Source organism: Camellia sinensis, chromosome 3 (assembly GCF_055761805.1).
Source record: "Camellia sinensis isolate YWXY chromosome 3, ASM5576180v1, whole genome shotgun sequence".
Lineage (NCBI taxonomy): Eukaryota > Viridiplantae > Streptophyta > Magnoliopsida > Ericales > Theaceae > Camellia > Camellia sinensis.
The window spans coordinates 28,930,462-29,002,550 of record NC_138963.1 but is presented as its reverse complement, the minus strand read 5'-3'; the positions used below and the strand labels follow the sequence as shown (position 1 = coordinate 29,002,550).

At 37.2% G+C, this 72,089-nt stretch overlaps 1 protein-coding gene and 1 non-coding gene across 3 annotated transcripts; both read right to left on the bottom strand.

Annotated features, from left to right (window-relative positions):
- Window positions 1-15,287: 15,287 nt before the first annotated feature.
- On the bottom strand, window positions 15,288-23,986 carry LOC114255809 (uncharacterized). 2 transcript variants are annotated; one of them, XR_014363675.1, is made up of 5 exons: window positions 23,758-23,986; window positions 23,591-23,668; window positions 23,127-23,225; window positions 16,015-16,157; window positions 15,288-15,655 (listed from the first exon to the last, which is right to left on the bottom strand). It is a non-coding gene; the product is annotated as an uncharacterized LOC114255809 (transcript). The 2 variants fall into 2 exon arrangements; XR_014363674.1 differs by lacking the exon at window positions 15,288-15,655 and having other exon boundaries at window positions 15,871-16,157.
- Window positions 23,987-30,524: 6,538 nt separating this feature from the next.
- CDC25 (Rhodanese/Cell cycle control phosphatase superfamily protein) lies at window positions 30,525-68,766 on the bottom strand. Its single transcript, XM_028263176.2, has 3 exons — window positions 67,130-68,766; window positions 66,919-67,057; window positions 30,525-30,936 (listed from the first exon to the last, which is right to left on the bottom strand). Exons 1-3 carry the CDS (start codon window positions 67,210-67,212, stop codon window positions 30,766-30,768), a joined length of 393 nt encoding a protein of 130 aa, XP_028118977.1. The 5' UTR covers window positions 67,213-68,766; the 3' UTR covers window positions 30,525-30,765.
- Window positions 68,767-72,089: the final 3,323 nt, after the last annotated feature.

The window sequence follows — 72,089 nt, the reverse complement described above, 5'->3', positions numbered from 1 at the left end:
ATATGATGTCTGAAGAACTGTCGTTGTCAATGAGAACCCGTCTGACCTTATAGTCGGAGAGGAGGGCAGAAATGACGAGAGGGTCATTATGAGGATAACAGATGCCAGTACAGTCAGCGTCCGTGAAGGTGACGGGCTCTGTCCACTACTTAGGCTGTTTGGAGGGTCGGTTGACCGTGGCCACTGCTCTGTCCGAGCCTTGCCTTATCTTCCTAAGCTCTGCCCTCTGAGCGGAGCGGGATGGTCCGCCACAAGCAAGGCCACATGAAATGACTCGGATTTCACCTTGTGGAGGGCGGTCTTGGCCTTGGTCAAGTTGGGCTGGCTACCGGGGTGGGGTATGCCGACGGTTATTTCTGAGGGGCTCGGTTCTTTGCCTCTGTTGTGAGAGGGTGTCAGTGAACCGGCTGAGACGCCCTTGACGAATGAGGTTCTCGACCTGATCCTTGAGGTTGATGCAGTCATCAGTGTTGTGGCCATGGTCTTGGTGGAAACGACAATATTTGGACTGGTCTTTCAGGTTGGAGGGGGTCCGTGAGGGTAGTGGCCATTTGAGGGGGTAATCCCGTTGGATCTGGTGGAAGACTTGTTCCATGGGAGAGTTAAGGGGCGTGTACCGCTCGAACCGGCCGGGAGGGCGGGCTGCTGACCGGTCAGCGCGAGGAGGTCGGTCGGTATAGTGGGGTGTTTGGCTGTTATACTGGGCGGCTAGTGAATCTTCGGCATTCATGTATTTCTGGGCTTTGGAGAGTAGGGCTGCCATGGAGATCGGGGGGTTTTTGGAGAGGGAGAAGAGGAAATCGGACGACTGTAGCCTGGCCATGAAAGCCGTGAGGATGACCTTGTTGTCATTCTCCGCTACTTGTAGGGCTTCAGTGTTGAAGCGAGTAACGAAGCTGCGCAGCGACTCCCCCTCGGTCTGACGGATGTTGAGGAGTCAGGTTGCAGGGCGGCCTTGGTGCTGGGCTCTAATGAAATGACTGAGGAAGGAGTCGCTGAGATGCTGGAAAGTGGAGACAGAGTCCGCTGGTAACTGGCTGAACCACAGTCGAGTTGACCCCTTCAGTGTCACGGGAAAAGCCCGACATATGATCTCATCGAGGAAGGCATGGAGGATCATGAGGGTACAGTAGGTCTCCAGATGGCCGATGTCGTACCGTCAAAGGAGTCAATGGTGGGCATTTTGAACTTGGCGAGCAAAGGTTTGTCCCGGATGGAGGCAACAAATGGTGAATTTGCCGTGGTAGAGGGTTTATGCTGAATGTTCTGCATGACCCCTTGGAGTTGGAGCTTTATTGCTCGGAGCTCAGCGTCCTAGAGGGGAATGTGGTCACCATGGTTAGTTAATGGAGGCTGGACGTTGCTGGCTTCCCCTTCAGGGGCTGGTGCTACGACCGATGGGTGTAGGGGTGGTGGTGGTGGATTTATATGTGGGTGAGGAGGTTGCAAACCTTTCAAGTTGGGCGGATGGAGTTGCAGAGCAGTATGGCTCAGGGCTCTTTCTTGGTTGAGCGGAATATCTGGGGGTGGTGGAGGAGGCATCGGAAGGTTTCTTTGGAGTAAAGCATTTATCAGGGCTTGATTTTGCTTGGTCATGCGGTTAATACTGTTAGTAAGCTCGATAAAATACTGCGGTGGGTTGTTTGGATTGGGGGGGTTGGCTTGATGGTCGGCAGCATTATTGTGAGAAGCCGTGGATCTAATCGTGACCATACACTTTAACGGGTAGGAGGAAAAGGTTGTTGGAACGGGGTCTCCGACGATAGTGAACACAACTGGTGTGAGAAGCAAAGCGTTCCCACAAACGGCGCCAACTAATGATACAGTTTATCCCAGTGAATGGAGCGAACTGGTCTGAGCTCCTCAAGCCCAAGTCCAAATGATCAAGCCCACCGGATATCCTGCAAACAAGTTCCACGGGGAATGAGGTAGTCCCCCAGTGAACCCTCCAACGAGCAAGTTAGGAAGAGTAGTAGAGTATCGAGGGAGAGATTAGAGATAGAAAACTTAACCTTCTTCTTGTCTTCAACGTTTGCTTATATTCTTTGGTAATCATTTCGCTGTCTCTTCCGACCTGCCCTCCTCGCCGAAAGTCTATGCTGTAGCTTACCTTGTTTAGGGTAAGGGGACCCTGTTCCGACGGGAGGTGTTGTCGTAATAAATGTTGTGACGCGCTGTATTAATGGTGATGTGCAGTGGCAATAACTTTGCAGATCTTTGTCTGCTGATGTGGCTCGTCCTTCACCCGTCACGTGCCTGAATGCCATTGGTTCTTATGCCATATTGGATTCCAGCTGTTCTGGACTTCTTCGGCTGAGTTATGTATTGGGCTCCGATTGATGGGCTTGGGATGTTTATAGTGGTTCATGGCCTTTGTGGGCCTGTCCATGTCACTTTTAATTTTATGTTACTAATTCTTCTTCTAATTTAACTATTTTTTTAAAATCAAAATAAGTATTTATTTTCCTATTTTATAATTTAATATATATCATACAAAATTGTTGTATGATAATTACATTTTTCTAATACGATAGAACTAAAATTATAAAAATACACAAATAATTTAATTAAAATTAATATATATATATATATATATATAAATATTCAAGTAACAATTTTATAGAATGATAGCGCCAATATTATTAGAATAAATAATTAAAATCATACTTTAATTTTGATTTCAAATTAAAATTAAAATTATTCTTTTATAACACACATTATACCATCAAATATTTAAAAAAACAAAATAACATATGTATTGTATGGGTCAACTACTATTACAATAACCCAAGGGTGGATGGCATTGTGGTTAAGACTTGGGGTTTAAGCCCCAAGGTCATGAGTTCAATTCCTTTCTTTTTGGGCCAATCTCCTGGGCGAAGCTTGGTTAGGAGGTTGGATCTCAAGTTGTCTAATCAGCACTTGGTGTGGATTCAATACTCTCCCGCTGTGCGACTCCTGACTTAAGCGGAACTTGTCTTGGGAGGTCGGGACAAGTTCTCAGGTTATACTCTCCTCGCTCAGAACGGCTAGCAGGACACCCTGGTGATCTCTGCAAGGGGTGCTGCCTTGGACCTGCGGGAGGATAGGGAGGATTTTCTTATAAATAAAAAAAAAAAAAAAAAAACTACTATTATAATTAATGGCCATTAAACTTTTAAAATAAAATTACTGAACATAGTAAAAGCTTTTTAGGTTCCAATACTTACTCTATCTTAGGGTAGTAAAAAAAATTTAGTTTCTAATATTATCTTTTTGCTTATGGTCTAATTAACATTGGTGGTGGTATATGTACAAAATGATATACTAATTAGCTTTCGTTTGAGATGTAGATTAATTTTTTGACTTTGCCTCTGTTTGGGAAGTGGGTTGGTTTTTTGGCTTTTTGACTTTTTTGACTATTTTAGCCTGGGTTAAAAAGTTTGGTTTGGGAAGGGTTTTTTGGCTTTTTGGCTTTTTTGGTTTTTTTTGTGAGAGAAGAATGTAATGATTATGGGTTAGATGTGATATTTTGTTTTTTGTGGCTAAAATAGCCTATTTTGTCTTTTGTGACTAAAATAGCCAAAAAAACCCCGTTTAGCTCTTGCCAAACGGAGCCAATTTACTTTTTGGCTATTTTAGCATAGGGTTAAAAAGTCTCGTTTGGGATGATGGACTTTTTGATTTTTTGACTTTTATAAGAAAAAAATGAAATGATTATGATTTAAATGTGACATTTTGTCTTATTGACTTTACCTATTTTGTCTTTTTGTGGCTATTTTAGCCCAAATCACTTATGCCAAACGAAGCCATAGTGTACTAACATATGCTATGACATTACTATTTCACAATTATGACTCCACCTATTATACAAATTACAGACCTAAAATTTTTTAAATTATGTCACATCATCTATTAGTACACTAATTAGTATACCAATTGGTGCACATAGTATTATTTAATTAACATATCATCATAAAAGCGCATCAATTAACATATCATCATCATCTGTTAGAAAATTTGGGATCTATAACATTTTTCAACAAATAATGTAGCATACTTTATTGACTTTGACTCTTCATAATTTACATAATTGGTGGAATCTATAGTTTTAAAATTGCAATGCTATAACATGTATTGATACACAAATTAGTATATCAATTGGTGCATGTAGTACCATTGTAATTTTTTATTACACTTCTTATTATATTTTTAAATTTTTTTAACATGTGCTATCAAGTGGTTAAAAATTTTGTATATAATGACTTATTTAATGATAATAAAAAAAATCAACATATTAATCTAATAACATTTTGATAAAAAATAAATCATTCATTACAACTTTAACAAATGTTTCCTTCTAAAAATAACATTGCTCATTTTAATTAATTTTTTATATATACAAAATTATGTTGGTGTATTTTTTTGAATTTTTAATTTTTCAAACAGGGTTTTGTTAATCAGGTTTGAGTCAAAATTAATTGGAGCGAGACAAAATTATTTGTCGCCTAGATTTGATTGAAAGTGATCATGACCCACCCCTTGATTAACAATCCTTCCACGTACATAATAAACTCTACCCAAGAAATAAGAATTTAAAAATAATATAAAAAAAATCAAAGATTGGGTCTTAATCATATAAGTTTAAATTTAAAATGATTAGTAAATGAATTAAACTAATGAAGTAAGAGTCAAACACGTGTCTCTGTGGCTATGCTAATCTTGTCGTGGTCTATTTACCAACCTCTCTAGGCTAACTGACTAGGACGTCGCTTGGTAAATTTTAGGTTTAGGATAAATTATAAATACGTATTTAAAATTTGCTTAAAATATTAGTCGTCCTTTGTAATTTTAAAAATTATATTTTACAATTAAAATTTTTAATTTCATAACAAATGACATTTTTAATAATAAATCATCAAATTGATTAACAACTTTTAATGATGTTAAAAATATATTTTAATTAATAATTTATATAATTTTATTATTGTATAAGATAATAATAATGAATTTCATTTTTTCAGTTAATTCTGTTAAATAAAAAAAATCTAGCAAGTGAATATTTATAATTTTTTAAATCACAATATGCAATCTGTATTTTAAACAAATCCTAGGGAGTATATTTGTAATTTATCTTTTTTATTTTATAATTTAGGTAAATTACATTGATTTTGCTTGAGGTTTAAAGAAAATATAGTAAATTTTATAATTTTAGTATAATTGCATTAGTTTTCTTTTTAGAAAAGTCAAATTGACCGAAACTTATGCAGATAGTGAGAAAACACACAAATAAATAATGTAATGTATACATTTTCATATAAAAAATATGATAATATCATTTTTTTTAACAAATTATTTATCAAAATGAGACTAAGTGTTATATAAATTATAATATAAAGAGAGTTTAATGCAATTATGTCAAAGTTATAGAACTTATTATATTTTTTTTCTAATTTTAAGAGAGTTTAGTACAATTTACCATTAAAAAATTTAGCTTGAAATTTTTTTTAAAACTTTCTTAGAAATACATCAGTAAGTTAGTAAGTGGGAGCTGGGGATTAAGCCCAAAAGTAATATCAATTAAACCCAATTTCACTATAATCAATAATTCATCTATTAAAAGTAAAAATGCACATAATATACACCAAAAAAAGAAGAAGAAGAAGAAAGAAAGATAACACAACTTTTTTCTCCGGACAATTTAGGCCTCTTTCGAGTAGAGGGTTAAAAGTTACTTTTTGACTTTTAATCTCCTTTTGATTACATTATCTCTTTATTTTTTTATATTTTCTTTTAAAAAAAATTAAAAAATTAACTTTTAATCAATTTTTCAAATAACCCTTAGTTAGGCCCATAAGCCCACGCATGCTCACTCTAATGATTAGATATGTTTATTTTGTAAAAGTCCTTATATGTAAAGACTGTTCATTTCAAAGTGATATTTTTCATCGATGACCTCCACCTAAGGAGTTACAAAATCAACTAATAGGTTTCACAGGTCTAACTGAACTGTTCAGTGTGAATCGAAGACAAACTTTTTCTTTTTCTTTTTCTTTTTTTTTTGGGTTGAGAATTCTCCAAAGGAGAGGGAAACGGAAAAGGGGACCAAGTTAAAAACGCAAGTGTGAGAGTGAAAGTGAGTGGGGGAAGGAATAGAAAAAGGTTGACTTTGGGGGGAGGATTCTAAAAGAGAGAGTGGGTGGACTAGGATTCCACACAAAGATTCATAAGATTTGTTGATGTTGTTGTTTTTCCATTTATTTTTGAGAAAATGAACTCTTTGACACTTGTCTTTTAGGGAGAGAGTAAGAAAGACAGGGAGAAGTGAAGCGTACAAGAAAGAAGAAGAAATAGTAATTATCAACTGATGCGCAAAGCGTATCGAAAAGAAGAGCAAATAATAATATTAAATTACATATAAATCTAAATTAGAGATACTCTCTCTGTGAATAAATAATATTGAGAAAACTCTCTATTTTTATTAAGAATAAAGCTTTGGACCCCCAGTGGGGTACTGGGGTTCCCCTCCCATTGGTCCAAAAAAACAGTTTTTTTTTTTTTTTTTTTTTTTTTTGAGTTTTCAGCCAACCCCAGGCCGACACGTGACACTGGGGGTCACTGGGGGTCACCCCCACTGGGGTCACCCCCACTGGGGGTCTGTAGCATTGCTGTTTTATTAATCAAATATCAATCATGTTGCCTTAAGGCTTATATATTTATTTATACTAAAATAATTTTTGCTAATCAAGAAATCTAAAAAAGAAAAAGATATATTCTTACTAGTCAAGAATATTTAAAAATAAAAATACAATATTAAGAAATAAAAATAATTCTTGTAATCAAATAATCCTGTTCTTGTAAAATAAAAAATAAATAAATAAACGAAGTAAGAAACCTAAATAAATTAGTAAAAATTTAAAAATCCTACTCTTAAATAATAATACTAATCAGATATTAAAATAATAAAATAAAATATATAATTTTTAAATTTCAATCTGCATCACCACACCAAGTGGCCTGGTTGGATTCATGTTCAATTGGTTATGTATTTTACTATGAGAGAATATTTCTATATAAATTAATAATTTTTTTTATTAACTAATGTGGTATAATAAAATTTATAATTTTAAACAAAATTCACTTTAATAATATAATAGATGTCAAATTAATTAATCAAAAAATATATAAGATTTATTATTTTATATAGTATTATTCAAACTTTCAATAATTTAAGATTGTGTTTTTGGATTATGAAGTTGAGCAAAAGTTTATAGAGGGAAAAAAGAGGGGGGGGGGGGGGGGGGCGGCGCGCAAATAAAAACCAATGAATCAGAAGCAAATTTTTTTTTTTTAATTAACCTTTCTCTCCATAATTTCTTTTACAAATCCATATTTTTGGACTGTTTTCGCTTCACTAACCGTGCAAAATTTACTAATGTGAAGAATAGGACAAACATCTTTACGTTAAAAAAGTCAAAAGGCTAATTGTGTATAATTTGAACATTTTTAACCGGTATTTTTCTCTGTACTATTTTATAGGAAATGATTCCGACCCAGCACTAGGGGTGTGCGCGGTGCGGGTCGGTGCGGTTTGAGAGAAAAATAGAAACCGTATGGCGGGTGGCGGATTGATAAAAGTGTCACTAGAATTTGCCATTTTTCTTATCAAAAACCGGCGGTTCGGTTGGCAAATAATGGCGGATTTGCCTTGGCGGTTCGGGCGGATTGGCGGTTTATAAAAAATATAATTCAAATTACAAAACTTAAATCAAAGAGTAAAAAAAAGACGAGAGATATCGTGATGTTAAGCATCTTGCGAAGCTTTCTTCTGATGCAGCAAGTGTAGCAACAACATGATAATATCAACGACTATGCCATCAGTTCATTACAAGCATCTGTGGAAGCTACAATGATCAAATACAACAAATAAAATTCCCCTCGAGCAGTAATGTAATACTATATTCTAAGGTATAGAACAATAAGCAAACTTAAATAAAAAAGAATTTTTAGAATCCTATAAAACATGATTTAATAGCGGTGCGGGTCGGTGCGGTTTGGAAGAAAAATAGAAACCGGCGGATTGATAAAAGTGTCACTAGAATTTGCCATTTTTCTTACCAAAAACCGGCGGTTCGATTGATAAATAATAACGAATTTGCCTTGGCGGTGCGGTTCGGTGCGGTTTTGGCGGTTTCGGCGGTTTCGGCGGTATTATGCACACCCCTACCCAGCACAGCCAAGAGAGGGAGGAGATAGAGAAGAGACGAAAAAAAAATAATAATGTATGGTTGCAAATTAATCGAGAGGTGTGGGGGTCAAAAATAGTAGGGGTCTCAAATATTTTTCTTATTTTATTTAAGAGAAATGTTTGGAACTCTCTTTTTTGGGGGTTTCATGACACTTAATTTGATCTTGGCTCTTGATAGTATGTAGAGTCGACTCATATATGTGTAGGTCTCACATTATGAGTAGTTAGCATGAGAGTGGGGTTATGGGGGTCTCTATCACAATTATTTATTTAATGATCAAAAATCTATTTTTAATTAGTAAAAAATAATCCCATAAAATTATTTATTTATTTATTTTTAATTAATTGTTTCTTCACCTTTTCTTTCTCTCCTACATAAAATTGATAAACTATTTCAAAAATGCATGTCATAGTATAACCTCTCTCCTCATAATTACTCAAATGAAGAAGGGATTTAAATAAATAAACACTTTTTGTTTGCTTATCTCAGCCTTTGATCACTTTCGTTTTCACTCTTGATTTAAAAATTAAACATTATTATATGCAGGATGTTTCATGAAACTCGAGTGAAGCATTTTGGGATCAAATCAATATTAAAAAAAAGAAAAAGAAAAGGAGAGGCACTATGTGGATTGGAAAGTACTGTTGGGTTTGTGAGGTTTATTACGGGTTTCGTTTTGATAATTCAAACCATCAATATGTAGAGCTCGTCGAGTACTTTACGCCTATAAAAAATCAAGTTAATCGGATATCGGTAGTCCCTTAATCAGAACAAATTTTTGTCAATTGTAAATGTGATTTTAAAAATAAATTATTAACAAAAATGGGTTTCAATCAAGGGGCTATCGATATGCGATTAACGTAATTTTTTGTAAGAATAAAATATTCGACGAGCTCTACACATTGAATGGTTTTGATTATCGAGACAAGACCCATGATGAGCCCTACAAACCCAATAGTATGCTCTAACCCATTATGTGAACAGGAGAAGAACCATCTCAAAAAAAAAAAAAACACTTTTGAAAAACATTCAATAAAGAGTATCTCCAATCCTTCATTAAATTTTTCATCAAATTTAAATTTGATGAAAACTTTGGTTAAAATGATGTCCAATATTTTCTTTTCATCAAACTTGTATCAAATCAACGGATAAACAAATTTTTCATCAAATCAATGATGAACCAAATCTTTTACCAAATTTTCAACTAATCTTTTTCCTCTTAAGTTTAATGAAATTGTTAAAAGATGAAGGATTGGACCTGGATTTTTTTTCATCAAAATTGATGAAAAGTGAATTTGGAATGAGAAAGTAAATTTTTAAAGATTTTGATTAAAATTTGATAAAATGATTGGAGTAACTCATATCAAATCAAGTGTTTTACTCTAATTTGAAATTAAATTAGATGAAAATTCTAGTGAATGATTGGAGATGGTCTAATCACCAACCAAACATACTTGTAAATATAAATAATTAAGTACAAAAAATTTACTTGCACATTGCTTGACACCAACTACCTCTTAATTTTCTTTCTGATTAATAGTTATACTAGTACGAACAATGGTTGATTAAGGAAAACATAATATCCTTAATTCAAGGAACTTAGTCATATACTAAGATGCTTTACAATTAAGCAAGATGGATTAATTGACTGTCCGAAAATAAACAGAAAAAGTCTTAGATGAGCTGTTCATTTACAACCATGCACGGGAAAATTAGTTGTTTGAGGAACACAAAATTTTGATCAATAATGATTTAGACCACTAAAAAATACATCACTAATAGCACTAATGCATTGGGAATGATAAAAAAAATAAAAAAAAAATAAAAAAACAAGGCATAGAAAGTGGGCGGGGCCCACTGCCACATCATTAGTGCTTCTTTTAGTGCTCTATTTTTAGTGCTCCCAAACATTTTTCAATTTTGATAGAATCAATTACAAATGTGAGACAAAAGATATGCGCCCAATTCTTTTGTCTCATGTTTGTATTTTTCCCTGTAAAATTTTTCAATATTCTTATAACTTTTGCAAGAAAACTATTCAACAGTTTTAGAATACTTATGTGTATTTTTTTGGTGGGGGTAAATATGTAAGTGTCATTCTCGACTAAAGAAGTGGCACAAAAATAAATAAAAAATATTAGAGACTTTAAAGGATTTATTAAATTTTTTATTAAATAACTTATATGGTAGAAATTTTGATAAATTGTTTGATATTTCTAACATTACTCAAAGCAAATAGACTTATCTCCACTTAACCAAACAATGATGGTTAAATTGACTCGACTCACATTGTGATGGTGTTTGGGAAGAAGGTTTGGTTAAAATAGCTAACTAAAAGGCAAAATAAGTTGAAATAATCAATAAAATAAAATATCACACCCAACTCATAATTTATTTCTATTTCTTTTATAACCATCAAATCAACTAAAAAAAGGTCAATTACTAACTTTTTAAACGCAATTTTTTTAACTAAATTAAAATAACTAAAAAAATTAAATAATTACTTAAAATAACTAACTTTTCAAACAAGGCCAGTGACTATTGCCATTATTAATACTGGAGCATCATTGCTTGGTGCTAAGTTTGTGTTCCGACACTAATAAATAATTACTTCTAGAGGACTTGTATAATAATAGAGCCGTGCTGGGGACCCCCAGTTGGGAGGTGACCCCCAGCACCCCCACTCCACATGGGAGGCTGTAGACCAAGGAAAAATCAAAAAAAAAAAATCAACCAATTGCGTGACGCCACATCAGCTGGGGGTCACTGGGGGTCTTCAAAACTGGGGGTGCAAATCATTTTTCATAATAATAACAACAATGGCCCTTTTGGGAAGTGGGTTATAATCTACTTCTCAGATTATAACTCACTTCATCTCTCACAAAAAAACTGCTTATAAACAACTTATAAGCAGTTTTTAACCAAAAACTAAGGTCTTGTTTGGCATATACTAAAAAAGTCAAAAAATCAAAAAGTCACTATCCTATTTAAGTCACATCATCTTATTTAAGTCAGATCACCTCTCTACTACATCATTTCAAACTCAACCCATATCCAATTTACATTTCATAAAAAGTTAAAAAATGCACTTATTTAGAACATCCTAAACCACCCTTAATTATAACTATCTTTCCAAAATAGTCCAACGGTGTTAGAAACTTTAAAGCAAAAGACATAAATAAATAGGACATGAAATGAAGAAATTTTCACAAAGTGGTCCATTCAAAAATAATAAAAATTGGTACCAAAATGTCACAGTCAATGTCGAGGATGGTCCTAATTAACTTTTCTTGGCTACCTGTGTTGAGCTGCAGGAACAAGCATATGCCAGATATAAGAAGGGGCCTACCAAATCGTTACATTAAGATTTTGCTAGGTCATAGATAGTGAAACAATCTCCAATCAAATGTTCTATTTAACATCTCCCCACAAAAAATAAATAAATAATTTAATTATTGACACTGTATATATATATATATATAGAACAATGCTACAGACCCTAGTGGGGTCCGACCCCCAGTGACGTGGCGCGACCTCATTGGCTGGAAAAAAAAAAAAAAAAAAAAAACAATTTTTTTTTTTCCGCTCAATCAGGGCCCTACACGCACGACCCCCAGCACCTCCACATGGGATCGGAGGCATTTTCCATATATATATATATATGGTTCATTTGAAATGTGGGTTAATTTTTTAACTTTTTAACTATTTTAATTTGAGATAAAAAAAAGTTCATTTAGGATAGATTTTTTTACTTTTATGATTTTTATGAGAGAAAAAAATAAAATGATTATAAGTTAAATGTAATATTTTATCCTACTTAACTAAAACAGATTATTTTGTGTTATATAATTATTTTAACCCAAACTAATATCCCAAAACGGGCAATATATTTTAATGCTATGGAGAACCGTACTTGTCTGGAAATTTTGAAGCTATTGTGGCACTTTCACATGATGCCTAACTTCTAGTCTTGATAAAATTTAAAGTTAATTACACTAGTACCCTCTTAATTATTAATAAATATCATTTTACTCATTTCATTTATAAATTCGTATATTTAAACTTCCTCAATTATGAAAAATATATTACTTTTACTCCCTTTAAATTATCTCCAAAAAAATTGAATTTATATGATTTTCAAAATTGATGAGATCAAAATGTATGAATTTATAGATGAGAGGGTAAAGTGATAATATTTGCTAATACTTAAAAGATGTTCATATAATTAACCCTAAAATTTATTTTTATAGTGGAATGACTATGTTGTAAAATGGATCAGTCTTGATTTGTTTTTAATTAGCTCATTATATAAACAAATCAAATTTAAATGAAATTTGAAGTTTATTAATTTTTTTAGTTCGATTTAAACTCAAATTGATAATCTTATATTATAAAAATTTAATCTACACGAGCTTGATATTCGTTTAAGATTAGTGGAAAAATTATTCCAAAAAAAAATATTAACTGAAAAAAGTAAATAAATCTAACTTAAACGTTAAACAACTTATTAAATGCTTTTTTTTTTTTTTTTTCACATGATAAGAGCAACAAGTGGAAGAGGATGTTTGGGCCCGAACCCGGAGATGCTGAATCGGCCCACAACGCCGCAAGCACTGAGCCGGGCAATCTACTTGTTAATCTATCGAAACTTTTGACTAAAAAAAGGCTCAAAAGATGAAGAAAGTGATATAAGAAAACATAACGGAAAAAGGTTAATGTGATCATTGGAAAAATGAAAATCTAATTAGTCCTCAATAATTTGTGTCTCTCACTTGCACATCTAAATCATCCATAATTTTCTTTTAGTTTTTCAATGGAGCTATTAATAACACTCCAATTTCATACCATTTATTCGAAACAATAATAATAATAATAATATAATTTTACTACATCATAAAATTTTAATTTTGTCTTCATCTGTAATCATAACTTTAGCTCGCACCACCCGCCACCTACCATCATCATCTTCGGTTGTCAAACCCAACTCCAACCACTCTCTCCTTCCCATTCCCAACTCTAGTTGTTGCCCAACAACTCCGTCTTAGCTTCAGCCGCCGCTCCCAACCCTCACTAGTCTTCCCCACAACCGCACTCTATGCCCACGACTTTCTTTCTTCTCCCCTCACCCACTTTTACATGATTCTCTCTCTTAATAGCTATTTCTCTTTATCGCATCACTATTCTCTATCTCACGTGATGACTAGTGGTGATGTAAGAGAGGGTGTATAGCTAGGGAAGGAGGGGTTGGGCTTGGCACCGAAGGGTGAGGAGGGGTTAAGAGTGGTGTCAGAAGGTGCGAAAAGGCTAGGGGTGACACTAAAAAGTAGCAAGGGACTAGCTGAAGTTGTTGGTGGTGGCTAGGGTTAGGGCAGGGTTAAAGTTTGGTTGCGTTTAGTAGAACTTTCTAACTATGATTTGAGAATATAAGTTGTATTTTGAATTTGTGAATTTTAGAATTATGATTTGAGTGTGGAAAATTTGTTTGGTGAAAGAGTTTTGAAAAGAGTTTTGAATTGAGTGGAAAATTTTTGATGTGACATTTGATATTTGATACAAAAACTTACAATTTATAACCAAACATACAACTCAAAATTCTATTAAAGCACGTAAAAAAAAATTAAAATTCAAAAAAAAAAAATCGAATATATATATATAGGGGTGAGCATGGTCCGGATTGGACCGGATTGGGGTAAAACCAAGACCAATCCGTTATTTACGGTTTCTGAAAAATTGGAACCAATCCAATCCATTTAAATCATGGAACCAATCCGAACCAATCCATTTAAATACGGATTGAATCGGTTTAGGACCACGGATTCACGTAATTAAATAACAAATATATATATATATATATAACACTTTAATTTCATAAAAATATAAACATAGCGCTATATCAGTTCCATAATAGCAACATGTTTTTCTATAATAGTGACATACTGTTCTTGAATTTAAACAACCATAAGAAAATACAAACAAAAGTAATAAAATAAGATATTATACGGTTTTAGGTTTGAGTTTAGATTTTATATAGAATAAGAGAAGATACTATGGGGAGGATGTATAATAAAAATATAGACTATTTGTATACGGTCCGGATCGGTTCCAATCCGGAACCGTGGGGTTCAATCCGGAACCAATCCGTGAACTACGGATTTTTAATTCTTCAATCCGGAACCGAACCGCGGATTCAAAAAACCAATCCAAACCTATCGGATTGGACTGGACTGGATCGGATTACGGATTTCACGGATTCCTTGCTCAGCCCTATATATATATAAAAAAAATTGCACTGTTCCGATCAACCGGCTGGATGACCGGTGGGATGTCCGGTAAGACATCCGATGGGACGACCGGTTAGGCTAAATTTCAAAAAAAAAAAAGTTTGAAAATCGCACTTTGCAGAGAGTTTTCTGCAGAATTTTGTGTTTGTTGAGGAAAACTAGTTCCAAAACTCTATCCAAACATGATGTTCCAATGTGGGGGTAGAATCAAGATTTGAAAATCCTTCCAAACAAAGCCTATGATTAAATCTTCATTTGGGAAGAGCTAAAATAGCCTCTGCCTTTTTTATTTTTTGGGTATTTTAACCTAACTTTTTTAGCCTCATTTGATTTTTATTTTTGACTTTTTTAACTTTTACGAGAGAAAATATATAATGATTATTGTTTGAATGTGATATTTTGTCTTATTAGTTTATGTAGTCAATTTTTTCTTTTGTGCTTTTTTAGCCAAAAAAAATCAAAACCAAACATAACTTAATTTTGGTATCAAGTGAGATGTCCATAGAATTTTACAAAATATAAAGAATAATGTTGTACAAACAAAAAATTCATAAATAATTTCCATATATAATGATGTGGTTCAGTGTGAATCTTTTTTAATTAAAAACAAAACACCATTGAAGATGAATTTATTTATAATAATAGCATTACCACATCATTTTTGTCATTTTTTTTTTAAATTTATGTAAGAATAAAAATTTTCAATATAAATTAATTGGTGAGATTCCAAAGTAACAGAGGATCCAAAGAGATCATGCAAGGGCTACTACCAGCACCATTTTGGAGCCATCATTCCCAACTAAGAGTTGAGTGCAAAGTTTTAAGACTTTGTTAAAGGTGTCTTTCAAGTTATGGCATAGAAAGTAGAGAGCATACAGATTTTAAAGACCAGTGAACCTGGATAATTTGCCTGGGTGCCCATGGTTCTTATCTCTGGCCCTAAACACTTGGGATGGATTCGAGTAACTAGGTCCATAAAGCAAAAGATTTGAGTGCCCAAAAACTGGGTGAAAAATTAAGCTACTTGAGCTCAGATCATCCACCTTTCACTCAATGCTCGTCTGAGATAAGCTTGAAAAGTGAACAGCCATGCTTAAACTTGAAACTCGTTCCGTTTTCAATCCAAGTTCGAACTAGGATAATTCCCTGAGACGACAAGAAAAACCAAGGACGATTGAAAACGAAGTTACAATGACGAAAGCGAAGATAAACCTCCATCCAAGTCCTAACAAGTGTTTCAAAAATAAGATCTAGTTCAAATTAGCCTCTCCTTTCTTTTTCTTTTTTTCTTTTTTTTTTTTGAACGGTAGTTCAAATTAGCTTGCCCCAAATCAAATTTTCCCATCAAATTTACATAGAAATAAACAATAAACTAATTTATAGTTTCACATGATTAGAATGCATATAATCCAACATTATCTCTCAACAAGCAGTGATTGCTCAAAAACACAATCTGATAACATCACTTGTCTTTCGGCACAACCAACTAAAGAAACCTCCTTTACCTCACAAGAAAGCTATAAAACATTCAATTTTGATATTTATGCAAGGAGAGTAGTCCACGACTTCAGTCAATCTTGCCGTCATCTACTACCCCCACTGATTTCCGAACAGGCTCCGATGCACCCAGGTCAGGTTCTGCTCCCACCTGTAAAAAAACAAGCCGCTCTCTTTCATTTTACAGTTCATACTTCAAAGGACGTCCAAACAAATAGAAAAAGATTATGGCATGATCAACAAAAAGTATCAGCAAAGCCAACGTGGAGAATCACACCAATTATAAACAAAAGCAACCAGCACAATGGAAATCCAGTGCTGCTTTATGAATTATTTTCCAACTAAAGATAGTTTGCCTAGCAGTTGCTGGTTGCTATATTTTGGTCTAATCGGGGCCAGGAATGGCATTAAAGACAAAAGAGCAAGTACAAGCAATGACTCATTAAAATAACCCACAGTTTCCATTCAGACAACTATGATTAAAAAAAGAAGACAACAGGTACAGGAAGCAAACTAGATATTCAATTGTTGGTTTGAATTATTTTGCAACAAACCACAATAAATTCGACTTGTTATGGGGAAAAAAAACAAGAACTAAAGAGTAAAAGAGCACTAGAGAATTAATGCAAGCAATCATTGGATAAAATAATTCCTTTTCCTATTTCAGTAAAAATTGCAATAATAATGATGATAAAACACTTATCCATCTCAACTTGTACTTGATGGGTTTTCTCTTTCTAGATGAATGATAATTGTCTTCAAACCCATACAAGTGATTCAATTAGCCATCACTAGCCCTTGAATTTCATAAACATACTAAAAAACAAAGATTCTTCACAAAAACTTATAGCCCCGATCAATTCCACAAAGTAATATCATCGTATATGTAGACGTCCCCGAACGCCCCGGGAGGATGGGTCCCATTCGGTTCATTTTGGGCTCACTACAGTTCGGACTCAAATTGTCACGGTTCTTAATTTGAACCAAAGAGTCCAAATCCGGTAAATTGTTTTGAGAAAACAGATTTTTTTTTGAAAGAAGTGCCAAACATGGACTGCTTTGTCAGATACAGAGTCGCCACCTAAATATTTTATTTTGGGGAATTTAGGAAACCCTGACTCGTGCCTAAGGCCACGTGTCCGTCATCACCAAAGTTGTCTCGGCTCGGGAACTTGGGTACGATTGGAGAAGGTCACTTCGTGAGCACCCCCGCTCGCCCGATCAAAGATCGGCCTCTACTAACCATGATATCTAGTTTTGAAAACATTATGTGTTCTTATTCCGGTTATTAGCCTAGATTTACTATGTGATGCGCACAGCATACAAGTATAGACTGGGTCACCTGAATTGGAACAAAACATTTCATGTTTGTTTGTTTGAAAGATGGTTTGATGGTGCTACCCGCAAGTAGGCTAAGACGTGGATTTGCCACCCTCGGATGGGCTTAAGAAAACATGATTTTGCCACTATCTAGTGGGCTTAAAACTCACAGTTGATGAATTGTTCCAATCCATATAACCCAACCTTCACCCACAGGCATTCAGGCAGATATATCACATAAGCATATAGCCTCATGGTAAGCATGCTATCATGGCAGTCACTCACACGCATGCAAGGATGCTAAAGCATAAAAACTTACCGAGTACTCCAAGCCAAAACAGAAGCTATGTTAGAAATCCATGCATGATCCTAAATATACAGAAATGCCTATATGCAATACATGCAAAATGCAACTATAATAGGCTCGGCTATTCTAAACATGGCATATGAAATGCTACAGCTAACATGTATTCAACTTGGAATTGAAATACAAATGTAATTAGTATGATGCGCCGAGCCTGGTGCATGCAAAACAGATGAATGAATGCAAACATACTATCATACTGTATGCTAATTGAAATATGCCCTAATCTAACCATCATAAGCTGGTAAATAAAAGAGAGAAAGACGTGGGGTTGGAAGATATACATCACACGCACGCACACTTATTACAATTGTGCCCTCGCTCGGAGGGTCCGAAAGAATAATACAGTCCGAATAATAACTACAGTCCAAATAAGTACAAAATCCTAATTAATTAACAAATTAAGCTAGGAAAGCAATAAACTGGCACGCAAATCTATGGACCGCCTCGGCTCTGTTCCAAATGATGGATGATGCATGCTCGAGTCGCCGTTGCGCAAAAATCCACTACGATGCCCCAGTTTGCCTCTGTTTACAATTAAGCTCGGAATATTGCGCGAAGCTCCAAAAGACTACCGGTTTCTGATTTGCTACAACAGAGAGCAAGAAAGGGGCATGGCAATGTATTTTCACATATGTGTGCTTGACTACTCTTCAGGGAGTGTAGTCCTCGATCCTCGTGCCACCAATCACGCATCTCGATGCATGATGGCCGAGGAGTCGAGTTGCACGACTTAATATGAAATGAATGCACATAAAAACACAACAAGGCCTAAACTCCATCATGGGTAATCCGGAGTGTCGGCGACTGGAAATTGAGACACGTTCCGTCACTCGGAGTACGAAACGCCCCTCGTTTCCCGTGCTAGGGCTAACTCCTATCCCAAGCACAATGCAATGTGCATGACATGCATGAATGCAATCCTAACATGCAACCTAGCATACGCAATGCTATGAGATGGCATACACAATGCACGATGTAGCGAGACATACACGATACTCTAACATACAACCTAGCATATGCAATGCTATGAATTAGAATGGCATACACAATGCACAATGGACTTACACCAACATGAGTGGACCTCAACCACACTCACATCAGTGGCCATGAGATGAAAATGAGACACTCGAGATGCGTGCACACATGCACGCAAACCGAGGACCGATCCTGAGGCACGAATGCCACTCTAACAAGGCATGGCAAGGCATGAAATATGGCATACAAACATGCAAGTTCCAGCACTGAAATGTGATGCAAAATGATCCCGAAACATGGAAGCATGGCACCCGATGCATGGAATGGTCCCGAAACACGAAACTAGGCACATGCATTGACCTATAGCTATGCAAAGCATGCATTATTTGATCATGAAGCATGAAGACAGAACCAAGGCAGTCCCAAAACATGAACATTTTTAGTTCAAAACATGGCCCAAAGATGCTAGCAAGATGGACTAAAATAGCATGCAATTTTGACTAGCAAACATGGTTTACATGGCATGTATATGAAGCGTGTGAAATCTCACCAAACCAGCCAAAATCAATGAACAAAACATGCCAAAATAATCACTGAAATGCAGCCAATGCATGCAAAAATAAGGGGCTCCTTTAGAAGGGCATACAAGGGGTTATTAAGCACATGCCTCAAGGACACTTAGCAAGACCAAAACAACTCTGGAAATGGGTTATGATAGCCCTAAAACCCACCAAATAGGCCCTGGAATTAGTCTCGGAAACATGCCAAGAAAGGCCTCTTTGAAAGGCCTTGAATGGGATCTCTCTACACATGCAACATAGACATAAAATATGGCCGAAAGGGCCTCGGACAGAGCCGAGACAGACCTCAAAACATTCAGAATGAGGCCCGGAAAGTGACTTCAATGCATGCAAAATAAGGTCCCTTTGAAAGGCCAAACATGCTAGTAAAGAGAATGAGGGGTGAGAGGGTCACCCCTCCATGATTTCAAAGCTCAAAACCTCATCAAAGTCACTGAAAATCCGCTGGATTTCAGTGGCCAAGAGGCCAAAACAAAGCCAATGCAAATGCTCAAATGCATGGCTTAAAGCATGAAGGAATGAAGCATGCATAGGAGAAGATGTCCCCAAACAGAGAATAGACCTTAAGAAAACATGAAGATGATGTCAAAACAAGACCTTTTTTAGTTTAGGTCGAGGTCCAAAAAGGCTCACAAATAAGGCTAAAGTATCATGCAAAAACAGCCCTAAAAAAGAGATTGAACAAACAGGGCAGCAAAAGGCCTCAAACAGCAAAGAGCCCTTCAACAAAGTTGAAGAGGGGCTCAAAACAAGATACTTTACAGTTTATGGCAAGTCTCAAATATGCTCACAAGTAAGGCTAAAATATGATGCAAAAATGGCCCTAAAAGAGAGAGAGAGTGCAAGAGGCAGTAGCTGGCCTCAAACAGTGAAGAGCCCTTCAACAAAGTTGAAGAAGGGCTCAAAATAAAGCACTTTACAGTTCGACTCGAAGCCCAGAAATGCTTAAAAACAAGGCTAACATATCATGCAAGAAATAGCCCTAAAAGAGAAATAAAGGGAAAGGGGTAGCAGGTGGCTTCAAACAGAGAAAAACCCTTGATCAAACATGAAGATGAGCTCAAAATATGACTAATTCTAGTTCGGGTTGGAGCCCAAAAATGTAAGCAAAAGGAGCTAAAATATAGAGCAAAATAGTGCAAAAAAGGGGAACATAGGAGCTTACCCTTGTAGAACAACAACACAGCAGCTTTTGGTCCAAGGAAATGAGCTTCTAGCCTCTGGAAATCAGCCTCAAGGTGTTGGAATGGAGTGTGGAGGTGTGGTGCTATGGGTTGTAGTGCAAATGGTGCAAGACTCTTAGGGTTTTGGAGCTTAGAATAGTGAAAATGGAGGGAGAAGGGGAGGGGGGGAAAGTCTTGGCTGATTTTTTCTAACCCTTAATCATGGAGGAGGGGTGCTGGTTATATAGAGGAGAAGGGGTGGAGAATGGGGGGGAAAAACCAATTCAAATTTCTCTCCAAAAGGGGAGACCCTCGGACAATGGGTCAAGTGCAGAATAGCTAGCACAGCTGGAACACACTTAGGAGGGCAAAAATGGCCGGCCAGGTTCAAAAGGTTCAGGTGGCCGGCCGGCCAGGCAAGGTAGCCGGCCGGCCAGGTCAAAAGGGTCAAAGTGGCCGGCCACCCCCTAGGATGAAGCCCCAGAAGTTAGCTTTCCAATGCCGCAAACCTTGCATCAAAATTCCTCCTGTGCAAAAAGTTATGCCAGTTTTCGTGAAGCCGCGCAGATTCGGTCCAAACGGACTTCAACCAACCATATCTCCCCCACCCGAACTTGTCCTTAGGAGATTCTTGAGTGAAAAATAAAGCCCCGGAAGTAAGCTTTCCAACGGTGATGGCCTCATATCTTAATTCCTCCTGTGCAAAGAGTTATGCCCGTTTCGGTGAAGCCGCGCAGATGTTTTCCTCCTTCCCGGATTCATGCTGAATCACTTTTGACCAAAAAAAGCTGGCTTTTCAGAAAAATTGCTGGCCTCCCACTCTCCTACAACCTTTCTAACAATGAAAATAAGGTCTCCACCAAAAATGAACCAAGACGGATGCAAAACGGAGGTTCGGGGGCCGAACACGCAATTCGGAGCCCCGAAAACAGGCTGTTAGGCACCGGAAGTGGCGTTCAATCACGAAGTTGGTATTTCAGACCACAGTGTCCCTCAAAAGGGAGGAAATAAGGTGTATGCCAAAAACCGGAGCAAACTGAGGTGGTTAAGCGGTCCCGAACTGAGGCACACGGCTGACGGCCTCGAAAAATCAAAAACCGGGCTCCAAACGAAAAAAATGGCCTACGACCACGAAACGTAGCCTACGGCCACTAAGAGATGATCTACGAGACCTCTCCCTCCCTTCGGGAAGAGAAAACAAAGAAAACAGGACCTGGTTCGCAAACCGAGGCAAAGCACAAAAGAGCCCCGAAGTCTGGAGGCAAGACTCGCAGCCGAGACTCCGCAACCTCAGAACGAGCACAATATGTAACATCACCAAGCGCTCAATCGGTGACGTCTGAGTCTTAAGGTCGGTCAAAAATGGGGTGTCTAGAGTATACTTTCCACCACCAGCTAGCTTGAGTGGTAGCTCCTGACACCCCTAAAAGGAGTGGTGCAAATTCAAGTACCCACTAGAACATAAGGGTGGGGGGACGTGAGCGGTGGACAGGTGTGCCTTGTTTATTGGACACACGGAGGGGTAGAATGAGGGTGGAGGATATCATCCAACTTTTCAATCACTTTTTGTCCTTCCAAATTTGCATTGAAAATCATCCCATTCCAATTACCTTGATGATGCCCTCCTCCAGTGCATTCACTTTGTGAAAAGGTTTTTAATCCACATTATTCAAGTACCTTCCCAAAAGATATACAGACAAACATTTTTATCCTCTTCCCAGCAATATACATTTGTTGATCCATTGCATTACATAGATCATCCACTCACCCTCTTTCCGACTTCTTACTACAATACTAAGAAATTTGTTGATACCTTGTGCTTGTGTCGGATCAAGGATTTGGAAAAGAATTTATGAATGAAAAGAAAAAATTATGTGTATGAAATAAAAGCTAAAAAAAAATTCACTTTTTCTTTCCTCCACAAATCCCTACTCAAATCCTTGATCCAAACCCAACATATATACTCCTAGATAGCTTTGGTATCCGAAAAATAATTAATGGTCTATTGTACTGAACAAGCATCACTCCTTTTTAAAACAACTAATATATCATTATCACCTCGTGACCGTAATATGAAATATCAACCCTTGTTTTACACATAGCTCATTACCCTTCAACAAAACAGTTCTTCAATTTGTTCCCCTTGACCCACCCATCCAACAAAGATAGCACCTAAATTAAATATTCTTCAAAATTTAAACAACATGGATTCCCTTAGTATACAATAATACTTGCCAATATGATATTGTTGGTGACCATCAAATATTTACCTATCATGTAAAATGATTCTTCCCAAGAATATTGAGTTAATATCAGGTTCTTCAGCGACAAAGACTTGCCACCTTTTTCACCATTTTCAAATTTCTTGATATTTCTTTTCCCAACAACTTTTTCTTTTTCTTTCCTTATTCCAATTTAACAGCATAAGCATTGAAGACACAAAAAGACATCTTCAAGTACTATAATTATATTTAAAACAATTCCTTAATTGAAAAACCTCTTTTCTCAGTTCTAAGATTTTGTCCACTTGGGTTCGGCTCATCATATATTTACTTCACCGGGAAAATATTATATCAAAGACATACAACAGTTGGGTGCCACCACAAAAACCAACCCCAATCAAACTAAGATTTTCCACATGCTCAATTGATTTCTCAATATATACAGGCATACAATTATATTCAAATAAATATCAAATAAGAATTCACGCTTACTTTACTATTGCTCTTGTTGGCCACAGGCTTGTAGGGACATGCAGGGGGTGCTATCACTGGCTTCCGATACTCCCAACCAAACAGCCCATAAACTTTTCCCTGTAAATTTTACACAGAATTTTCTTTTAAAAAAATTTAAAATTGAAATTTTGCCATTTGTAGCCACCCAAATAAATAAAATTAAATTAAATTAAATTAAATTCAGAATTGAACAATTGAATAGAAAAAAAAAAATTGAAAATTTTCCATTTGTAGCCAATAAACAAGTTCCTGAAGGACAAAAATCCAAAATTGAACGATTGAAGAATAGAAAATTGGGGAAAAATTAAAAATTCCACTTGTAGCCAATAAACAAGTTCGTGAAGGAAAAAAAATTCCAAAATTGAACAATTGAAGAAGATCTAACCATTGGGTCATTATGATTTTGAATTAAAAAACAATTAAAAAGGATAAATAAATCTTACCATGATGAAATAAAACAGTATTGGCAAGTAGTTCACAATCGGGACGAGGAAAAGAGGCACCAAACAAGCCAAGCAAACCTACACAGATACGCACACACACATATATGTTATAGAAATCAAATATGAGAAAGAAACAACGTAATTCAATAGAAAAATATAGGAATTACCATCCTCAAGTCGTTGAATTGAACACGATCGATCTGAAATCGTTTGTAATTGTTCTTGCTAAAAAGATGCTATTGTGCGCCGTATGGTAGAAGAGGCTTTGCCTGCGCTCCCTCTGTATATATAAATTTTGACGCTAGAATTGGATGGGAACCGAATCGCTGACCAAATTGAGGATGGGCACCAAGTGGGTGGGGCCGAATTTGAATGGGTCGGACTGAATTCGGGTTTGTATATTTTTTTTGGATTAATTATATTAATAGTTCGTCTAGGATTTGTGTCACTTTGGTCCCTAAATTTTCAATTGTGATGATCTTAAATTTTGAATCTTGTTCCAAATAAGGACAATTGAAAAAATCATTAGATTTTTTAAGAGTAAAATCGTTAATTTTATAAAATATAAACTAATTTGACAAAAATAAATGTCAAAAAAATATTTTTAATTTTTTAAAAATTATTTTTATCCACCAATGATAAAATTATGTAAAATTAATAAAAATTACATGATTAATTTTTTTAAATTAATTTTACATGATCATCATCCAAACACATAATAAAAATTAATTTGGTAAAAACAATAAATAAATGTCTAAAAGATTTATCAATTTTACATAATTTTATTTTTAGTGGATAGAAATAATTTTTAAAAATTTACAAATATTTGTTTGACATTTATTTTTGTCAAATTAATTTATATTTTATCAAATTGACAATTTTACCCTTAAAAAATCTAATGATATCTTCAATTGTCCTTATTTGGAACAAGATTCAAAATTCATGGTCAAATGTGTCATAGTTGAAAAGTTAGGGACCAAAGTGACACAAGTCCCAAACTATAGGGACTATTTGTGTAATTTGCCCCTTTTTTTTTTTAATCAGCGGGTTTGTGATTTGTGTTTTTTTAGGTTTTTTTTCCCCGTACAATCCTTATAAATGCACCCTTAAAGTTTGTTTAAAATATAAATTATCTCTTATAATTTGAAAAATTACAAATATCTCTCTGTCATAATTTTTTATTTAACAGAATTAATTAAAAAAGTAAAATTTCTAACTGTTTACCTATACAATAATAAAATTATCTGAATTATTAATTGAAATAAAATTTTAATATTATTAAAAATTGTTAATTAATTTGATGATTTATTAATAAAAGAACCTATTTATTATAAAATTAGAAATCTTAAAGGGTATAATGTAATTTCTAAAATTATAAAAAATAATTTATAATTTAAATAAATCTTAAAAAGTGTGTTTGTAATTTAGCCAATATGTTAGCAAAAAAATGGATAACAATAAAGCAGATTGTCACTAGGAATGGCAACGGGGCGGGGCGGGGCCGGGGATCACCCTCCCCGTCCCCGATCCTCGAAACTACAAAAATTCCCGTCCCCGGCCCCGATCCCCGACGGGGAACTCATCACTCCCCCCAACCCCGCCCCCAACGGGGATCGGATTTTCCCGACCCCAGAAAATCCCCGTACTTATCATCAACAACATCATTCAGCAACATCATCCCCAAAAAAAAAAAAAAAAATCATGAACAAAAACATCAACAGCAACATCTTAAAAAAAAAAAAAAAAAAAAAAAACCATCAACAACTTCATCAAGGGATTCAAGAAAGCAACATCATCAAAAAAAAAAAAAATAGAGTCAGATCTGGTAGAGGGACGAAATCGACGGTGGCAGAGGAGGATCTTCTCAGATCTACCATGGCAGAGAGAAGGGGAAGCGAGAGCCGACGGAGGAGGCCGCAAGAGGCGACGGAGGAGGAGATCGCCGAATCGGATGGTGTCACTGCAACTGCGGTGATTCGGAGGAGGAGGTCGCGATGATAGGAGGAGGGAGAGGAGGGAGATTGCGGTGATAGGAGAGGGAGATCGGTGGAGGGTTTTAGAGAGAGAGAGAGAGAGACATGAGGGGCGGTGATGGATGATAAAATCAATTGTAAAATCAATACAGAGGTGTTGGTTTTATGTATTGATGAGAGGTGGTGATGGATGGATTATTTTATGTATTGATAAAGGAAGATAAAGAAAAATAATTATTTTATGTATTGATAAAGGAAAATCAATACAGTGTGTAAAATAGAGGGGTTCAATACAGTGTGTAAATAAGTGACGGACAAGGGTTGGTTTATAATATATATATATATATATATATATGTATATAGGGGTAAAATAGTAATTTTATTTTGGGGAAATTCGGGGCCGGGGTCGGGGACGGGCCGGGGCTTGAACACTGATCCCCGTCCCCGGCCCGAAACTGATCGGGGATTTAATTTTGAATACCATCCCCGTCTCCACGGGGATATTTTTCGGGAAAAAACCATTATAATTCGGGACGGGGGATCGGATCCCCATCGGGCCGGATTTAAATTGTTATCCCTAATTGTCACTTGCAACACTATTATTATTCACCAATTGTCAATTTATAACTTATTATTATGAAAAATAACATAAATGAGTTATTCTCATCATATAAATTAATTATATTGAAAATAAGGTATCACTGTGACAAATATTCAATTGAATAATCAATAATTGATCGTATGTGTGTCAACCCAAACTTAGGAAATAAATTATCCCAAATTAATTAGGGTAAATTACACTTTGTCCTCCTAAAATTTTATCCATTTCTCACTTTGGCTCTTTAAGTTTGATTTTTCTCACTTTGGCCATTTATGTTTACAATCCTTTCCACTTTAGTCTTTCATATTTGCAATCATTCTCAGTTTGGCCCTTTAAATTTGATTTTTCCTACTTTGACCATTCATATTTGTAATTCTTCCCACTTTGGCTCTTCATGTTTGCAATCATTCTCACTTTACTCCTAGACTAACTTTCATCTAAAAAAGTAATAGAATTTATCACATTACTAATACATCAGCTCTATATGTGTTGTAAAAAATTCACAAAAGATACAAAAAATAATAAATAAATAGCAAAAAAAAAAATTTAGTCCTTAGTGAACTTTTTTTTCAAATTTATTCATAAACATTATTACATTATAGATGCATCTAGATGCAGCTAAAAGAATAAAAACAAATTTAACTAAAAAAAATTTTTACTAAAGACGAAAAAAATGATAGTAAATTTTTCATTTCATGATTGACAATATAGGTATTTGAGTCAGTATATTTTTATTTTTTTGTCTTTAGTAAACTTTTTTTCTTTTTTTAGTTAAATTTGTTATTTTTTTTTTAGCTGCATCTAATCTAGATGCATCTATAATGTAATAATGTTTATGAATAAATTTGAAAAAAAAAAAGTTCACTAAAGACTAAATAAAAATTAAATTTTTTTTTTTTTATTTTTTGCATCTTTAATGAATTTTTTACATCACACATGGAACTGATGTGTTAGTGATGTGACAGGTTTTGTTAATTTTTTAGATTGAAGTTAGTTTAGGAATAAAGTGGGAAGGATTGCAAATATGAAGAACTAAAGTGGAATGGATTGCAAACATAAAGAGCCAAAGTGAGAAAAATTAAACTTAAAGACCAAAGTGGAAAAGATTACAAACATAAATGGCCAAAGTGAGAAATAAGTGAAACTTTAGGAGGACAAAGTATAATTTACCCAATTAATTATATATGCATTTCTATAATTTAAATTCGCCCACTTATTTTAATATATATATATATATATATATATTGAATGACTATTAAATGAGTTTAGCCCTTTTAACAATTATTCAAATTTAGACCACTAACAAAATCTAATATTAAAATGAATTTGAGAGTTCCTCTCAAAAAAAAAAAAAAAAAAAATTTGAATTTGAGACTTTTAACCATTGTTTAAATTTAAGTTCTAGAGAAAAAAAAAACATATATTTTTATTTTTCTTATTTTTTTTAAATTATTATTCTAGTTAATTGTACAAACTAATAATAAAAAAATAAAAATAATACTATATTATAAAGGAAAATTTGGTCTAAAATCCTTACCCAACTTTTAGAAGGAGGAGAGGTCCATAATAATATTTTTTGATGCCTAAGTCCCTCAATGTTATTTTAGTTTGTAATGGAGATTTTCATAAAACATCATGATATACAGATCAATCGTGCCTTTTACACTTCTCTCTCTCTCTATATATATATATATATATTTTTTTTGTGTCACTACTGAGCTTCAACAATAGCGGATGAAGAAGAAGAAGAATAGCAAACTCTGATCTACGAATCCCCCCTCCCAACATCATCTCCTGGACTGCCCACCCTCATCTATGCCCTCTCTAACTCCTTCACCTCTCTCTGCTACTTCGTCGCCATGCTCCAACATCCCACCCTCTCTAACCACCGCACTCTCGCCACCCTCTTCAAGTCCTGCTCTTCCCTCTCTTCTCTCTTCTTTCGGCCTCTAACTCGATACACTCTCTCTCAAGCTCTCTCTATTTCTCAACCTTTCACCGCCTCTTTGCTTATCAATTTCTATTCAAAAACCTGACTTCCAGATAATACTAGTAAAGTGTTCGACGAAATTCCTCACAGAGACCAAGTTTGTTACAGGTCTATAATTGTTGAATTGAATTTTCTCTAGTTGAATTTTCTCTATGGGGCAATGCTATGGTAAGACCATTCCTACTATTTTTTTTATCCGTTGAACATTCAACATTTGTTACGTTACTGTTTTTTGTTCAATTTTCTCTGGTTTAATCAAAAATATAAATTTTCTCTACTCAATTTTCTATGAATAGAGCCACACAAAGTCACATAATTTTTCTCTGGATAGAACACACAAAGTTACACAAATTGTCTCTAACATAATTTTCTTTGGATAGAGCCACACAAAATCACACAAATTGTCTCTAACACAATTTTCTCTGGATAGAGCCATACAAAGCCATACAATTTTTTTCTGGATAGAGCCACACAAAGCCACATAAATTTTCTCTAGATTTCTTTGGTACTTAGAAAAAATTGGTCAAAATGGTGGTTATTCAATTTTCTCTAGTTTGTTGTTGTTTAAATGGCTTACAGTCTAGTTTGATAAAAAACATAGAGATAATTATGAGCAAACCAGAGAAAATTAGTCAAAAACACAGAGAAATTCTCTGGGAAGTCTAGAGAAATTTCCAGAATTTCTTTGGAGAGAAAATCTATGGGAGGTCCAGAGAAATTTTCTGGGTCGAATCTTCTCCGGATAGATGTTGAGGGACCTTAGACATTATGAAAATATTGAGTGTCCTTTATGCTATAAAATCTTAATAGCAGGGATCTTAAAAAAAAATCCCCTAGTATAAATAAGCAAATCGAATTAGCATTTCTCATCACAAATCCAATTAAAAAAAATGAACTCAAAATCTTAAGGCTCTGTTTGGTTTAGTTAAGAATTATGATTTGAATGTAGAGTTGTGATTTAAGGGTAGAATTGTGAATTAAATTTTGAAAAGAGAATTTGTTTGGTTATGAGTTTTGAAAAAAGTTTTTGAATTTTGAAAAGAGTTTTTAGTTGTATTTTGAATTTTGAGTTGTATTTTAAAATTTTTTGGATTTATTTTTTTAAAATATTTAAAAATGTTTAAGAAATATATAATTTTTATTTAAATTTTTTATTTTTATTTTAAATTTTTTATTTTATTTTTTTAATATTGTAATTTTTTTTTTTTAATATTTTAAACTCAAAACACAACTTCACACTCAAATCATAACTAAACACATAACCAAAAACTCAATTCAAAAATTATTTTCAAAACTCAAAATCAAACACATAATTCAAAACTCCATATTACTTTCAAAACTCCACACTCAAATCGTAACCAAATACGTAACTAAAAAAATTAAAACATTTAAAATAAAAAAATAAAAAATATTTAAAATAAAAATTATATATTTAAAATAAAAATAATAATTTTTTAAAATTTTTTAATATTTAAAATATTTTAAAAATACAACATACAAATGTATGAAATATAGTGCACATTAAAATAAATAAATAAATATTTAAAATATAAAATATTTACCCTAAAAAAATAAAATTAAGAAAATTTTTAAATATTTAAAAAAAAAATCGAAAAAAATTTAAAATACAACTCAAAACTCGAAATACAAATAAAAAACTCTTTTTAAAACTCATAACTAAGCAAATTTTCTCTTTTCAAAACTTAACTCAAAACTCATAACTTAAAAAATTCGCACTCAAATCATGATTTTAAAAAACAAAATACAAAAATGTTTTTTTTTATTTTTTTTTAAATAGAGTTTTGAAAAGAATTTGATTTTGAGTTTTGAAAAAAAAAATTTAAATTGAGTTTTGAGTCATATGTTTAGTTATTAGTTTTAAAAATAATTTTTGAATTGAATTTGATATATTTTTAAATTATGATTGAAATTTTTTTATTAGAATCACAATTCTAAAACAAAAACAAACGCAATCTTAATTTAGTCTATCCATGTGGATCAAATATTTATTTAAAACTATAAAAATATTAGGTAAAATTCGACAGAGGCGATCACTCCCCTAATGACCATGGATTAATTTATCCTCTCAACCCCTCAACTTCATTAATTATTTCCCAAAACACCACATTACAAATAAGTACATCCAATAGCAATTGGCTATGTACTCGAGTTTCAATAACATGATATTCTAGAAAGAATATAATTTATTCGCATCAAATGTTTCACCACACCGACATCTGTCACATGCATGCTCTCACATGAGTAGATGTTGTGATGAATCTTTTGAGTTCAAATAGAAAACCCACAAAAACTCCAGGGCTTCTAAATACACACCTCCAATTAGGGAATAATATAAGAACCCAGCAAGCCTTGTCCATTAATCTCTTATTTGATTCAAAAAAATTACAATTAGAAGAGGTAGAACAATCCCACTTGGAAATTCCCAAAAATAGATAAAGGTAACTTCAAGTAATCAACATATGCTGACCAACAACGGATCACATATTCTGTGATATGAAGTAATTGTCATTGTTTAGACATGTATTCTGCATACAATGCAATAAATGTCCCCAACATGGGTTAATAATAATAATAATAATAATAATATGTTCTACGCGCTGTCACCCTGGCAAGGGATGTTGGTGCATCGACAAACAGGTCTACCAGAGGCTTCCCAACCATTATAACCACGTTCCAAAACCATAATGTTCTTTATTCCCATGTCTTCTTTCAGTTCTCCAAGGTAATCTGCCAACCTACGTGCGCACTTTGGACCACGAACCTACAACAGAATTATCCACAATTCAATTATTCTGTCAACTTCACAACATTTCATAAATCCTTTCCCATTGAAACTTTCAGAATCTAAACTACCGGGATTTTGAGATTAAAAAATCAAAATTTGGGAAAATATAGCACACAAACTCTGAAAATGCAAGAAGTCAAATCAACGCAGAATCATAAAATGTAATGAATGCCTGCCTTCAAGATATATGTAATGCATTAATTAACAAGCAACTTCAAGAAATAATAAAGCTCACACTAAAGAAGCTTCAATAATAGCTAGAAGTCTCTTATTCATCAATAGAGCGTATGGAATGCCGGTCCATCAATAGAGCTTTTATATTTGATTTTCCAACACTTATGCAAAGAGAAGGCATTTAAGGTGAAATGGTGTGTGTAGAGTAAATGAGGAGAGGAAAGCCAGAGGAGATCTACGAATCTGGTAACCAGAGTAGGTGATCTCTTTTCTACTCAGGTCAGGAATCAGAGACCCAATATGAGTGGAAAAAGACCACTAAAGAACAGTATAAAGTTGCATAGAACGAAATAAGAGCATAGCATAACTTTCTTATCTAGGTATTGGTGGCAAGTTATATAAACATAATATGCAAAATTCACTTAACAATCAAATCGTAAATTGATTGAATGGATAGTGGTAAGTGAAACCAAGATAAGCCAAAAATTATCTTTTTTGTTTTCCTAAATCAATCATCAACAAGGAGAGGCAGCTGATACAAGGTAGACAAAGCAAAGAAGTATATCCGGAACCTGATAAAATTTATAAGACAGCTTAATTATGTCTGTGTTGCATGGGTCAACATTGTGTGAAAAAGCACAATCGCAATTTAAAAAAAAAGATACAACTGGAAATATAACAAAATGAGAGTAAGGTTTGCTACCTGTTTCCTCAAAGAAAACACATGACAGTGAGAGGTGCGTGGTATGTGCAGGCATGCTAGGACTAGCTTGGCCCAAAACAAGAAAGTGTATGTGTGACCTTAACTTCTAAAGGAAAAAAGAAAGGACAAAAAAAAAAGTGTGCGGTTGAAGGGAGCTGTGAGCATATTATGGAAATATATCAATTAGATTGCTTGTATATTTTAGATTGATTGATTGTATAGGGTTATTCTTATTTCCTATTTTAGATTAGGTTTAGGTTTGCTATATATATCGGTTGTAATTTTTGTATTACACACAATTGAAGATACAGAAAACAATTCAGAAATCTTACATGGTATCAGAGCCTATCATCATTGTCTAAACCCTAGCATTGAAATCTGCCTCTCGTCACTGCTCCCTCTCTGATTCTGGTCCGTAATCACAAGGTCCTGCTCACAATCAATTCGCAAGGCCCCTTCTCCATCTGTCTCTAGTCACGACAACTCACCATCGACCACGCTTCTGGTTCGCAACTCACTATTGACCATCGACAACCTTCATTTGGTCTATTCTCAGTCAAAACCCTAGTTTCATGCGTCACCAAGCCCTTTGTTCGAATTTCTGAAGCTCAATACATCGCGACTTGTTTGACCCATATTGCGACCTCTGCTTCTTGCCTCTATCGCATCTTGTTTGCATCAACTTCGGCTTCTGTCTCTCTCGCAAGTGGTTTCTCTCTCACCTCGCGAAGGTCGGCTCTCTCTCTGATCGACTGATGTGTGGGTCATGAATCTCTGATTTAATTATTTTGGGTTTATTACTCTTTAACCCCTCAGTTGGTTTTTGGTTATTACCCTTGACCCTAGTTTGACTCATTTGTTCTGTTTTGGATTTATTACACCTGAACCCCTCATCTCTTTAGTTATTATGATGTCGCTGGCTTTTGATGAGTGTGCCTTTTGCCATCAGAGCGGTCATTGAAAGTATCATTGTCCCAAGAAGGAACATCTGCCTATCTCGTCTTCTCAACAATTTCAGATCTAGGTCTGCACCCCTCCTCCAAGTACTTTTCAACCTCACGCTGATTCTACTGCATCTATTCTGGCTCCTGATCCTGATTTGGCTTCATTGAGTGCTCAAATTAGTCAGCTTTTGCATACACTGTCTACCTCTCAACCATCCTCATCTGCCTCCATTGTTTCCTCTCTTCATTCAGGTTTTCTTGAGTCTTCTTCAGATATCTCTTTATCTGTCTGGATTTTTGACTCTGGTGTCTCTCATCATATGACTCCCCATGTCTTCTTATTTCAAAATTGTACTCTCACTCCCCTTCCTATTACTGTTAATGCTACTAATGGGTCTGGTATGTTTGTTATATCTGTTAGGTCTATTTTACCGTCTGATATGTCTGCTGTCTCTCTTCTATCTGTTCTTTATGTTCCTCAGTTATCTGTCAGTTTATTATCTATCAGTCAGCTTGATGCCTCCGATTTTGATATTATCTTTTCTTCTTCTATCTGTTTTGTGCAGGATCGGATGTCCAAACAGCAAATTGAGACTGGCTGTAGAGTTGGAGACCTCTATATGGTAGAAAGCTTGTATCTGCCTATGACAACCTCTCCGACTGCCTTTTCCTCTTTTCAATTAGATTCTTTGTCCAGTCCTTTCTACTTGTGGCATTCTCAATTAGGGCATATGTCTGCTGACCGCTTACGGTCTTTAGCTCAATCAGGTATATTGGGTAACGTTTCTCCTAGTGAACTCATTGAATGTCTATATCTGATATACCGTTTTCTTTAGTTCACACTGATGTTTGGGGTCCTTCTCTTGTTTTCACCAAAGGGGATTCTGCATACTATGTGTCATTTGTTGACGACTGCACCCATTATACTTGGGTTTATCTTATGACTCGTAAGTCCAATTTCTATCAGGTATATCATACCTTTCAGTCTATGATTACTACTCAATTTGGGTCTACCATTAAAGTGTTACGGTCCGACTTGAGTGGAGAATATTTTAAAAATGAGTTTTGTGAGTATTTGGCCACTTTGGGTACCATTTACCAAACTTCCTGTACAGATACACCTGCCCAAAATGGTCGAGCCAAGTGTAAACATCGTTATCTCCTTGAGACAGCTAGGTCTTTTCTTCTCTCTGCCTCAGTTTTGGCTCCGTTTTAGGGGGAAGCAGTTCTTACTGTTGCTTTTCTTCTCAACCGCATGCCTACTCCCCTTCTTTCTAATCGGTCTCCTTATGAGGCTTTGTTCTCCCAAATTCCTAATTACTCCATCCTTCGTGTGTTTGGGTCTGCCTGTTTTGTCCTTCCTTGCAAAGATCGAACCAAACTTAGTGTCCGGTCAATCCTCTGTGTCTTTTTGGGTTATAATCCTACTTAGAAAGGCTATCGGTGTTACGACGCTGTTTCCCGTCGTCTTTATGTCTCCTGTCATGCTTCTTTTCTCGAATGTCTGCCTTATTTTCAGCTTCCTCCTATCCTACCACTACTCCAGTTTTCAAAGAGGCTTTGGTTCATATTGATCCATTTCCTTCTAAGGTCCCTCCTGATGAGTACATCTCTACCGTTTCCCCTGACCTTGTTCCCTCTTTTTCCACTAAACCCCATGAATCTGCTCCTTCTCCTTCACCTCCTCCGTTGTCAGTTTATTCTCGTCGCCAGGCTGTCCCTCCACCAGTTATCTCTACTCCTATTGCTAATCCTCCTACTTCTGCAAACTCTGATCCTGTTCCGCACCGTATCCTACTGAAGAACGTCATCCTCCAAACAGATTGGGTTGATCTAATACATGTTTTTCTGCTTCATATCGTACTTTTTTGTTTGTTATTCACTCTTTTTTAGAACCTTAATCTTATAAGGAGGCCTGTCAGGATCCCAATTGAATTCACGCTATAGAAGATGAGTTGTCTGCTTTATAGAAAACTAGTACTTGGGATTTGGTTCCTTTGCCTGCTGGTAAGAATTTGGTTGGTTACAAATGGGTCTACAAAGTCAACTCATTTTGATGGTTCTTTTAAGCGCTATAAAGCTCGTCCAGTTGCCAAAGGTTTCTCACAGGAGTATAGTATTGATTATGAGGATACATTTGCTCTTGTTGCCAATATGACTACTATCCGTACTTTGATCTCTATCGCTATTGTTCGTTCTTGACCTTTTTATCAGATGGATGTTAAGAATGTTTTTCTTAATGGCCATTTCACAGAGGAGGTTTACATGCGTCCTCCCCTTGGCCTTCACCATTCCTTTGGACAAGTTTGTCGCCATTGGCGTGCTCTGTATGGTCTGAAGCAATCTCCTCGTGCTTGGTATGATCACTTTCAGACTATTGTTACTGCACTTGGGTTTCATCCTTGTGTTCAGGACTCTACTTTATTTCTTCTCCACACCTCTACTGGATTTGTTGCCTTGTTACTGTATGTGGATGATATAATCATCATTGGCTCTAACTCTTCTACTATCTCTGAGGTCAAGCAGCATCTTTTCCGCACCTTTGAAATGAAGGATCTAGGCCCTTTGTGGTATTTTCTTGGTATTGAGGTAGTTTCTTCTCCTGAGGACTACTTTCTATCTCAGGCCAAGTATGCCAATGAAGTTATTCATCGTGCCGATCTTACTAACGCTAAGATTTTTGATACCCCCATTGAGCTTGATGTGAAGCTCACCACTATTGATGGTGTTCTTCTAGATGATCCTACTTTATATCGAGAGCTCGTGGGTTACTTAGTTTATCTGACGGTTACTCGCCCTGATCTTACCTATGCTATTCACGTGGTTAGTCAGTTCGTTTCTGCTCCTCATTCTACACATTGGGCTACTTTGGTTCGGATTATTCGTTATCTCCGGGGTATAATATTTCAGAATTTATTGTTATCTTTTACTTCCTCTTTGGACTTGGTGGCTTATGCTGATTTCGATTGAGCTAGTGATGTCACTGATCGCAAGTCCACTTCTGACTTCTACATGTTTCTTGGCAATTCATTGATTTCTTGGAAAAGCAAGAAACAGACTTTTGTTGCGCGTTCCACTGCCGAGGCTGAGTACCATGCTATGGCTCATGCCACTACTGAGATTGTTTGGCTTCGTTGTCTCTTGACTGATTTGGGTGTCCCTCAGTCTTCTCCGACCTCCCTTTACTGTGACAATCGTAGTGCTATTCAGATTGCACATAACACTGTCTTTCATGAGTGGACGAAGCACATTGAGATTGATTGTCATTTTGTACGTCAGCATTTGTAGTCTGGCACCATCTCGCTTCCTTTCGTTTCTTCGGCCTTGCAACTTGCTAAATTCTTTACGAAGACTCACACCACTGCCCGCTTTTAGTTTATTCTTGACAAATTCTCAGTGTTTTCTGCTAAAATACCTTAAGTTTGAGCGAGGGTGTGAGCATATTATGGAAATATATCAATTAGATTGCTTGTATATTTTAGATTGATTGATTGATTGATTGTTTAGGGAACCACAGGCATAGAATAAACTGAACATTATATAGTGTAACCAAATTGAATTCATTACCATTACTGCACTTTCTGAGAATATTAGCACGGTGCTTTACACCAAATAAAAACCAAGGAACTAACCAACCAAGCATAAATGTTGAATGATATGAAAAGTAAATATAAACATACAAAAAATAAGTTTTATGGTTGTGCTCTGAGTTTGTCTGTATATCCCTTCTTTCTCTTCTACTCCTTTTATCGTGCCCGACTGTTGCAGCAATCACTCCCATTACATCACTTCCCCAATTATTTCTCTCACATTTCTTTAGGGTGTCATGCAAACTCCTCCATCTCAGACGCCCACACGTCCCTCAATTCTATAAGTCCTACTGGGTCAGCCTTCCCCTCTGGTGTCCTCCTCATTATACATCACTATCTTCATCATCCATTAGCTCCCCTTTTTTTAACCTTTCAATAAAGCTCCTGAGCGATGCTTGTACAGCCACGTGACCCAATCAGGACTCGGCACTTTTGGTACAAACATGGGCCCCTTTTAACACTTCCTCTTAGCTGTCTAGCAGGTAAGTATGCATTGATTTGATAGACAATCATTAGCTAAATTCTAGATGTTTAAAGCCATGAAGGCCTCAACTGTGGAAGGCCTACTTGGCAAAAGGCTGAGAAGACCCTTCATGGCAAAGGACTGAGACACCCTTCTACATTTGTGTTTGCAGATACACTCAAGAAAGAGGGCACATATTTGGAGGTCGAATGGAATGTCCCAGACTGGGAGTTGAGATATATATATAAAGCACAAGGCAGTTTGGATTGCCACTCGGCCTAAAACAAGTGAGTGATTTATGCTCCAGCCTTTAACAATGTATCATTATTTAACTATTATCTCCTTTTCATGTTGCAGTTGCAATCCAAATGTACTCCATTGGTGGTCATTGGTGATGTGGACAGACCATGGGTCCTCTAGGAATCATGGCAGGCATTGAGGCCAGACCACTGAAAATGGAAATGAAGAAAGCTGAGGCAACCTTAAAGTAGAGAGGGAAAGGGAAAGAGAGTGGTAACAGAGGAACCTCTAATGTCTGTAGCTATTGTGTATGGAGGTGCAAATCTCCCTTTATAAGAAATTGGTCCGTAAGGATGGGTAGCTGTCATACATCTTATGACGTATCATAGTGGATAGGTGTTAGCACCTTCTACTTGAAGGCTGCATGGTTGGCATTGGCAGCACCTTGTGCCCATGACCAACCAAGACCAAGGTATGATGGAGGCATGCCAAGACAGCAAGGTAAAATGTTGTCCAAGTGCTGAGGCAGCAGCACAACCCTTGGCCAAAGTATGTGCAGCCGTTGCACAGATGCAAGGCATTAACATGACCCGAATGTGGGCTGCAGCATGCTTGGGGGTTAAATGCAATCAGTAGGCAAAACTTGGTCTGGAGGCTAAGACAACTGTTAAAATCCACCTACTCTCCACCTACTTCACCCACTTAAACCTACTCCACTAAACCTAACCCACTACACCACTACCACCTCACCTACTCCACTAAACCTAACCCACTACACCACTACCACCTCCACTTCACCTACTCCTTACCTACTACACACTCACCCTCTTCTATATATAGGAATCATGAATCATTGTATCAAAATCAACATACATAAATCAATAATACAATTCTCTATTTTTCTTTATACATTAAATTTCTACATGGTATCAGAGCCATAAGATTTAGGCCCGTATTTTGTTTTCTCACCGGCGGGCAGCCGGCCGGCAACCTTGCCTTCGCTGCCCGCTGGAATTTTGTACACATACCTTCACTTTCCTGCATCTTCCAACTTTCTTACAACTGTTGTCCCATAGATTGGCTTCATATCTACCAGTCCATCTATGCCTTGTGACATCTCTATACTGTGAAGTCCTCTGTCCAAATGTATCAATGGACTTCCTATGGCCAACTTGCTTCTGATCAAGCTTCTCAGCCCTCTCTTCTTCCCCTCCTTGAATGGTGTTTGGTACACCTCATGGCCTCTAAATGCATAGTAATTTGACTGTCATGGGTGTTGTTAGGGCACCTACCAAGTGTGCCTCTGTGGGTATTCAAGGGATTGCTTGGGTTTTTGGTGGTATGATCTTTGCCCTTGTCTACTGCACTGCTGGTATCTCAGGAGGACATATTAACCCAGCAGTGACCTTTGGATTGTTTCTGGCAAGGAAGCTGTCCCTAACAAGGGCTGTTTTCTACATAGTGATGCAGTGCCTTGGTGCCATATGTGGTGCTGGTGTTGTCAAGGGCTTCCAGCCATCTATCTATCAGGCAAATAATGGTGGGGCCAATTTTGTGGCACATGGTTAGAACCTTTTCAGAGGACTACAATGATTTGAATGTTGAGCCTTCGTTTGGAGAGACCAATCTCGACTTTGAAGGCAGAGAGAGGAGCACTAAGGAAAGCACACCCATTCTTCTTTTATTTATTTAATCACACTCACCAAGTTTGTTTCACTCTCATTATCACATTCATACACACCGGTATCATGTTGTCTTCAACTTTCTTTTGTTTATCATTTTAAAATACACCCTTATCATGTTGTTCCCCACCTTCTTTATTTTATATATATATATATATATATATATATATCTTTTTATTATATTCTATTACTCAAACTCTCCTCCATTTGATTTTAAAATCACTTATTTTTTATTTATTTTTTCCAAATCACTTTTCCTCCTTTTTAAATACCCCACTTTATTTTGAAACAATCACACTGATATTTTTCATATAATTCATCTATAAATATTTTTTTTTATCTATTTTCTTTCTCCTTTGTTTTCTTTCATTTTATTTTTATTTTTCCAACACATAATTTTTCCATTCAAAAAAAAAAAAAAAAAAAAAAAAAAAAAACAATTTACAAATTTGCAAAACAAACCATATTTTATTCATATCAGGGCTCAACCCCGATCACAATTTTACAAAAACAAAACAAAAAAAAAAAAAAAAAAAAAAAAACAAACAACAAAAACAAACAACACATCCACAGGCGGGATTTTTTCTTATCTACTCTGCCGCCGGTCTCTTCTTCTTGCCTCCGTCCTGTGCGGCCCTTGACGGTGTTGCCTCCGTGCTTCCTAGACCACCAAGCAAGTTGCCTCCTCCCTGCTCCTCCACTACAGCATACGGTGGACCTCCAAATCGGAACATCACGGTGGCCTTCCGCTTCAGCTCCTTGTTTTCTGTCTTTAGCACACTTATCTCTGCTCGCGCATCCTTATACATGCGTTGGAGCAGAGCCAGCTGGGAGTTTAACTGTTGCACCTCATTTGTCCTGCTCTGCAGCCGGTGCGACAAGTTTGTGACCGCAGTCATGGTTTCCACACATGACTTCAGAGTATACTGATTGGCCTCAATATCAGTTTGCACCGCCATTTTTTGCTCCACCGACCGCATCGGAAAGTTCAACGGAGCAAAACCAGAGGTGTTTGGTTGAGGTTCACTGGCCCCCACACCAGTTATTTCTCTTGTGGACTCGTTCAGTTCTGGAAAGAGCGTGAGCAGCCCACGGGAAGAGGAGGCCATGTTCTGGGTAGCTGGACGGGAAGAAGAGGCCATGTTGCTGAGTGTTTCAGAGACGGGTTGGTTACAGAGTATTACAGAGTTTCTCTCTCAGCAAAGGAAGAGTTTTTTCAGAGGATTTTCAGAAGTTTTTTGTCTGCCTCAGCCTCTGCCTCAACCTTGGTTTAAATAGCCAGGGCCGATCCGCGCATCGCGCGCCACTTGCCGACAGCCGACCAACGGGCGCGCAAGCCAAGGCGCCCACGTGCCTCGCCATCATGTCAGGCACACCTTTTTATGACTTGGGCACGCCTTTTGATGGCACGCCTTTTTATGGATTGGGCACGCCTTTTGATGGCACGCCTTTTGAAAAATTGGGCACACCTTTTGAGGGTGCGACTTTTTAAGGGTCCGACAAGACTCTGTAAACTGTCCCGACATAGATTCCGGTTAGTTTCTACAAGGGTCCGACAAGACTCTGTAAACTGTCCCGACATTGATTCCGGTTAGTTTCTACAAGGGTCCGACAAGACTCTGTAAACTGTCCCGACATAGATTCCGGTTAGTTTCTACAATGGGTCCGACAAGACTCTGTAAACTGTCCCGACATTGATTCCGGTTAGCTCCTTCAAGGGTCCGACAAGACTCTGTAAACTGTCCCGACATTGATTCCGGTTAGCTCCTTTATGAGTCCGACAAGACTCTGTAAACTGTCCCGACATTGATTCCGGTTAGTTTCTACAAGGGTCCAGCAAGACTCCGTAAACTGTCACAACATTGTCTGCTACAACGGTCCGACATGACCCCATAAACTGTCTTCTACATCGGTCTGACACCGCCATCCAGTGTCCTCTACACCGTTATGACACCACCATACAGTGTCCTCTACATGGTTATGACACCCCCATACAGTGTCCTCTACAACGTTATGACACCACCATCCAGTGTCTTCACCAATGGTCTGACACGACCATACAGTGTCTCTTATCCTCTTTTATTTTTCTGTATTTTCTTGTTTCTCCAAACTCAAGTTGGTTAGTTCCTATCCCCCTTGAGTTTGCGGGGGGCTGTTAAAATCCACCTACTCTCCACCTACTTCACCCACTTAAACCTACTCCACTAAACCTAACCCACTACACCACTACCACCTCACCTACTCCACTAAACCTAACCCACTACACCACTACCACCTCCACTTCACCTACTCCTTACCTACTACACACTCACCCTCTTCTATATATAGGAATCATGAATCATTGTATCAAAATCAACATACATAAATCAATAATACAATTCTCTATACAAATTCGTGGCTGACTTGATGAGGCAAACAAACATGGCAGTTACTAGCAGTTATGCATGTCAGTTGGCAGCAGTTATCCATGATGGGCAAAGACAAGGCAAGTCTGGACACCTGGAACCAAGCCTGAAACATAGCAGCAGTTAAGAGCAGTTATGCTCCAGAAATGTTCCTAAGTCCCTAGGCAGTTGGGGGTGTCAACTGCCATGCCACTTGGCATGCTTTCCTTGTAATGCTGGTTGTAAGTTGAAACTGATTGTAAGCCTATTTAGGCATCAGCCATGGAACTCGAAAATTAACTAAGTGTTTTGTAAGAGTTCCATAGGCATCCTTTGTATTGTTGGTGCAATTAATAAAGGTTGGGATTTTTCCTGTAATTACTTGCTGCCTATTCTTACTTGTTATAACACTGTGTGTGTGTGTATTCATACTTGGCTGAGACTAAGTGTCCAACTTAGTGCCATTACAGGCTGGAATTTTGAAACGAAAATTGACCCTGTAACAATAGGCATCATACACCTTACCTGGTGGCACATGCCTTGGTCAAAGTCTTGGTTTCTTGTAGAAATCTTTTTCTCTTGTCTGAAACTGGTCAAAGTAGAGCCACCCAAGGGGGAAGAGGTTGAAGCTTGGGTAACCAGCTTAGGGTATGATGAGATATCACCCCTTATTTATAAATGAAGATTTAGGGTTTACAAAGAAGACAATTACAAGATGATCCCTGAGTGCGTAATAATGATTACAGATCCTAGAGACTTTCGGCTAATATAATATGCTAAGTGCCTTTCGGTGATTATAATATGTCAACACTCCCCCTCAAGCTGGTGCGAAGATATCTTTCATGCCCAGCTTGCCTAATATGTCATGAAACGGTTTATTCCCAATTCCCTTGGTGAGAATGTCAGCAAGTTGTTCACCAGACTGAACAAAAGGAGTACAAATGGTACCACTAGTGAGTTTCTCCTTAATGAAGTGGCGATCAATCTCAACATGTTTTGTCCTGTCATGTTGAACGGGATTGTGAGCAATGTTGATGGCGGCCTTATTATCACAGTATAACCGCATGGAGTCCGTCTGAGCAATACCTAGATCACTCAACAATAATTTGATCCATAAAAGTTCACACACACCTTGTGCCATAGCTCTAAACTCAGCTTCTGCACTTGACCTGGCAACCACATTCTGTTTCTTACTCCTCCAAGTAACTAGGTTGCCGCCGACAAATGTGCAATACCCTGAAGTTGATCTCCTATCAGTTACTGACCCAGCCCAGTCAGCATCTGTATAGGCTTCTACACGAAGATGATCATACTTTGAAAAATACAGACCCTTACCAGGAGCAGACTTCAAATACCTCAAGATTCTCATGACAGCCTCAAAGTGAATCTGATGAGGAGCATGCATAAACTGACTAACTACACTGACAGCAACAGCAATATCAGGACGTGAGTGAGATAGGTAAATGAGCTTACCCACTAATCGTTGATAGCTCCCCCTATCCACAATTTCTCCTCCTTCATCATCCCCCAATTTCTGATTGGGTTCCAGTGGGGTGGCACATGCCTTGCAGCCAAGCATCCCAGTTTCCTTCAACAGGTCAAGCACATATTTTCTCTGTGAGATAAATATCCCATCCTTAGAGCGAGCAACTTCAATTCCCAGAAAATACTTCAAGCTTCCCAAGTCTTTGATTTCAAACTCTTTGGCTAAATATTTCTTCAACAGAGGTATTTCCCCACTATCATTGCCTGTAAGAACTATGTCATCTACATAAACAATAAGTGCTGTAGTCTTACCGCATGAGGAATGTTTCACAAATAATGTGTGATCTGCCTGACTTTGTTTGAAGCCATATTTAATCATAGCCTGAGTGAATCTCTCAAACCAAGCCCTTGGAGACTGTTTGAGACCATATAACGACTTCCGAAGTTTGCATACTTTCCCTTCTGTTTGATGATTCTCAAAACCCGGAGGAATGTCCATATATACTTCTTCTTCGAGGTCACCATGGAGAAAAGCATTCTTGACATCAAACTGATAAAGCGGCCAATCTAGATTAGCTGCTAGAGAAAGAAGTACTCTGACTGAATTCATTTTAGCCACGGGTGCGAAGGTCTCCTGATAATCAATGCCATATGTCTGAGTGAACCCTTTTGCCACAAGTCTTGCCTTGTAACGCTCAATAGACCCATCTGCTTTGTGTTTCACAGTATATACCCATTTACAGCCCACAGGTCGTTTGCCCGTAGGTAACTCGGTCAATTCCCAAGTGCCATTCTTCCTAAGTGCTTTCATTTCCTCAATCATGGCTAGTTTCCACTCAGAGATAGCAAGAGCATCCTGAAAATGGTTAGGAATGCTAACAGAGGAAATATTGGACACAAATGCTCTATATGAGGATGACAAATGAGAGTATGATACAAACTGTGAGATAGGATGTTGAGTACAAGATCTCACACCCTTTCTTTTGGCAATAGGAACATCAAGATCAATGGACTCACGAGATTCAAAATTACCTAGACTCTCATCAGAAGCAGGAGATGACAGTGGAGTAGCAGAAACGGTCCCGTGTATCCAGTTAACTTGTTTTCTGTCGATGTCCCGGATATAAACATGTCCATCCTTATTCTTGGTGACAATGGGTTCTATAGTTCCAGGTGGTGCAAGAACAACTGGTTCTATCATAGGAGGCACAGGACTCACTTCTACCATAGGAGGCATAGGACTCACTTCTACCATAGGAGGCACAGGACTCACTTCATACCAAGGCTCCCCCGGAAGTGAGGTCGGGGACACCGGAGAGGACAAAAAATAGGACTGGGACTCAAAGAAAGTGACATCCATGGACACAAACCACTTACGAGAAGAAGGGTGGTAACATTTATACCCCTTTTGAGTAGGAGAATAACCAAGGAAAACACACTTGAGGGAGCGAGGGTCCAACTTACCACGAGAGGGAGAGTGATTATGGACAAAACAGACACAACCAAATATTTTGGGAGGAATAGAAAACAAGGACTGAGAACCGAGGAGGACGTGAAGCGGAGCCTGTTTGTCCAAAACCTGGGTAGGGAGACGATTAATAAGATAGGCAGCGGTGAGAACGGCGTCGCCCCAATAGGGTCGAGGCACGTTCATAAAAAAACACATGCACCGAGCCATGTCAAGAAGATGCCGATTCTTGCGTTCGGCCACCCCATTTTGTTGAGGGGTATTGGTACAAGAGGTCTGATGGATAATGCCATGAGTAGAGAAATATTGTCCTAACCCAGAATCTATGTATTCCCCGCCATTATCAGAACGAAATATTTTGATAGTGGCCCCAAACTGAGTACAAATCATCTTATGAAAAGTGCGAAACACAGAGAAAACTTCACTCTTATCTTTCATGAGATACACCCAAGTAGTACGAGAAAAATCATCAATAAATGTAACAAACCAGCGATGACCTTTCACAGACAGAACACGAGAGGGACCCCAAACATCAGAGTGTATTAATGAAAAAGGAACTAAGCTTTTATTCAAACTGGGAGCAAAAGAAGCTCGATGTTGTTTTCCAAGTTGACAAGACTCACAAAGAAAGTCAGACACATGATGATTTGCGAAACTAGAAGGAAATAAATGCTTAAGTAAATGAAATGAGGGATGCCCAAGACGTCGATGCCACAGCCATACATCAGCGGGGGTAGGAGAAGACGGGGTGGAAGAATAAGCAAGTTTGTCCGGTTGATCTAGGAAGTAGAGACCATTTTCTGCACTACCACTGCCAATCGTCCTCCCCGTGACAAGGTCCTGAAAAAGACAATGATCAGGAAAAAACGTCACACAACAATTCAAATCCTGGGTAAGACGACTTAAGGATAACAGATTAACAGAAAACTTGGGAACATGGAGAACAGAAGATAGATGCATGGTAGGAGTGACTTGGACTAAACCTTTTCCAGAAATAGAAGAAACAGTTCCATCGGCAATCCTAACTTTGTCCTGACTTGAAGAGGGCTTATAGGCAGAGAAAAGATCAGAGGAGCCAGACATATGATCTGAGGCACCAGAATCAATAATCCAAGGCAAAGATGTATGACACAGGAAAGCACAAGGAGAAGGTACTAAGTTACCTGAGCGGGCAAAGGACGAGGAAGCGGTACTGAGAGCAGTAGAAGATCGGCGGTCCAACAATTGGCGCAAAGCATCCTCCAGCTCAGTATCAGAAGCTTGAGTAGCAGAAGTGGAATTAGAATCAAGGGTATCAACGGCACTCGACTGATGAGCCCGGGAATAAGAACCACGTCCTCGAGAGTGGCCTGACCGACCTCCTCGAGAACCCGACCGATCACTTCGACCCCCAGATGGAGTCCCATGAAGCTTCCAACATGTCTCACGAGTATGCCGCGGCTTTTTGCAATAATCACAGAATACAGACTCCTTAGCAGCAGACGGAGGAGGCAGGCTGAGGCTATCTCGAGGAGTAGACAGTAATGCGGAACGGTCAGTAGCGACAGGGGACATCATAGCAGACCGACGACTCTCCTCATTTTGGACATAGGCAAATGCCTCTTGCAGTGAAGGAAGAGTGTCCATACTCAGAACTCGACCCCTAACTGGATCATACTCCATATTTAGGCCAGCCAAAAATTTAAAGACCCGTTCCCGTGCGATGAACTTCTTGTACCCGATAGAATCAGTAGGGCAAACGGGCTTATAGTCTTCCAGGTGGTCAAGGCGTTTCCAGCCGTTGGTGAGGAAAGTGAAGTACTGAAGAACAGTCTGCTCCCCCTGAAGTGTGCTCTCAATAGAGCGACGCAACTCAAATGCCTGTGAAAAATTTCCTTTGCGGGAATAGGTAACAGCCACAGCCTCCCAAATGTCCTGGGCAGTCTCCATAGACAAGTAGCCCTCACCAAGTTCTGGAACCATCGAATGGATAAGCCAACTCATAATCAAAGAGTTGTTAATCTCCCATTGGTCATAACCTGAGTCAGTGGTACTAGGTGCCTGTATCCTGCCATCAACATACCCCATCTTCCCTCTGCTCTTTAAAAACAAAGTCAAACTTTGAGACCATGCTAGGTAGTTCTGACCATTAAATAGAGAGGTGGTGATTTTCAGACTAGGGTTGGGGTTCTCAATCATGGTAGTAGGTAGAATGAGACTCTCACTTTTTGGTGTTTGAGACGAAGAGGACACACTAGTGGAATCTGTCATGGATACAATACTACCAAACCCGCAACAAATTAGTGGAAATCACAAACCCGGAAGGTGGTAGTGAGATAACAGGCACAATGATCACTATAAAGACATACAAAATACAAAATTAAGAAACCATTTTTTTTTTTTTTTTTTCTTTTTGTTTTTTTTTTTTTTTTTTTTTGTTTTTTTTTTTTTTTTGTTTTTTTTGTTTTTATTTTTATTTTATTTTATTTTATTTTATTTTATTTTATTTTTTTATTTATTTTTTATTTTTATTTTTATTTTTGTTTATTTTTTATTTTTTTATTTTTTATATATGTTGAGTTATTTATATATACATGTATTTATATATAAATATATATATCAGACTATAGTTATATATATATATCAGGATATATATATATATATATATATTATATGTACCTAGATCAGAGGACGACGAGGACGAGGGCGAGGACGACAGGGACGAGGGCTGAGACGAGCGACGAACTGCGGGAGAAGATCGACGAGCGACGAGCTCCGATGAAGATCGACGAACTGCGATTGATGAAGACGAGCGACGAACTGCGGGATGAACTGCGATTGATGAAGACGAGCGACGAACTGCGGGATGAACTGCGATTGATGAAGACGAGCGACGAACTGCGGGATGATGATGATGGCAGAGACGAAGACGAAGCGGAATGATGATGATGGCAGAAGATCGATTCAGCAGATGATCCAACTAGGTATGCTTTGAATCCTAGCCCTGGAGGTGATGCTCTGATACCATGAAGCTTGGGTAACCAGCTTAGGGTATGATGAGATATCACCCCTTATTTATAAATGAAGATTTAGGGTTTACAAAGAAGACAATTACAAGATGATCCCTGAGTGCGTAATAATGATTACAGATCCTAGAGACTTTCGGCTAATATAATATGCTAAGTGCCTTTCGGTGATTATAATATGTCAACAGAGGTAAGAGACTTAAACAATCCTTCAACTCTAGCCATCAATCCACTAGTCCCTTATGAGTTGTGTAGGGGTAATTATTCAGTAATGCCGGAGTATAGATACGTGGTATTTCATAATATTGTGATTGGTGGAAAAGATAGGTAGGTGGAATATTGTATTGGGTGATTGAGGAACATGAGGGGGCAAAATAAATTATGATTGGTTAGGAGTATGGACACGTGATACTCTAGGAATAATCTATAGTTTCCCCTTGCATAGGGTATTGTGTTCTCGGGTGTCCTATGATGTTGGCACATAAATTTCAACTAAATTTATGACACGTATAGAGCCTATGATAGGAAGGTTGTAGGTAATCACTTCCTAAAAAAAAGATCAATATGATCCGTTGAAGTACATAAATAAAACGACGTTGTATCTCAACGACGTTATTCAAGATGCTCAAGTGACACGTGGAGCCTACGAAAGATGACACCTGTAGAACCTACAGCAAGGACACCACACAGGATGAAACCCCAAAGATCAATCCGGTTAATCAAATATACGATTAATCAGATAGCGCTATTATTCAAAATTCAAATGGCGCTATCACTCAATTTGAAATTCAAATTGAAGATGAGGCCTTCCTATCACCTGATGGCCCTCTATAAATATGAGGATCATCACACAAGACGAGGATCAAAAAATCAAAAGTAAAAAGATCAGAGAGAGAGAGAAAGAAAGAAAGAAATTGAGAGCCAAAGAAGTCGTTACAAGAAAGAAGAAGAAAAGCCCAAAGAACTCAAGAGCCTACGCTAATGGCGATGAATAGGTAAAGGGTTCCAAACCCATGATTTGTATTTTGTATTCGAGGGTTCAAAACCCATAACAATTTCAATAAAATATTTATTTTTCTTTTATTGTCTTTTGTTGTTATTTTGTTCTTCATTAATCGGAGGTTTCATTTGACTAAAATGTGTAATTAACGATCTAAAATACAGATTGGAAATAAGAACCTGCTATTTAAATAATTAACACTGTTTAGTCCAAAAACTAAACAGTAGACATTTGTAACATAAAATTTTGAAATGTGTTGATATACTTCATGTTTTAAAATTTGTGTCTACACATTCCTATGATCAAGGCACCAACTTTGGGGCATCCCTAGGCATTGCTCCTGGCCTAGGATGGCAATAGTGATTAAGGCCAAATTGTGCAACATTGAGGCCGTTAATTAGGATCTCTTAACTTTACTTGCTTGTCAAACTGTATATTTTATGTATGTTTATGTCAATCAGGTTGTATATAGTCGGAGCATAAAATGGGCAAAAAGACAAAATTCGGAGAGAAAACAGATTCCTGCACGTGCGTTGACTTTTCTGGGAAAACGGGCCCGATGTTTTAAACTTGTTTGCAAGACATCAGAAGTATAAATAGGCAAGAAAAGGGCTGGATTAGAGTTCTGAAATTGTTTTGGCAAGGAAAGAGAGGCTAGAGTTCCAAGAGATGATTTTCTCCAAAAAGCTTGAAGGACACTTCTATGGGGTCTTTCCTCATCTTCTTCCTCCTCCCACTACTCCATGAGTGGCTAGTCTTCTTTTCTAGAGTTTTGATGAAACCCTAGCTATGTAATTAGGTTTTTCTTTTTGATTTTCAATTATGTAAAGGTTTGAACAATTGTATGGTATTTTAGAAGTTTTATATATATATTTTCCATTATTTCTTCAAACATTCAGCTTTTTGTGATTGTTGAATGTTTTCCATACAAGAGTTTTCTATTCTTTCACATTCAAGGTATGAGACGGACCATACTATGAGGGACGAGTCGTGTCACTACCCTAGTTTACAGTGAACGATTCGTACTACTTGAGATGGTTCGTGCTCGTACAATGAACGTGATGATTTTCTTGTTAAATGCTTTGAACTTGTAGTTGCAAAGCATTATCCCATTCGAACTATAACGTAATTGATTTCAATTGGAAACCCTATTAACGTGACTAGCGGTGGACTCTTTGCCCTAGGTTTTTTTTCCCAAATCAGTAAATCTAATTTTATTTATAATTGATAATTTAATTACTTAGTTTAATTTATTTGTTATTAAATTAGGTTATGAACAATCAATCTTTTCATCAAAATTAATTTAGAAATTTAACAATTAAATTAGTTTAATTTCACAATTGTCCCTGTGGATCGATACCTGGACTTGCCATTATTCTAAAAGAATTTGGTGTAGTTTTGTGTTTAATTTTGGTGTGTATAACGACCCATCAAATTTTGGCACCGTTGCTGGGGACTTCTGGCGAAATTAATTAATTTAAAGTTGCATTCTTATTTTAATTTTTAGTTTAGGATTTTATGCTTTCGTGTTATTTAGTGTGCAGAGCGTTTGAAAGTGAAAACTATCACGAAAGTGCAAGCGGAGCGCAACCGAGCGCTAAAAAAAAAAAATCGCAGCACTAAAGTGCTTAAACAGAAACAAACACTCACAAGCAAAGCACCAAAGTGCTAAAAAGAAAGACAAAGCTCAATTAGAGGTTGGAGACAAAGTCTACACGTCAAGCACCCGCAAGACGAGTAAAGCGTTTTCGTTAAACCGCTGTGAGTATTTCTCCCTTTGTTATTTTGCTTTTGTAACTTAGTGCACAGAGTCGGAACTTTTTGTGTGTGTGTGAGTAGTGTATGCACGGGCACCGTTCTAGTCGCTCTGAATTGTGGAGTTTGGACCTTGAACTAGAAAGGACTCTTAGGAGACTTAGAGCCTCTGCCCGTGTTCCTAGGCTTGAATATTCATATTCATACATTGAGCCACTAGAGATGGAAAATCCAAATGTCCCGAATGTGCCCAACCGGACCCTTACGGATTATTTCACGCCCACTACATATACATCACCATCATGCATCCAATTACCCAACACCACTGCTGCTCATTATGAGATTAAGTCCAGCACCATACAAATGCTCCAATCATTCCATGGACTAGCTCATGATGATCCTTATAAACATTTGAATGAATTTCTGGAAATTTGCTCGACAGTGAGGATCCAGAATTTCACAAATGAGGCCTTAATGTTGCGATTGTTTCCATTCTCATTAAAGGATAAAGCCAAACATTGGCTGAATTCCTTACCTGCTAATTCAATCACAACTTGGGACCAATTACAGCAGCGGTTCTTGGAGAAGTACTTTCCCATAGGTAAAACCAACCAACTTAGGCGAGCCATCACCAATTTTGCTCAAATTGATGGTGAGCAATTTCACGAGACGTGGGAAAGACTTCGTGACCTTCTCCAACAGTGTCCCCACCACCAAGTGCCTGATTAGCAACTTGTTCAAACATTTTATTATGGCTTGATTGAGCCGCACCACCAAATGGTGAATTCATCCTGTGGCAGGACATTCATGTCCAAAATGATGCCGAGGCATGGCAATTGTTTGAGAACCTAAGTGATAATTCCCTTCACCATGCCTCCGCAGCCTAGCAAGTCCGGCAACCAGTAGTTGAAGCCCCGAAGAGAGGGGGCATTTATGAGGTCGGGCAAAACCTAAAGTTAGCCCAACAAGTAGAGGCATTGTCCCGCAAAATGGACCAATTATTAGCTACGGGACATGCCCCTACACAGCAAGATCAGCCTCAATTTCACGAGGCAAGTGCTATATGTGCGAGCCCTGCTCATGACTTGAGTGAGTGCCCTTCGGCATCACAATTTCCGGAGTTAGTCCAAGAGCATGTGAATGCGGCTCAAGGATTCTCCAACCCGGGTAATGACCCATATTCCAATACCTATAACCCCAGATGGAGAAATCACCCCAATTTTTCATGGAGACTTCCTTCACAAGGCACTTCTTACAATCCTCCACCACCAAGGCAGAATTTTAATAATTTTGCCAACCAATCATCCTACCGACCACCGCAACCTTATCGACCCCCACAACCGTACTAGCAACCACAACACCCGCCTGTACCTCAAGGCAACTCGGCCTTTGAGACTCAGGTATTAGAAGTTCTCTCAGAACTTAAGGGGTTACTGTTCACTCCCATACTCACTCCATTGCCAAGCTAGAGAACCAATTGGGTCAAATGGCTAACAACATGAATAGAAGAGAGGAGGGAAAATCACCGAATCAAACTGTGGCCAACCCTAAGGGGCAATACGGGGCAGAGAGTTCAGGTGGGAATGGAAAGCACCATGAGCAGATGCAAGCGGTGATTACTTTGAGAAGTGGAAAGGAGTTAGACCCTCAGTCAGTTGCGTCTGATGCAACTAGAGCTAAGAAGGGTGACCACGGTGGTACACCCAAAGAGAGGAAGGGTAAGGGGGAAACACTTAAGAGGGATGACTTAGTCCCTAGCACTTCACATGAGCCCAATGCACCATATGTACCTAAGGCAACCTTTCCCCAATGCTTTGATATACCGTCCCCTTTTAATAAGAAAGCGGCATCCATGGAAGCAATGATGGAGGTTTTTAAACAAGTAAAAATCAACCTCCCCCTGTTGGAGGCGATTAAGCAAGTACCCTCCTATGCGAAATTTCTGAAGGACCTTTGTACGCAAAAGCGTAAATCTAGGACAAGTAAGCTCCATCTTGTTGAATGACACACCCCCTAAGCTTAAAGACCCAGGTGTCCCAACCATTGCATGCATTATAGGGGACCATTTCATTTTTAGGGCCTTATTAGATTTAGGGACTAGTGTCAATTTGTTGTCGTACTCTGTGTACGAAGAATTTGGGCTTGGCGAGTTGAAACCCACTACTGTTACTCTCCAGTTGGCTGACCGGTCCCTCAAAGTGTCACGTGGCATGATCGAGGATGTGCTAGTAAGGGTTGATAGGTTTTACTTTCCTGTTGATTTTTTGGTGTTAGATACGGAACCGGTAGCCAGTTCTAGGAAACAAATCTCGGTGCTTTTAGGTCAACCTTTCTTGGCTACAGCCGATGCATGCATTAATTGTTGTACTTGGGTTATGGAAGTTTCATTTGGTAACATGCAAGTGAAACCTAATGCTTTCCAAGCAGCCCGACAACCCCATGAGAGAGAGGAGTGCTTATTTGTGGATGTTGTGGATAGGATTATGGAGGAGGCTTTGCCCTCCATTCTTGTAAAGGACTCTCTAGAGGCTTGTCTAGCTCATTTTGGGTTCGAAAATTCTGATATTGACGGGTCGATTGAGGAGGTGAATGCCTTGCTTAATGCTTCTTCTACACCGGATTTTCCTCCATGGAAAGCCCGGTTTGAGTCATTTCCTCCTTTGTCGAGAGAGCCCGCCATACCATCTTTGGTTACACCACCTACACTTGAGTTGAAGCCACTCCCGGCCACACTCAAGTATGCATTTTTAGGGCCCCAGGATACTTTACCAGTCATCATTGCATCTGACTTGACTACAGAGCAGGAGAGTCAGTTAACGAATGTTCTCGTGGCACATCAGAGCACTATAGGGTGGTCGGTGGCTGATTTGAAAGAGATAGATCCCTCCGTGTGCATGTATTATATACACCTAGAGGACACCAAACCTTCTCGTGAAATGCAACAGAGACTTAATCCTAATATGAAAGAGGTGGTGAAAAATGAGGTATTGAAACTGTTAGATGCGGGTATTATATACCCCATCTTGGATAGCAAGTGGGTGAGTCCCACACAAGTGGTGCCCAAGAAATCGGGCATCACTGTTGTTGAGAATGAGAGAGGAGTTAGTCCCCACACGAACTACTACTAGGTGGCGAGTGTGCATTTGATTATAGGAGACTGAATTCCTCGACTAGGAATGATCATTTTCCCTTACCTTTCATTGACCAGATCCTAGAGCGGTTAGCCGGACAGGGTTTCTACTGTTTTCTGAATGGCTATTCGGGGTATAATCAAGTCCCGGTGTACCCCGCTGACCAGGAAAAGACCACATTCACATGCCCTTTTGGCACTTTTGCTTACAGGCGCATGCCCTTTGGGCTATGTAATGCACCTGCGACTTTTCAGCGGTGTATGATAGCCATTTTCTCTGATATGGTGGAGAAATTCTTAGAGGTTTTCATGGATGATTTTTTGGTGTTTGGATCGTCTTTTGAGGAATGCCTTAGGAACTTGACTAGAGTGTTAGAACGATGTAATGAGGCAAACCTAATCTTGAGTTGGGAAAAGAGCCATTTTATGGTTCGTGAGGGTATAGTGTTGGGACACATTGTGTCCCCTCGAGGTATAGAAGTAGACAAGGCTAAGGTTGACCTCATTGCAGGCCTTCCTCCACCCAATTCCGTGCGTCAAATTAGGTCTTTTCTAGGGCATGCAGGTTTTTACCGTAGGTTCATCAAAGACTTTAGTAAAATATCACGTCCTTTGTGTAGTTTACTTGTTAAGGACGCGCCTTTTATCTTTGATGAGGCATGCTTGAAGGCGTTTGAAACACTGAGAATGGCCCTAACCACCGCCCCAATCATGAAATCACAAGATTGGTCGCTTCCCTTTGAAATTATGTGTGATGCCTCCGATTATGCTGTCGGGGCTATGTTAGGCCAAAAGGTCAACAAAGCACCATTTGCTATATACTATGCTAGTCGCACTCTCTCAGATGCACAATTGAATTACACTACCACCGAGAAAGAGTTGCTAGCTGTGGTCTTTGCCTTAGATAAATTCCGGTCCTATCTCTTAGGTTCCAAGGTCATAGTCTTCATTGATCATGCCGCTTTGCGGTATTTACATCAAAGAAAGAGACCAAACTTAGGTTAATTAGATGGATTTTGTTACTTCATGAATTTGACCTAGAGATCCGAGATAAGGGTCTGAGAATGTGGTGGCAGATCACCTCTCCTGAATCCTCGTTGAGTATACTAGTGACCCTCTTATTTTGCATGATTCGTTTCCAGACGAACAACTCCTTGAGCGAGCAAGCCTCCCGTGGTTTGCACATATTGTGAATTACTTGGCTATTGGGCAAATTCCGCAAAATTGGTCTAAGCAAGACAAAGACCAATTCTTTTCGCAGGTCAAGTATTATTTTTGGGAGGATCCGGAGCTGTTTAAATATTGTTCCGACCAAGTGATCCGACAGTTTGTGCCGGAGAGTGAGGTGCATAGCATTCTTACATTTTGTCATTCTTCTACATGTGGCGGTCATTTTAGTGGGCATAAAACGGCCGCCAAGATTTTACAGAGCGGGTTTTATTGGCCCACAATTTTTAAAGATGCCCATCAATTTTGTAAAACTTGTTTGTGCTGTCAACAAATGAGTTCGATATCTCGACGTGACATGATGCCAATGTCCCTTATTCTTGTGGTAGAGATATTTGATATTTGGGGGATTGATTTTATGGGACCTTTCCATCGTCATTTGGGTTTGAATATATTCTCTTAGATGTAGATTATGTGTCTAAATGGGTGGAGGCGATAGCTACCTGAACAAACGATCATAGAGTTGTAATCAAATTTTTGCATGAAAACATCTTTAGTCGTTTTGGGTTTCCTAGAGCCATAATAAGTGATCAGGGTACGCATTTTTGTAACCGGTTCTTTGAGTCAGTAGTTAAGAAATATTCTATCACTCATAAAGTTGGCACTCCAGACCACCCTCAAACTAGTGGCCAAGTGGAAGTCTCAAATAGGGAGGTAAAGCACATAATAGAGAAAACGGTGAGGCCAAATAGGAAAGATTGGTCATAACGGTTGATTGATGTATTATGGGCCTACCGCACTGCTTATAAGACACCCATTGGGATGTCACCATATAGGGTGGTGTTTGGCAAAGCTTGCCATCTCCCGGTTGAACTTGAGCACCGAGCATTGTGGGCCATAAAGAAGTTTAACTTCGATATGGCCACGGCTGGGCTCAACCGAAAATTGCAACTCAATGAGTTGGAGAAAAACCGAAATGATGCATATGAAAGTTCGAGAATTTTTAAAGCTCGAACTAAAGAATTCCATGACAAGCATATTAAGAGAAAATTCTTTGAACCCGGCCAAAAAGTGTGGCTTTTTAACTCAAAATTGAGACTCTTTCCGGGTAAGCTTAGATCAAAATGGGATGGTCCCTTTGTAGTTGTTGAGGCATTCATTCATGGCGCCGTTGAAGTGCAAAATCCAAAGACTGGCCACACTTTCAAAGTGAATGGCCAAAGACTGAAGCCATATATAGAGGGGATTGGGAATGGGAAAATGATTGAGTCCATTACTTTGATGGACCCTTTTTACTATGATTGATAGATTGCTTTCTTTTTTTTTTCTTTCCCTTCTATTCTATTCTGTTTTTCTTTGTTCTTGTTGTGCTTTATTTGTCGACCCCATTTGATGGGACTTAAGGCTTGGTTTGGTTTGTTGTGCTTTATTTGCGTCTAGAAGGCTTTAAATCCTCTAAGGGTGTAATTCCTTTGGTGTTAGCCGTGCCCGAACGGCATCTGACCGTCTAATATAGCCACCTAACCGTGTTTGTAGTGAGTTCCTAGGAGACCAACTAAGACGGTGGAAACTAGAGTTCGAATGGCAAAGCCTAGAACACAAAGGTTTGGAATTTCCAAGACTAGAGTCAAGTTTAAATACCCAGGAGTGTAGAGATTGCTTCAAAATCACACCGACTTGAACTCTGTATGGCAGCCTCATAGGTCGAGTTAGCTTTATGCTCCTTGATTCTGGATACCGAATCAACCTAGTCTGTCACCCTGTTAGAGAATAGGGAAAGTTACACACTGTTAGGGAGAAAAGTAGTACCCGTGTTTTTCGCGTGAAGATTATATCCTTGTTAGGCATTCCGATATTTTCTAAAGTGCTATATTTATTTCGAATGTCAAATGAAGGTAGAAATGGTTTAGCATGCTTTCGGTTGTATTCGGTTTTTAATTTCTTATATTTAATCTTTCAAAAATATATATATACATATAGTTATACTAAAAATAAAGACAAAAAATGTTGTTTTTGGTAAGTGTTGATTTTGGTCTCTGAAAATAAATAAATAAATAAATAACATAAAATCCCGCACGTGCAGGAAAACCCACCGCACGTGCGGCAAAATCTCATCCTCCCAACTGGTGCACACTGCTTTAAATGCAGGTGCGGGGAAGAGTGTGGTTTGCACACCGCACGTGCGGCCTGGGCCCCGCACGTGCGGAACGTCGTTCTTTTTAAAAAAAAAAAGAGCAAGAGAGGAAATCGCCACATGTGCGGCCTGTTCCCCGCACATGTGAGAAATTTTGTGAATCTCCATTCCGCACACTGCTTTATATGCAGGTGCGTGGTCTTGGTGCGGGGCACGTCCGCACGTGCGTGGAGAAATCTCGCACGTGCGTGACGACGATCAATTAAAAAAAAAAAAAAAAAACCCTTGCTGATTTTGTTTTGTTCACTTATTAGTATAATTTTTTTTTAATTTATTTACTTATGCCAAAAAAATAATTAAATCAAATTAAAAAAATAAATAATATATATAATTGTACAAATTTTATTTCTTTATTTACTTTTTTTTTTCCTTATTTTATTTACATATAAAAATAATAATAAATAAAAAAATAAAAATCTGTTTTCTTTGTTCAACTTATTTTATTGATTTTATTCTATTTATTTTATTTTATATTCATTTTTTTTTTTTTTTAAATTATTATCAAAACCAAACCCACTTCTCTCACAATCACTCACAGATTCTCTCTCTCTCTCTCTCAACCCCACAACCCACAAACTTATCCACCCCCACCATTACCATCTTCTTCTTCCTTCTCAACCCTCCTTCCTTCTTCCTCACCACCATCTCACAGCAGGCATCACTATTTCCTCTTCGTCCGTCGAATCTCTGGCGACCATCATTTTTTCCGACGAATCATCCTTTTTTCTCCCTCTTTTTCCACTCCTTTAAGGCAACTTCTTTTTTTTTAGATTTGTGGGTGTAGGAGTAAATTTGTAGGTTTTTTGTTTTTGTTTGTTGTTGATCTATGGTTTTTATTTTCCATTAAAAAAAAAAAAAAAAGAAGAGAAATTCTAGGTAACAAGAAGATGACAGCCGCACGTGCGGAACCTTTGCATTTTAAAAAAAAAAAAAAGGTTTAGTTTAGTTTAGTTTGTTTTATTCTATAGTTTAGTTTATTTTATAGTTTAGTTTAGTTTATTTTATTTTATTTTATAGTTTAGTTTATTCTAATTTATAGTTTAGTTTATATTATTTTTCTGTTATTTTATTTTCTTCATTTTTTTCACTTGATAGTTTAGGTTATTTAAATAGTTTAGTTCTGTTAGTTTAATTATTTAGTCATTAGTTACTTCAAAATAAAAAATAAAAAATTGTACTGTTGTTCAGTAGTTAATTTCATTTAATATCATTTTTATTCATTTGTTTATTTCTTTTCTAAAGAAATTTTTAAAAAATCTAATACCTAGTTTTTTCTAATTCGTTGTATTTTCCATCTATTTAATTGTTTAGATATATTCTATTATTTTAGGTTAATTTTAAAAAAAATAAAATAAAAAAAAATTGAGAATTGCATGTGGTATATTGGTGGGCAGACTTGTTCTTTTATATTTTGCTTTATTCTCATGATTGGTTCCACGAGTCAATGTCTATTTGCTATTGGTGTCTGTAGGATATGAGTAGACGGCTATCCACTCGGGCCTCCAAAAAGGCCAGAGGTTCCACCTCCTTGGCGCCACCGCCGCCACCGTCACCACCGCCCTCACCACCACCATCGAGTGACTTGCCATGACCGGAGTGGGCTTCACGCCCGCTTCACAAGCTCACGCAATTCAACATTTCATATTTTCAACGTGAACCGGCCACTTCTTGGGCTGTTGAACAGCTCGAACTCTGACAACAGTTGGGCCTTTGCACTGTGACAGCGCCAATTTATCCTCGTCTGGTACGGCTTTTCTACCAGAACCTATATGAGTCACTCACCGAGCCCGGGCTGCTGTCCATCATTGATGGCCATCTCGTTAGCATCACCGAATCCATAATTGCCGACACGATAGGATTCTTCTCCAAGCCGGAATACTAGCCCTTCCCGAAAGTTGAGGATCAAGAACCCATACATAGCCTCATCAAGCAGTACTTCCCGGGGGCCCACGGTGATACCAATTTCACATGCTTGCAGCGGAGCAAGCTGCCTGGCCGCTTGCTACTCATTGATTCCATGGTCCATAAGAATGCCCTTCCACTTGGGCATAAAGCTGAGCGCCGCTTGGAGTTTGTTCGGGTCTTACACAGTTATCAGCATGGCTATCAGGTTTCACTTGCGCACATCATCTTGAACCATTTGCGGAAATTTCTACAAGAGGCAGTTCGGCCTCAACCTATGCAAAACCTGACTTGGCCACTACCATTTGCCAATTTGCTGACACTTGTCTTCAAGCTGAACGGCCTCACCATTGATTCGAATGAGAAGATTGATAGAGCTTATCCAACTTTTGGCCAACGGGAATGGCAGCATAGCATATCTCGCATCCCGCAGCAAGTTGGTGTCCCGGTTGATGAGGCCCAAGACCCTGCTTACGACCAACCACCTCATCCTGCCCCCCCTGTGCCTCCCCAAGGGGACCCATTCTACATGACTCACGAGGAGTACTTACAGCTTTAGCACTCTGTGGATCAGGTCCACAGTACTCTTCGTGATCACCACCAGAGTCTCATGGGGTTGCGCACGGATTTTCAGGCACATTGAGACTATTCTCAGGCGGCCTTTGACTAGCTACACGCCCGCCAACTCGACATTCAGCAGTCAGTTACATCACTGCAAACTAACTTTTATACATATCGAGAGTCGAGCCAGCAGCGTTTTGATCAGCTCGGCTAACGAGTTTAGGATGAAGCCTTTGAGACGCGATCTTTGATGCACGCCTTGTTTGCCCAGCATTTCCCACCACCACCGCCACCGGATTCTCTCTAGTACCAGCCTATATTCTACTGTCTCTTTTCTTTTTATTTTTATTTTTAGTTATTTCTTTTCAAAAAAAAAAATGTGAAGCGTGTGTGTGTGTTACTATATGCCTACCTGGATGTGCACCTACAATCTTTGGTAATCTTCTCTCATTTCTCTTTACTTTTCCATTGAGGACAATGTCATATTCAAGTTGGGGAATGAGGGCTATATTTTCTTTTGTGCATTTTTATTTGGCTCATAATTCATGCTTATACCTGTTTCACTTGATTGCATTACTTCACTTGATGTGACTTGTTGCTAGTAGGGTAATGATATTTGCATCTGTTAATTGAAGAGCATAGTAGACTTGTATGAAAAGGATTTATTGGGTAAATACTTGCATGCAATGTTTGCACGAGGAGAGTTGTTTGTGTTTGTGGTATTAGTACACTTGTCATGAGTATGCCTTAATTCACATGAACACACTATCATAGCGGTGATCTTTTTATTATAATCCTTGGTGTACAGTATTGATAATAGCTAGAGTTGCAGAAAAGAACAAATGAGGAGCCAAGATTCTTTAAAAAAAAAAAAAAAAAAAAAAAAAAACTTGACTTGTTTAGGTTCGTAGCCTTTTTAACTCGAGTTATTAAGCCCGTAGGGGTGTCTCTACACCTACTGCCCTAAAATCATCTGGTTTGGGAGTCATTAGCCCAATACTTGTTACATGGGTTAATTAGAAAACTTAAGGGACTTAGACATTGCACAGTTAAGGAAAAATAAGAAAAATGACTTGTTCTTATTCGTAGCCTTTTCAACTCGAGTAATTAAGCCCGTAGGATTGTCTTCACATCTGGTGCCCTAAAACCGTCTGGTTTGAGAGTCATTGGCTCAATGCTTGTTACATGGGTTGATTAGAAAGCTTAATGGATCAAGACATTGCACGGTCATTAAAAAAAAAATTTAAAAAAAAAAAAAAAAAAAAAAAAACTTTTGAGAATCTTAGCTGTAACAGTTTAGTTTTTCTGTATATGTTGGGTGTTATTGTGAGTTATACTGGGCTATTATAGTGGACAGTTAACTAATATGGAGATTGCACTTTACACCAAGGGTACTGATGATTTGTCTACTAGCATGCACAAGTACAGGGGACTTTACTTTTGTATTAACTGAATTGTGGTTTTTACTCAATAGGTTCCTTCATGCTTGTCCATTGTGCCTTTAATGACTCATTATATCTCAATATCACACTGTAGTGGCACATAAGTTGATTGTTAGGTGGAGTAGTGTGGTCAATTATTGTTGAGTATATATGAATATGTTAATGTTTGTGGGTATCATTTCTGGAAACCCTCACGAGACTTTACTCGTCCACTTGGGGTAACTTTGTAGTTTAAAGGCTTATTGCATATGCTAAATGCAACCGTTTTTCCACGAAAGAGGAAATTGCTAGATTTTGTTTAATTTTATTTTATTTTTATTACTTGCTTGAGGATTAGCAAGTTGTAAGTTGGGGAATGTGATTACGGCCGACTTGTGCAGCATTGAGGCCGTTAATTAGGATCCCTTAACTTTACTTGCTTGTCAAACTGTATATTTTATGTGTGTTTAATGTCAATCAGGTTGTATATAGTCAGAGCATAAAATGGGTAAAAAGACAGAATTCGGAGAGAAAACAGATTCCCGCACGTGCGTTGACTTTTTTGAGAAAACGGGCCCGATGTTTTACACCTGTTTGCAAGACATCAGAAGTATAAATAGGCAAGAAAAGAGCTGGATTAGGGTTTTGAAATTGTTTTTGCAAAGAAAGAGAGGCTAGGGTTCCAAGAGATGATTTTCTCCAAAAAGCTTGAAGGACACTTCCATGGGGTCTTTTTCCTCATCTTCTTCCTCTTCCCACTCCTCTATGAGTGGCTAGTTTTCTTTTCTAGGGTTTTGATAAAATCCTAGCCATGTAATTAGGTTTTTCTTTTTGATTTTCAATTATGTAAAGGTTTGAACAATTGTATGGTGTTTTAGAAGTTTTATATATATATTTTCCATTATTTTTTCAAATATTCGGCTTTTTGTGATTGTTGAATGTCTTCCATACAAGAGTTTTCTATTCTTTTACATTCAAGGTATGAGACGGACCATACTACGAGGGACGAGTCATGTCACTACCCTAATTTATAGTGAATGATTCGTACTACTTGAGATGATCCGTGCTCGTACATTGAACGTGATGATTTTCTTGTTAAATACTTTGAACTTGTAATTGCAAAGCATTATTCCGTTCGAACCATAACATAATTGATTTCAATTGAAAACCCTATTTACGTGACTAGCGGTGGACTCTTTGCCCTAGGTTTTTTTTCCCAAATCAATAAATCCAATTTTATTTATAATTGATAATTTAATTACTTAGTTTAATTTATTTGTTATTAAATTAGGTTATGAACAATCAATCTTTTCATCAAAATTAATTTAGGAATTTAACAATTAAATTAGTTTAATTTCACAATTGTCCCTGTGGATCGATATCTGGACTTGCCATTATTCTAAAAGAATTTGGTGTAGTTTTGTGTTTAATTTTGGTGTGTGTAACGATTCATCAAATAGCGAGCGATAAGGTGCTAGTCCAATCATAAATTGCAATAATAACAAGGCGAGGAGCCTAGGTAGATTAGGCAGTACATGAAGCATAAAATTGGGCGAGGTGTCTAGGCACCCAAGCATGGTATCAAGCGAGGCCATGAGGCAAGGTTCATGCGTTGTTATGTGAAAAACCAACCCCCTCGGTGTCCCACACATGATGTGGCAAGTCATGTGGGGCACCATTACCTACATCCTCAAAGCCAACCTCCATGCTAAGGCCTAGTTTGGGAAGATTGAAAAAAGATAAAAAGTCAAAAAGTCACTATCCTATTTAAGTCACATCATCTTATTTAAGTCACATCACCTCTCTAACACATCACTTTAAACCCAACCCAAACCCAACCCATATTTCATAAAAAGTCAAAAAGTACACTTATTTAGTCTTCCCAAACTAGGCCTAAGTAATAGCAACGAGGATGAAGTCCTTGTTCTTGCAAGAAAAAAGACCAAAGACCTCCCTCCAAAGGCTCAATGTTAAAATATCTCTTTTATATTAGCTCATTCTCTTATGTTTGTTTGTTGTACTCATTCATTCCTACTTACAAGAAGAAACACCTCCACCTCCCATAAGCGTACCCAAAGATCAAATCATCAAGACCTTAGTTGCACGAAGCGGGAGCAGGAGCGGGAGCGGGAGCGGGGGAACGTAACCACTTAGAGAAGTCGTAGATTAGGAGCGCTTATATATTATTTTTATGAATTATATTTTATTTATTATAAAAAATAAGGAATAATAAATTATGTTAAAATAAATAACAAATAAAAATTAGATGTTTTATTTTATAAATTCTTTAAGATTTTTTTTATTACATATGATTTAAATAAATTTCTTTTAAACAATTAGATGATTTATTTTATTTATTATATGTTAAAAAATTAAGAAATAATAAATAATAAATTTTGTTAATAAAAAAAATAAAATAAAATTATATTATATATGATAAAATAAATAATTTTTTATTTTAAACATAAAAATTATATTGTTTATGAAAAATTATATTATATATGTGATAAGTTATATTATATAAAACAATCAAATATGAAAATGGAGAGGGAGAGGGAGAGAGAGAGAGAGAACAGAATAGATTGAGAGAGAGAAGCGATAGAAGCAACCAGAGACAAAGGAGAGAAGCAAATAGAGACGAAGAGGAGATCGAGAGTGAGAGAAGAGAGAGAGACGAAGACCTAGGGCTTCGAAGAGAGGGACAAAGACTAGGGCTTCAAAGGGGAAGTCGAACAGCGCGAGATCGAAGTCGTCGAACAAAGGATCGAAGCCAGCTACCAGGTTCTCCCCTTGCCCTCTCAAAAGTGCTTCCTTCTCGCATCAGATTCACGATTCTGCTGTGATTCTTCCTCAGAAGCGCAAAATCGCGCTTCTTCCTCAGAGTCGTCACCATCTGAGACGATTCCTGCTACTAAGATCAAGACACTGATCAAACTCCATGGAAACCCACCGACCAAGGTATCATCTAAACCTACCTCCATTTGTATTTATTTATTTATTTTGTCTTTGGCAACCATCCTTCAAGTTTGTCCTTCTAAGGCCCCGTTTGGGAATTGGCCATTGGCCATTTTAGTTGACTTTTTGACTTTTTACAAAAGAAGTACAAAAAGTAGACAGAATGATATAACAACTTATAGTAGTTTTTTGGCTTTTTGGCTAAAAACCACTCTTGCCAAAAGAAATCTTTTAAATGCACAAGAAATCTTTTGCTAGCCCGATCACTAGGCCCAACCCTTTAAGTCCAAGTGTTACCAGATGGTAGCCCAAAAGGGCACCAACCCTATCTCAACTAAGGTTTGGGTTTGGGCATAAGGCATCATGCATTGCATTCCCAAACTCGTGTTGCCCCTTGGTTTAAGGAAAGGTTAAGTAAAGATAGGGTTGGGCCCCTCTATCCTCCTTGATTCTCACATGTGGGCATTGTTTTACATAGCCATCTCCATTATTCATTATTCATTATCTCCATAATACTCCTCAGCTATATTTATACCTGCCATGTGGCTCAATTTGGACCAGCCACTTTCACTACAAATAGCACCTTACCTATAAAGCGCGGATACTTCAAAAAGGGAGACGTATCCGTATCAGATACCGATACTCATTAGATACTTATGGACACATATTAGATACTCCAAGTCATGAATTACTTCTTTACAAAATTAGAATTGTAGCATTTCTTGCATAGCATTAGAATATAATATAATTACAAGGATAAATACAATAATATTTTTTTAATACTTAGTTTAGTTCTTTGATAAGAACAGAATGAGTAAAAGTAATCGAATTTGTCAAATTGATGTATTCTTATTGTTTGATGCATGTCCCCTATAAGTACATAGAAAGTAAGGATTAGCAAAAAAATATGAAAATAGTAAAATTAAATATCAATAAATAAATAAGGAAACTTGAATACAAAATTTTTACTAGTGCCAAGGGAAAAGCACAGTGACAAGTTGTCAATTGTTCTATTATTGAAATATAAACATATTGGACTTGATATTGAAATGAAATATTTGAAAGACTTGTCAAATAACTTAAATTAATACTACTTAATTTTTCAAGGTTAGTATTTTACATCATAAAATTATAACATGATTTTTCAAATTCTTGACCTTATATGTAACTCACTATTAACCTAACCAAACCAAACCAAACCAAACCAAGCCTTTAAGTCCCATCAAATGGGGTCAGCTACATGAATCCTCCTTCTCCACACCGCTCTATCAAATGGGGTCGGCTATATGTAACTGGCTATTAATATATATATATATATATTTTTATAAACGTATCCTAGCCGTACCCATATCCTAGTTTTTAGAGTTTGTCGTATTGCCGTATCCGTATCGTATTGTACCCGTATCTCGTATCTGTATCCATGCTTCCTAGCACCTTAATCAATTCAAGCAACACTACTACATGAGGTGATACCTAGATGAAGGGGTCATCTTAGTCTTTCTTATGGAAGCATGAAAGTGAATTAATTGATGGTTTAGTGATGTAGCAGTATAAGAAGAAGAAAAAATAAGTAAAAGAAGAAAAAGAGAAGAGGAAGAAGATAAGAAGAATGGCTAAGAGCAGAAATCTGCTGAGAAGATAAATAGAAAGGGGGAAAAAAGGATATACCAAAATTTTCAAATATAATAATATGCCAATTTAAAATACGTAATCGTTCTATTCACATCCATCTATAAATACTCCCATAAGCATTGTCCAATCAGGAAATAAAAAAATAAAAAAAAGGAAACAAAAATAGAACTAAAATCCTAATGAAATTAATATTTTCTAAATAAACTAAAATTGTAATTCAATCTTCTTGATCATTTTTTTTTTGTTCCCTATCATTTCTCCCAAGTTGAAAAAAACTCCCTCTGTAGAGCTATTAGTAGCACAAATCAATCATAACACAAACAAGACAATGAGTTTCATCCACTCAAGGTTGATTGGGCCTTCCTATTCCATTGGCCTTTAGTCATTTACTAAAATAGGTATGGCTCCAGCAATAATGTCATCTAAGATTTTGCAAAATAAATGCATGCATCTTTGAGGATTGATGTTTTCAATTTGCTACAGAAATAATGATGAACTCATAAAAGCCATACTGCAACTTAACTGAGCTAATCCTGAGATCAGCAATTTGGTAAGAAATTTTAGAAATCACTTGCTGTTATTCAACACTGCTCATATTCCATACAGTTACAGTCCTTCATGGACCAATTATTTATGGAAGTTTCCAAGTGCAGATCAAAAACCAGATAATAAACGAACAAAACAAAACTCACTGTATTTACTCCACACTTTTTTTGTTTAAGTATTTACTACACACATATTTCCAAAACAGGTAACTTAAAATCCTTAAACACACCATTACCTCTCCATAGCTATACAAGAAGATCATATAATCATGTTGTAATTAACTTAGACAATGTTTAGAAACCCAGACCGTCGAGCAAACCAGAAAAAAAGACTTGGTCAATGGTCACCGGTTCACTGATGTCAGGGTGAACCGGAATTGAACCATAACATCATAATTACGTCATAAATATATGTATACTTACATAAAATAAAGAATTATATGTATTAAAATTACAAAAATTACCAAACTAATATTTTCTTAAATAATTCTTGTAGTTTTTTCTTAAAATATTTAATATTTTTGTCAACCAGGCCATTTCATCATCCCCACTCATCAGGCACATAAAATCAGTATGAGTATGCCTATAATTATTTCCTTTCTCTGTGCATAATGATGCAAATGTGTAGAGCACATTGAATAATTCATGCTACAAATATGAGAACAATTTGATTTTGACTAACTTTGTTTGCGGATTTTGGAAAGTTAGTAGTGTGGTGTATACATACTATTTTTGTAAATTTGTAAATTCAAAAAAGTAACGAAGGTTGGTTTCAATCATTTGTAATGATGTTGCTAAAAACCAATAACAAGTGACCGCATTAACAGGTTCTCTATGAATCTCACATCGGAGCAACACATTGTGTGCGGCATCCAATCACTTTTAAAAGACTCATGCCAGGTTCCAAATTCCCACGCTTTGTGCTTATCTAAAGGTGTAACAGCTCAACACAAACGTTGCATTTGCCAAGCGATTCTAATAAATCAGAACCGGGTCTCACAGTTCACTTGTTTAACAGCGGGTTTTGCCAGTTTTTACATTGTACACAAGTTTTCTATCCCAATCAGTATTGATGCTTTGTCCGGACTGGACCTAAGACCGGTTGACAGGTTAACTGACAGTTTTCTGGATATACACAAGTCAATTACTAACGAGTGCCTTAGGGCATTGTTTAATATTGAAATTTAAAAAAAAAAAAATTGTTTTCAAACTGGTGACAACATTAAAAAAAAAAGTACTTTGAAATTAGTGAAAAGTATATTATGTTCTTTAACTTGTTTTGTGTTTTTTTATTGTACCTATGGGCACTTGTTATCAAGACCCTATACCTAAATCTAACAATTAACTATTCTATTATATTAAAAATACAACTTTGTCACATCCTTTTTTATTCTCAAAGTGGCCTACAATTGGCACACATTTTCATTTCAAATTCCAATTTCCAAATTCCAAATTACTAAATAAAAACCCAAATCAGGAGATGAACCAAAATTGAAAACAAAAACGAGAGTAGATCATGAAAACCAAAGAGAAATTCATAAAGGAAGTGGAAAGAGACCTGGCTTAGGGCGCAATGAAAGACAAGGGTGTCTTTGCCTCTAACAGCTTGAATTAAATTGGGCATTTTGTCAGAGAAAGTATCGCTCGCATAGTGGAGTGAACCAGTTATATGCCCATCGTAACTCCTCTCATCGTCCCTGTAACCCAATCGATCATGTCAATGGAGAGAGAGAGAGAGGGAGACAGAGAGAGGAGATGATTGTTTGTACCTGACATCTACAACAGCGATATTGGGGCGGCGTTTTAGAGAGAGAAGCTGAGAACCTGTGACGTACGATATGCTCTTAGCCATCTCTTCTCTTCTTCTTCTTCTTCTCCTTGTCTGCACCACAGAGGATGATGAAGACGATTTCGTTTTCTCAGATTTTAATAGTGGGTATGGGGCAGTGATCACGTGGTACTCGCGTCATGTGGTTTTCTCTTACTACCAATGATCTTAGCCGTTTGATTTGGCAACTAACATCTTGTGAAAAATAATGGTATATGTACTAATTAATGTACACACTAGTATATTAACAGATAATGTGATATCTTTTATATAATTTTGAATATTTGTAACTTGTATAATAAATGTGGTCAACAATAATATCATAATATTAGTTGGTAGTATGTACACTAATTGGTGCATTTAATACCACCGTTTAGGGATGCAATTTAAAACCGGCTCGACGGGGACCCGCTCCCCCGACCCTACTTATAGCGGTTTTTCTCGAAAAATACTCCCGACGGGCCGGGGATGATATTCAAAATTGAATCCCCAATGATTTTCAAGCCGGGGACGAGGATACATTTTCCAGCCCCAGCCCGTCCCCGTCCCCGTTTCCCCCCGAAATAAAATTACTATTATACCCCTCAATCTTCCATTCATATATATACCCTTAAGACTGCATTACACTCAACCCCTCCCATCTATATCTCTCTCCCCTCTACTTTCTCTCCCCTGTCTATATCTCTCTCTCCCATATAGTCTCTGTCACTCTCGCTCTCGCACCTCTCGCAATCTGTCATCGCCCACTGTCCGTAACGCATCCAGCTCGCACCATCGCTTCACCTCCGTAGACTCTGCCCCTTAGTCCACCTCGTCACTCTCGCACCTCTTCTCCACCTCTATCCACATCACACCACCGCTCCACCTCTTCCGTCATCCATCACCGTCGATATGAGATCTGTTGTTGCCGCTCCACCTCCTCCATTGTCCATCACCGTGGATCTGAGATCTCTTGTTGCCGCTTCATATTATCCGTCGTCCATTGCCGGGGGGTCTGAGATTTATTTGTTAAATGTTGATATTTTGTTGATTTGGGATGATGTTGATGATGATCTGTGACAGTGTTGATGATTTTGTTGTTGTTGTTGATTTATTTATTTTTTTGGGCTGGTGAGTTTTCGGGGTTGGGGAAACCCGATCCCCGTTAGGGGACGGGGATGGGGACGGTAATAGGTTTCCCGTCGGGGAACGAGGCCGGGAACGGAGAAATTTTTATCATCAGGAATCGGGGACGGGGAGTGTGATCCCCGGTTCCACCCGGTCCGTTGCCATTCCTACCACCGTTTTGTGAATTGTCCATGTTTATCAAAATTGTTATCCCCATTATTATTGAATAAGAAAATGTGGGAGTTTGGGAAGTGGGTTTTTTTTGTAGGTTTTTTTAGTTGTAGGATATTATTAGAGAAAAAAAAATTTGTGTTTGGGAAGATAGTTGGATTTTTTGTGATTGGATGTAATGTTTGTGAGAGAAAAAATAAAATTATTATGAGATTTGATATGATATTTTGTTTGGATGTGTTTTTTTCTTATTTTGTAACAAATTTATCTTTTAGTGAAAAAAACTATAAAAAAAAACTAAAAAAATTGTTCCCAAAAATACACCCCACAAACGATGCTTGTCATATATACTTTATAATTATATAATAAAATTGTATAATTTTATACTTTTCGAATCATAATTTAAAAAAAAAACATAATCAAACATAAAAAAATAAAAAATAAAATTATAATTAAATGTCTCAAAATAATGTCACAATTAAAAAAAAATTAATTATAACTAAAAAATAAAATAACTTAACTAATAGTACATATGATGTGAGGTGTATTTAATAGAATTCATCTATAGAAGGACTTTAGTAAGATCGTTTGATTTATGACGTTTTCTTCTTGTTTTTAATATTAGAAATTTATATTTATATTTGTACATTAATCAGATATAATATTAAATCTAAAAGTAGTGCTATGATAGACATTTTGAAATGCAAGTTATGATATTTATGAATTTAATTATTGTAAATGACATAATTTAATCTTATTGAAGTCGTAATTAAAATAAAACAAAATAAATTATAACAAAATATATAAAGTATAATTAAACAACTCTTTAATTATAAAAAATAATAATATCATAATCAAAATTATAATAAATTATAACTACATGGCTAAGGATCACAAACCGCTAGCGTGATAGTACCATGGATGGCACACTTACTTTCCACACGAAAGAGCAAGGTTTGACACTTTGGAGTGTGCTATTTAGAGTTGGCGTTGTACTACTATTGTCATATCTTACCTCCTATTGTAAGGTGTAAGTGAGATCCATTGTTACTTCAGTGGTGGGCCATTTATAATGAATCGGGTTAAATGTGACCGTCAATCGACTATCTCGGGCTATGGGTGGACATCAACTCGTTGACTCGCCCAGACTGCTCGTGTGATAACTGGGTACGTAGCCCGTCTCGTTTTCTTTCATTTGTGTTGGGATTACTCGTGTTAAAGTGTCGAGGATTAACTTGAGGTCATGTCAAGCGTTTGGGTTTATCGTCTTTGAAAACTTTTTTTAAATTCTCGTTCTTATTTTTTTTTTGGTGTTGAGTTTCACATGTTTCCGGAGGCGTGAGGTTGGATTCGGGGTGTCTCGGGTTCAAATGCTTAAGTTTTTGGCTAGGAGGCAGAATTGCACGTGCGGGAGCTTGCACCGCATGTACGGAAGAGGGGGCCACAAGTGCGGTGAGCAAGGGATTGTCGAGATGCTCTACTGAAATAATCGCACGTGAAATTGCAAGTGCCGAGGATGGGCCGCATGTGCGGGGTGGAGGCCGCACGTGCGGTGAAGGGCGTGTCGTACGTGCAGGAAAACACTAAGTCCGAAAATTTCTACCTTTTCTTCATTTTGGGATGAGTGTATCTCACCTTTTGTATACATCTCTCTCTCTCTAAAAACCCATTTCTCTTCCTTCTCTCTGCATTTACCTACACCAAATTAGATCAAATCTTTGATTTTTTCAAATTCATTAAAGTTTTGATCATAGCTCCTTCATCAAAGTTCAAAAACTCTTCGAGGGCTATGTTTTATGCGGTGGAGATCGAGTTTCGACACCGTTAATTTTGGGGTATCTTTCTCTCTTTCCTTCTAGAACTTGAGGAAGGGATTTTCTTAGAGTTATATATATTTCTGCAAGATTATGTTGATTTTGGAACTCCTTTTGGTGGTATTGAAATTCGCTTCTTTTTTTTTTTTGCTCAAGAGTGTTGATGATTTTAAAAGTGGGTTTACACCTTATTTTCAAAAATTTCTTGAGAGATTGAACTACATTGTTAAGGAAAGATGTTCTGGAGAGATTCTTCCAAAAAGTTGAGGAAATGTCTCATTTTGGTGAAAACCTATAAATTGGAGATTTTTTTAGAGATGTTGAGAATTCATGGGTTTTTTACTCGTTAAAATGAATGAATGATTAGGAATTTCATATTGTTGTGTATAAACGAGAAATTCCATGGAATATGAGAAATAGTTGGTTATGAAGTTTATTGTTCAAAAATGTGGATATAATCATGAAATGACTAAATTGTTGAGAATGCATGGAATGTGGAAATGTTGCTACTTTTCGATAGGTACAAATGAATATATGTTTATCTCGTAAAAATGCATTGGAAAGAGAAATGGAAATTGTGATTACAATGAAAAATTTGTGAGGGAGGATTGAAAATGGAATAATATTATAATGCATTAATATACGTTGCATTGGTATTTCAATTTATTTGGTTGTTACGAATTTTGAATTAAGATTTGTAAACTTTTGCATTGAGAAAAGAATGTTTGTGAACAAGATCTCATGGAATTGTTTTTGAGGTAAATACGTTGGTAAGTCCGGGTAGCGGGTGTAGTTGATATTAGTTAAATTGGCCTAAGTGCCCAGGGTGAAAAACCGAAAACACGCGCGAAGTAGATACCACATGTCTTCCGGTTAGCTATTGGTAAAGTGGGGATTTGGTAGTGTTAGTTATGCCTACTTGCAGACACCAATCTAGGAATTACCTGAGTCGTATTTACCGCCCCTTGAACTTAATTTAAAATTATTGAATTGTTGAATTTTCAAGATTTCATTGTACATGATGGTTTTAAAAAAGAGGAGGATGCAACTTTCTTTTAAAAGTATAGCATGGCATATGCATTTCATTTCATGAGAATTGTATAAAATGTATATACTTCGTTAAGAATTTCCTACTGGGCTTTGTGCTCACCCTATAGGATTTTTGTGTAGAAAACGATGTGGTAATTCCGCCAAACTAAGGGCGTGGAATGCATGTTGAGAGCACAAGGCTCTTGTTTTGTTGTGATTATATTTTTGCAATCAACGGGTTATATTTGTGTGGGTTCGAGCAACCATTTTGTGTAACTGGACTTAAGCCTTGGACTTTGTAGCCCCTTGAGGGCAATTATTACTTTTGACTGGTTATTTCACATGCTAGAGATTCATGTATTAAGGTCATTGAATGTATATTCGCATGTGGAACTTTTGTAAATCTCTTATAACTATGTATGCAAATGTTGGACATTTGGGGTTGACACGGTTATGAAATTTTTTTTTTTTTTGGGCATTACAGCTCGACCCAATTCCACTTTTCTAGAGATTGTGAAGTTTATTTTAGCCCATAAGGCTGTACTGGGCCAACATTATTATGCCGAAAAATATTAATGAGCTGGTTTGAGATTTATACTTTCAACTTGGCCCAGTCAACTATTAAATAAATTAATTATCTATTTATTTATAATACATTAGAATATATATTTTTTGTTGAGATCTAAACTATATCTTTGTTGATTTTATTGAAATTCACATTTGTGATGATATGTGATTGAATTTATTAGAAATCCATTAATTTATACAAAAAATATTTCA

Coding starts and splice junctions, on each gene's coding strand:
- CDC25 (XM_028263176.2), bottom strand. CDS start 67,212: ATGGCTAAGAGCATATCGTACGTCACAGGTTCTCAGCTTCTCTCTCTA. Junction 67,058..67,129: donor ATCGCTGTTGTAGATGTCAG/GTACAAACAATC, acceptor ATTGGGTTACAG/GGACGATGAGAGGAGTTACG. Junction 30,937..66,918: donor TTCATTGCGCCCTAAGCCAG/GTCTCTTTCCAC, acceptor ATTCTGTTGTAG/GTTCGTGGTCCAAAGTGCGC.